This window comes from Pecten maximus, chromosome 11 (genome assembly GCF_902652985.1).
Source record: "Pecten maximus chromosome 11, xPecMax1.1, whole genome shotgun sequence".
Taxonomy (NCBI): Eukaryota; Metazoa; Mollusca; class Bivalvia; order Pectinida; family Pectinidae; genus Pecten; species Pecten maximus.
Window position 1 is genome coordinate 9,086,113 of NC_047025.1, and position 64,782 is coordinate 9,150,894.

Consider the following 64,782-nt stretch of genomic DNA (forward strand, 5'->3'; position numbering starts at 1 on the left):
CAACGTGGAAAAAATTGGTAAAATATTCCTTTATTAATCTTTTATTGGCTCTAGTTGACAGTCTAATATCTGCCTTGACCAAAACAATACTTTCCTATAAATATCACGTATAAAGACTGTTCTTATGACAATTTTTATCGAACTCCTATATTCTTTTGTTATTTTTCTGAACAAAGCTCGGTATACGTTCGAATGTGTTTTAATGGTGATTTGTTTCTCAATATATACCTTTGTCTGATTTTTTATTGTTTATACGACACTACTAACTCGTGTCACCAGGTGTATAATTGTGTTAGTTGGTGCTTTGTTTGTTTTGTTTGTTTGTTTTTTTTTTTTATCTCAGGGCCTTTTTAAAAACACATTTATATTATAACGAATCGTCCTATCGCTTGTCAAAGAGGTGTCGAGGTCACATCCTGCGGTATAGAAATACGATAACTGACTTTGGAGTACCTCAAAGTCTGTTGATAAGTTTGGTTGATATTCTTCAGCTGGCAAGACAGTATTCAAGGTAGACATTGGTGGCTGATTGACATGAACATGTGATGTTAATTTCACGTGGACGGTATGTCTTATAGAGTAATATTGGCTCTACACTCTAAACACGTGACATTGTTTTGTATTCATTTATCAAGTATTGTAGTACCCAGACACCGACAAATCGTTTTTTTTTTTTTTTACAATTTTGAATCATGGTGATATATTACTGGAACAAGAGTGCACTACATAATATTAACCAAAAACAAAGTGCTTTTGGGATAATATGAATGTCGATTGTTGTTAGGGTTCTTTGCTTGATAAAGTAGTCTCGACATTGAGATTATCACCAATATGAACATAAAAAGATTGATGTTTTTTTTTTATATTTTTTCATTGTATACCATGTAAATCCTATCTGCATCACCCACAGGTGTTGAGCAATGCACAATGATGTGGTCAATGCAACCTTAATTTCAAGGCGAAATGTCATTAAAGTCCGTTAAGTGCACAACTCTTGGTTTATTTTGTCTTGTTACAACTTAAAAAAATCTATATGGGATTTGCAAAGTGCACGTATCACCCACATGCGTCCATCAGTGTATTTGAGAGTAGTGCATTAAGGTACATTACATAAGTAAAGAGTGATGAAAGAAAATGATACAGAATTTGGCTTACGTTTAATATCAGATATTTTGGTCTGGTGTTGTAATTTGTTGCTACAGACGAAGTGGAATCTAAAGTGAATCACCAACATTGAAGATTATGCATGCAGTTTTATTTAAGATTGTTCTAGATAATGACCATTTTGAACATAATCTTCCTGCTTTAATTAAGATAGTCTATTGTTTACTGATTTCACAAGATATCGAGGTAAATATATTTCCTCCAATAAATCTATCAGGTTGCTTTATTTACGCTATATGAATTATATTCTGCCATAATAAAAGTAAATCGGTGATGGGTTTTTTTCTCCTTTTTATTTTAATTTTTGTTCTCTTTTTTTTGTTATCCATCACCATACATCTGTTTGTTGTTTTTTCTTAATTTCCTGTCATACATTACCTAACACTACCTTGATGAGCGACACATAATTACATGATTATTAATTTGTCAGGAGTTTACTGTTATTAAATGAATTTTACTTGTGAAGAATGTATCCAGATACATATCATTATGACATTTAACCTTGAACATAAAACAAACATATGTGCATGATTCATCTTCGAAATTGCAGCTATAATAAATCTCGGAAAATTTGCGATTTTTCAAGGACAAACATGATTTTCATGAAGAACAAACCCGTCCTATCAAAACCCTGTATATAGCGACCCTGTGTATACTATCTCTGGTATTATTTAACGTCCTCACAACATGAAACCAAACTAGACAGGCCAACACTCTCTTTAGAACTACACAGCAGCTGAATTTCAATTCTATCATATCAGAGTCATCAGAAAAATAAAGCTTAATTGTATCTATAATGTAAATCATGGGCCAGTTTGGAATGTTTTTAAAGACATTGCTCAGTGGACGTCACCAACTTAATGCCACTTTCACACATATTCACATTGCCATATATAAACCCCAGTATCTCTTACAGTGGCAAGTGCCAGGCAGGGGCGGCAAGTGCCCTTCCTATGGCTTCTACTGCCCGTTACGGCCTGTAGACATAATTTTGGCCTTCCTTGAACGGTCGAACACTCAGCGCAAAGATCGGTGTCTCAGGGGGAGACACTAGAATGAAAATTGATCTTACACAGAAGGTAACAAAACAAACTCCAAATGAACTCGCCTTGTCCGAAACAATTACCGGAATAGCGAGTTCACATCGCACGGCAAGTCTGCTGGGCTGAAGGTCACCATAGGTTCTTCAGAAGGGAAGGGGCTATCAAGGTATTGGTAGAATTTATACCTAATAACCCATTGCATCATCCGGGGTGGTCACTCCTAGACATTACACTTGGTGCATGTGCAAGATGCACTCCCTGTGCATTTTAGAATAGTTAGACAAATGCACAGTCATCTTTCGAAGGAGTTCGAAAACGGGAACGTAGGGAGTAGTAGCTCATTCAAGATAAATAGCAAACACCTTTGAAGTTGTGATCAACAGCTATATATATATAATTCAAGTAGAACAAACAATGTTAAATCTGGCGCAAAATACAGCTTTTAAGCTAAATATAGCGCAAATAATTATTTATAACTCGACAAATCTGTGGCCATTGGACATGGACGATAATATATTATCAGATTAAAGACAATGTTTGTCTACCACACAAACCTGGTGTTCTTTATATACAATGACAGGTGTGTTAAATGATTGATAATTAATACACAGGAGGCCTAGATATCAGAGGGTATTCATCAGTAGCCTTGTTAGATTAATGGATTGTAAATCCTGATTTTTAATCACGGTATGTGGGAGATATCAGGGCATTGTAAGTAATATATTTCATCTTCGGGAAATTATACACGGTCGATACAAGTCCATTCTGTGTTCAAATGCTCTATGTGTGCATGAACTTAGTTAGATATTTACTTTTCGGTTGTTAATAAGCACGACAAGCCCTCGGCTATTAGGTCAAGACCTCCATATACAACCAATCTGATTAAATTAATCAATGGAGCGGAAGTAATGCAATTGTTTCAACCTCGAATGGGGGCTTTAATACTAATTTGCATATACGTCATTACCCTTGGTGGTAACAAACACGCACGGAACTATAAAAACGTGATCACCAACCGTATACTCATCATTTCTGAAAGAACACTTGTTGAGACTACTCACAACGATAGTATCCATATTGCAATGATGGGATTGATATCTAAACAAACGTCATGTAATGTTCCAGCGACAATGGTTGCTCCAGCTATAACTGTTTCTACGACCATCACCCCATTGAGGGCGTCTTCTGCTACAGTTCGTCGTCCCAGCTCTTCATTAAACAATGAAACAAAAATGGACTATCTGAAGGTTCCAGAATCTCCAAGGAGACACGTGCATAGACAGAGACCTCTCTCAGCAAGTGACGTGGATCGACTTCTGAAACAACCGCTTTATCCGGACATTAGAACGAGTGTATCGGAGTCCTCTCTTCCTAATCTGGCTTCGACGAATAAATGCAAATGCACGTGCAAGTCCTTTGACGACCAGGATGTTGCGACACGATCCGAGTTACAGGGGCAACAAATGGTTGCATTCTACAGACTTTGGTCTAGAAATACCGATTCAAAGAAACTTCTTCAACGAAGACAGTTTGATCTTCCATCTTCAATGAAGAGAAGCAGTGTTCATAGGGAGTGTGGATGTCTGACCAGGAACTTTATCCACCATTCTAACAGGTTACACAGACATAGCCACCAGCCACACTGCCGCTGTAGTAGTGTCTAAAGATAAAACATACTCTTTCGTCAATGCTCTAGTCAACAAAAGGTGCCTCGTTTAAAACTATGTAACATGCCATAGATTCTCCTGGACGTGAAATGTCAAAACGAAACATACGTTGCCGAACTAAATTTCGTGACATCTGTATGTGGATTACATTGACTGGTTCTGATTTTCATGAAATATGATCAATCATAACAATTACTGTTTATTTCTAATTCAGTAAACAGCGATGACAAATATTGTCTTTTACTTTTTTGATTTAAATTTGGCTGGACCATACTTATTGTAATACATTATATATATTTAAGTAGACATATTTTGCTGGTCAAGATGAAAATTTTATTCCATATTTTTACACATCACCTGCGATTCAATATATAATAATTTTGTACATGACGTGAAATGGTATTCCATCCTCACTAAATATGTTTTAATATGCGTTGCTGTGCGATGCCATATTTTTACTTTTAATAAAACATGTAATAAATCTTTTGTATTGTTGTCGTTTCATTATCTGCATGCTTTTATTATTGCTTGGCATGAGATTCCAATGTAAAAATATCCTTGGTTAGTTGTTGTAACGTTATTTGTAATGATAATGTTCAGACCAAATGTCTAACCAAGGTTGTTTTCATCGAAATATGAAGTTATGGTTATATATATAAAGCGTTCGTTACGTAAGAGAAGATATACATGTTCTATATTTGTAGATGTTTATGAATGTTTTTCATAACCAATGCTATCTTCAATATTTTGATCTTCCTTGGTCTTCAGCAACGTTACAACAACTTTGCCATCGGTACAAAGAGTAAATCCTCCATGTCTGGGCTCTAATGCTCAGACAGGCGGAATTGCTTCAAAGGGTCATTTGATCAATAGGAATTAGTATTGATCTGTCTACAATCTACGCGAAAGACAAGTTAATGCCTCCGGCGTGCTACAATTCAATATTTACACAATTTTAACGCCGAGATGACATTGACTAAATTTATTTATTTTGTAATAATATCAATGATAAAACAAGATATGTCAACTAAATGAAATCATCACAGTTTATCTCCGCCCGAAGTAGAGTGCTCGCAAAAATATAGGGATATTACTTGGAGAAAAGTAACGTAGTCGGGACAGTGATGTTATACCTTTTCAAGTCCGATCGGGTAATCATTCTCAAACATGTATACTGATATTGTTGGTATCCTTTGGTTGTCATTTTTGGATCATGGCACTATTTGGAATCGACATTGATTGATAAAACAATACATCGAAGGACAACCTAGTCTTTTTCTCTTGTTATTTCATTTGCCTTTTTAAATAATTTTGTTTTTGTTTTTGTTTTAGATAGAAATATAGTTTTGTCATATTCTTATATCTTTTTCACATTCTGCTTTCCTATCCCGCATTCGAGTGGTTTAAGGTGTCCCAAACAAAAAACAAAACAAAAAACGAACCGCATTCACATTCCGCTTTCCTATTCCTATTTTACATTCCGCTTTCACATTCTGCTTCATTATGTTTAATGTACATTTTATTATGCATAATTAATTTTGCATCTCATCATAAAATCAGAAACACGTTAGTATATGTTTTAAAATGGGCGCAATGGAACTTTCACTGCATATGAACAACTGGCCTCATACCAGAGACTGTGTCCTACAGAATATCCTTCTAGAGAACTGTAAACCTGGTTTACAAAATTAACCTGGGCAGGTTTTTTTTTAAATGTTTATTAATATTTTGATATCTGTCGACGAATGCATTAAAGCAAATCCTTGTTATTTCGTCTCTATGTTTAAAATATCAAACTAACGAATTAATTTAATTCAAAATAAACGTAACACTGATGAAATGCAATACGACTAAATTTTGATAATACATGTATATATATAATTCGGAAATTTCTCTGCAAAAATCGTAATTATGCATTTTTTTTAGACAAATCTAATTTCAACATTCATACGTTTATTTGTTCCTGGTGTGTATGTGGTACAAAGATCAACAATATATATCAAATGACATAGGGCGAGGCATCAATCTATTGAACAAGCTGTTTTTATCTATTAATTGATCTTTGAACCGTATTTATTTGTGTATACATATCGGTATTTAACCTATATTTAGTTCCAGTCTGTGTAATGAGATATACTATGTCCTCAAACGTGTACCTATTATAATTATTTATGGCGACGGTCAATTGTTGTGTATAGATGATATTTCGGACTGCAAGTTACATGTATATGTAAACAAAACTGTGTATTATTGTATCTCAAAAATGTATCCTGTTACTAAAATACTATCAGTACACAGTCTGTTAACATCAACATTCATATTTCTTTTCCCATAATATACAAGCGTGTCGGAGAAATTAAGAAAATATTTTATAATTTGAAATATATAAATCCATAAAGATACGCTAGGTTAATGGTCATATAGTTATACCAACAATATAGACAAGTGAATTGTCGAGTCTTTGAGGCAATTAATAAGAAAAAATCTTAGGCGGAGTACAGATGGTAGACATAGCGTTTAAAACGATGTGATGACAGCACGTGCCATGTAGCAAATGATTTTTTTTATCTGCGCATTTGATTCATTATACATTATGTTGTTGAATGAGAGCATACTTTCTTAGACATTCATATCTGTCAATGTGCAATTAAAAAATGCGCATTCATTGAATTTAGTATCGCTTTGAATGTTTTAATCAATCGCAGTATTTCTCATCGTTTGTAAGGCTAAGAAAAACATCGTTATGGGTAAAGGGAGGCAAATGCTATACATGTATGTGTTAAGGTTATGCAGTAATCAATGCTATTTTTTAAGATACTGATTATATTCAGGGTATCAATTGGAAGTGTCTGATTCAGTTATATCATATCAAACCTATTTTGCGATATATTTTTTTTAAATCTACAGTTGTTTGGTGAAAAGTACTTTTTCTTATGCGATATGAAGTCAGACGTATTCGATGTTTGTCGAACCGCCATAGCAATGTGACCGAACCCGGACATTACCTTGCCTGGCATAATAGGTGTCGTTGTTAAACAATAAGACGCCTTTTCTCCCCGGAACGCCTGGTCTTATTCTGTACCTTTTCAAGGGTATCCATGCAAATGTATCCGTTTCTTTCATATCTTGCCTCGTTTTATCGACTCTGAGTTTGAATCGCAGTTTTGTGATTCTATCGCTGTTCTCTTTTATTTTTCTTACACATCTCGCAAGTGGAAGTCGGTCTAAGTCAGAATAACACTGTCCATTTTCTCTGTAGCTGTCAAATTTGGCATTTTGACTATATGTGTGGTAATTTGTCCAATGCATTAAATGTATATACCTGTTTGCCTAACTGTCAGTAAATGATAAACTATTCTAATTCAAACGTATACTTAGCCTCGTACATACCCTACAATTAATCAGGATATTTAATAAAATAATTTGTGTTACACTATCTCAGGTTAGATTTAGGTTAATTATGTACCTTTGACCTAATGCCATATATAAAGTGAAACTTATTTGTTCATATATTGCAGACAGGGTGACATTGCACAAAAACTAGGTCACTGTGACATACATTCGAGTAGTAGTTGCGGTAAAAAATGCTTCTTCGGTCTCGTTAGTCTATATCAAGCAATATAATAAAACAATATTCAAACTTAATATGATTGTATGTCATTTTTGAAAAGCCCATGTATGCATTCTCCTTTACACCTTTTTACTTGGATTTGTGATTGTTTAGCATGATCAAGATGGGTTTGGACTAATTTTGGTTCGTCTAAATATTTCTCAACTAAACGTCAACACAAGATTATAACAGCCATTTTCTTCTTTTATTTAAATTTTGCGATGTAATTTTACATCAAATTGTGATACACAACTCGTGTATGTAATGCGTTACACAGGACGAAGCGGGTGTTTGCAATAACTCTATGAACAGCTTGTCTTGGAACCTTTCTCTCCCTTCTGTTTGCAATAACAGTTGTTGAATTTGACACCTTTAACAACCGACGTATATCCCGTTGTTCCAACCGGTACACACTTGCCCTTTGAATCCATGCACACTGGAAAAGAGCAATTACAAACAATTATATTCTCAGGTGAAATGTAAAATGTACCTACTTATAGGGGGTGAGAATGTTACTTCATTGTATTGGTGCCAAAAGAGCAAAATAACATCAATTTGATCTAAAATAAATCCCGAATCAGAAAAATGATTAAATATCTAGGCATCGAGTGGTATACACATACATGACGTAAAATAAATATATAAAAACGAAACTTCATTTATTTTACAGATGGGAAAAAAAGTTATAACAACTTAAATTAATCACACTTGTTGGCCCGGATGGAAGTGTGCGAGGGGTGTTACTGTGGGAGAAAACCGGATTATCCGGGGAAACCAGACAGGTGACCAGATACTTTTCACGTCCGATCGGGGAATCGAACCCCGGTCGTCTAGGTTAAGCCATCTAACCACTATATGGGTTCTACATGTATACCATAATATATTTAAACAACACGTACATCATGTACATGTATATATATATCGTATACAGGTCATTATGTTGAAACACCTAGTCTTATTGATATGAAGAGACAATGTCATTACCTGACATTCTCTTACAGATATTTTTATAAAATGTGAGGCCCGGAATAGCTACGTTCTCCCCATAGACAAACACTAATGTGTTTATCCTTCATTTACCACTACACTCTACAGTGAGCCAGGGAGAATGGGATCGCGCGCATCATGGAGTAATACTTTCTAATTGATGACGTCACACATACATATACATGTACATTAATATCAAATATCTATACCGAAATACGCCAGCTGTGCGTAAAATCTCGCAAAGATAACGTACATACATATTAAAACAACCTATTATTGTGATACTGTTAAATCATGGTCAGTGATTACGTCATACATATCATCAAATATCCCGTAGTAACTACCAACTGATGACGTCATATATATATATATATATATATATATATATTCAAGCGTAATGTTCTATTTGCCAAATTATGACGTCATACATATACTCGAAAACCTGTAACTAGGCCAACATATGATGTCACATTAACTCAAACATCCTGTGATATCCGTCATATTGACGTCATATGTATATGAAAATCTCCTGTGATATCAGTCATAATGACGTCATATGTATATGAAAAGATGTGATATCCGTCATAATGACGTCATATGTATATGAAAATCTCCTATGATATTCGTTATAATGCCATCACATGTATATGTAGATACCCTGTGATATCCGTTTTAATGACGTCACATGTATCTATTTACATATCTCCCTTCTTCAGCTAAGTAAATTCTGACTGCGTTAAATTAGCGTAAACGCAGTGGAAAAAAGGCTCAGCGGAGTAATAAGCGCGGGATTTGGTAACATAATCACGACGCCGTCTCTTTGTGACGTTACGTTAAATAGACGGCGCCATTTTCAAAGGACTGATCTACGCAATTTTAGCGTTTTCTTCTGTTACCCGAGGATCTCTGTACACAAAACTAATGTCAAGTGAGTGTTTTGTCAAAAACTGAATATTGCGGTAATTAGTGAATATTTAACTTCTCCACGAGGTAAGCTAACAGCAAATGTTTGAAGCGTACAATTCGTATCGAACATTCGACCACGTCACTACTAAATCTGTGTCGATATCCGCTGTGCTTGACAACCATAGTTAACCCGAGACGGAAATTGTTGATTGTGAATTAATTGAAAACGTAAAATGTATTAAACAAAAATATTGAGTTGTTTCTTTGAATTTTGATACCAATACTGGTATCTTAACGTAGATTCACTGAAACTATATTATCTTAGCAACCGCGGCGGCCTTAGTTACCAACGTCGCATCCCATCACGACTTTTATTTTCTTCGTAAGGTATTTCAACGATTCGTTTAATGTAAATATATATGCATTAAACGGTGTTTTTATTGCTTTTACGGTGGTATGAACGCAATGGCATACAGACATATTCAATATATAGCGCTAAGATATCCATTATAATGACGTCACATGATAAAACCTATCAGTTTACTTACATTTTTGTACTAATTGTTCCTGATGTGTGGCACGGTATTTCCTTTGGATGATTTTACATACACGTTCGTTACATTCTTTATCCACCCATGTTTCGTCTTCCTTCTTGCACTTCTTTTCCCAAGGACAACCTGTAAATAATCAAATATGCAAATCTGCGTGGAAATCTATTGATATCAAATATACTTTAAAAAATATGATTATCAGAATATTTCATATTACATAACAAAGCAAGCTCTTCTTGAACTGGTTACATTATACTAGTTTATGAAATATGATTATCGTTTGTATGTAAGCGATGCGCGTTTCTTTTTTTTTTTTTCTTTTTTTTTTCAAGTTTTGTTTTTGTTTTTTGGGGATTTTTTTTTGGGGGGGGGGGGGGGGGGGATTGTTGTTGTTGTTTTTTGTTTGATTGTTTTTTTGTGTGTGCTTTTTTCAGCTTTTATATCTTAATCAATTTATAATCTCTTTTTAATGACGAAACAAATCATCATTAATGCCATAAAATTATGCGCTTCATTGATATTGTTATATCAATTGTTTCAGTGCCGTATCGTCTAAAATTAATCGAACTAGATATCTCTTAATGAGTGCTACACTTTTGCACATCATTTGGAATAAATTAGCGAAATTCCTATGAAATAGCACAAAACAAACCAGGTATAAAGTCAAAACTTAGGGATTAATGTCATGTTCAGTGTATATCATTTTAAAACTTACCATGTTCAGATGCTTTGACTCTCATTCTAATTAAGTAGTTCCTCTTCTTATGTGGGAAACTTCCACATGTCAATGTTGCACACAATGTATTGTTGAACCATTGTTTTCCTTCGGGGTAGCATTTCCCATTATATCTACAAGCTAAAGTTAGATTCATAAGAATATAATAATTCAATTAATCTGAGAATGTTCCTCAACGATTCAAATTTAAAAAAAAATCTCTAAAAATATATGTTTCTACATCTGCGTAGCACTCAGTATTTTGGGAGCGGAACGATTGGTTCGCCCGTTGTCAGTATAATGTGACCGGGTGGGGTGTCCTGCTGGGTGTCTTCTCAAGTATGGTTCAGAGAGGTTGCAATATAAAGTCGGTATCAGTTCTGCACTGTCACAAGGAGACAAACACCAACATACCGCAGCCTCCTAAAATACACACATAGCACACACCTCACCACACGCATGCATCTTACACTCAGGGAAGACCGCCATTAAATGGTCATAGCTGTTGATGAGGACTTGGAACCGTACTTAACCAAACTCAATAAAACTTCCCGCAGATTAACCTTAAGTTCAAAACCAAGATATATTTTACGGAGATGATATAAAATGATTTTTTATTTTCTAAATTCGCAAATGTATACATAATTAAGCAATATATAATATATGTTATTACACATATAGATTAAGTGAAATTATACATATAAATTTAGTGATACAAAATATATGTAACTACACATGTACATTTAGAGTACATGTATATTACGACTGAAGAATACAAAACTTTAGCCTGCAATTGATGCATCCTTTTAGAACTCGACAGTAATGCTTTGGGATCACATGTGTAGAAAATAACGCCACCTGTCGCGTCATATCCGGGACCAAAAGAATATTATACGGCTATGCCGAAAAACAGAACAGAGGTTAGGCGAGACAAAGCTGGCTTTAATTGTTGACCAGATATAGTGATCAGAAATACCGATGGTTTCATTGTTTTAACTACATTGCATTGTTGACTAATACATTGTTTACAGTGACTTTACAACATTATAAGAGTTACCTCCCTTATATCACTTTAAGTATATTCTGGGAATCTGTTAAAAGTTCAATAATTTTGGTTTATCAATATAAATTATTAGAAAAAAACAACATATAAGGGTAAGTACACATACCTTAAAAACATAATCATTTACTAAAAGGTCATGACACACACACGTTTTATCTTAACAAGTTCTACTTTTCATAAGAAGTTAGATATGGCATAAAGGATGACGTGAAATATCGGGGCTACAAGTCTACCAGCAGCGCTACCCAACTTGATCAAACTTACCTAGTGCGTCGGGAATAAATCCTATCTTATCACCCTTCTGTCCACACCTGAATTTAGAACATTGCCTCATGATCGTTTTACCCTCGGAAACACAACCTTTGTTGTACGGACAACCTGCGACATAAAATATTATACATTTGGTGAATGTAATATAAACATAAAACAATCAAACACATTTGATTTCATGTTTATTATGTAAAAGATTTCTTACATTGGTTATACTTTACCCGTGGATTTTATAATTGTCCAAGTCTAGTGTATCATTATTATTTTTTAAAAAGTAAAAATAATAATATATATATTTATTACATTTTTACCAGTGAAATATCAAAAATTATTCATTTTATTTTAAAAGTGATATTTTTCACTAGTGAAAAATATCACTTTTGATGATTTGACCAATCAAATTAATGATTAGAAAATACCAAAATAATTGACCAATCAGAAAGCCCGACATATATGTCAGCACCTGGACAGGGGAAACTACTTTTTTTGTTTACATTAGGCCTAGTTAGCATACGGGGTAGGTTTTTCGTTGATAAAAAATGTAATAAACAGAATATCTAACAGTGTCTTCAGTAATACCAAATATATTTCACTCGTGTGGCTAATACTCGTGAAAAATATCAAAATATTAGCCCCACTCGTGAAATATATTTGGTATTACTGAAGACACTGTTAGATATCCTTTATATATTTTAAGTACATGGTATCCGGATTCCGGTACTTGTTTTTTTTATTACTCACTTCTAAAACGTACGGAACTAATTTCACTTGTAGTAAAATGTATCGTAATATATAGGCAGAAACTGTGGTATAACCTCTCAATTTTGTAATTATTCTAATCCATTCTTTACAATGTATCATGATATCCGAAGAGCATTGTTTATCGAACATTATGTAATTTTTTGCTTGTTTCATACCGTATTTCTTTGGTTCCAGAGAGAGTTTATTGCCATCCAATGTACATCTATAGGTGTTGCATCGAATTTCAACGGTTCCGCCAACTGGAATACATTTTCGTGTTCCTCTTACCCAACATGCTGAAAATAAACCCATATCAAATTCAGTTCCCCACAGCCTTCATATCCACTACATATCGCGAGTGTATTGTATTGCTGTTAAATTCTACAAGGTTAATATTTCGCGGCATAAGTGAAAAGATATATGTTGCATCCATTTTTGATGACCTAAAACTATTAGATGATATTTAATCATATCTTGTATGATATAGAGCTAACAAAAGCAAAACTTTACATACTAGACGTATAAGACAACTTCTTGTGGATGGCTACATTATAAACTCATTCATATAATCGCTCGTTAATTCGCATTAACACTATCTTGAATTTTTTTTCTGATTATTTCTTTTAGCGATCGTTAGTGTAGAAAACAAACCAATTAGTCTATACAACCAACTAGTTAGCATTGATAACAATTCAATTCGTCAAGACAAACATGCATGCTAGTCCAACAATCAGCTAGTATCTGTTTGTCTAGACAACAAATCAGTTGGTAAGGACAAACATTCATGTTCGTTTAGACAACAAATCAGCTAGTCAAGACAACAAACCAGTTAGTATCAACTTGTCTGGGCAACAAATCAGTTTGTCTAGACATAGTTTAAGCTTGTCCAGACGACAAATTTGTTAGTCTAGACAACAGATCAGTCAGTCCGAACAACTAATAAGTTGGTCTAGGCAAAAATAGCAAAGGGTGGCCATTGACACATTGTAACTCCCTTTACTTGAATACTCTGATAGGTCGAATATATCTGCTCACTCGAATTCGTTGATAAATTATGACACCATCATTTCTTCGACTTCGATTAAAAGAAGATTGACTGTGAATATGTTAAGATTTAAAATCATCTATATCTATATACAGTTTAAAGATTTATTTCTACACGTTAAAAGTTTCGCTGAAGCTTCCGTTACTCATGGGGAAAGGCATTGTAGTCTTTTGCAGTACCATTAAAAGCTAGAGCCTTATAATTAAGAAAAAAGCATAGGGGAAAATTTGCTGAAGTAAAACTTACCTGGTTTGGTGTTAATTTTGCTTTGTTTTACTCCTTTCTCTGAATAAGCGACACAGGAGTATTGAAAACATCCATCTTCCCACTCATCACCGGCTTTCTTACATTTCTTGTTGAATTTGCAGCCCACTGAAAACATATCGTACACCCTTAAGTGAGAGTAGATAACATTGTTACGTATAATATATACAGGTAACCAAACCTTAAACAAATATTAAATTACAAATATAAAACTCGATCTAAATATGAAATACTACAAACTTTGATGTGACAACAAATCATATGAAAAGATTCAAAGAAATGATGTCAATTTGATATTCGTTGTATTAGAACGAGAGAAGAATGAAGAAGAGGACAGAAATGAAACTAAACAAGGGGTTTTAAGTGTTCGGATTTGTTCTGTTATGAACATATGACTAGAGCTTACAACAATGTAATTTTTCAAATCGGTGGGAAAACTGAAGAAAATTTTTGAAGTCATGATCTGCCATATTCGCGTGTATTGATCTGCAGCAAGGTGACTTTTATAATTAGTCTAACCCTTCTTTCTGAAACGGTAAATATATACAAAATTCTTTCAAAAACATATGTATGTCAATCGGTTCTACAATAAACACTAACGATTGCAATTTTTGTATATATATTCCATAATGATATTATGATAACTCTGTCCAATATTTATTTTGTTTCGTTTTCATCATTCACTGGTCTGATGAAGTGGCATTTCTGAGTTGATTGGACGTTTGGGATATAGGTAATAAAACATAACAAATAAACAAAAGTGTCAACTTATCCTAGTATCCGGTTACCAGGAGTGGTTTTTTGTTTGTTTGTATGTGTTTCGTTTTGTTTCTATTGCACAGTATCATATGTACCGTACTAAAGTAGATTTAATGTCCTATTGTTGTTATAAAACAGGTGGCTGGAGAAATTTATACTTCGGATCATGATGGTCAAAGCCGATTACCCGTAGGAATCGATAGTAATGATCATTATTAATGTGAATCCTGACGTCACAAGGTTATCATTTATACCTACGCAGACCCTTAAAGGGATTATCTGTTAGACGGTTTAACCCCTTGTTACAGCTAAGGTCCTATAATGAGGACCGGTTTGAAGTGTTGTCTCACTGTAATATCTAAACCTTGACGCAAAAGCGATACATTCTTACTACTCTTTTCAAAAATCGAATATTAACAGCTTTGGTTTATTTCTATTTAACGTCCTATTAATAGCTAGGTTCATATCGAAAGGGAGGACCAGAGTCGTTCTGGTCGTGTTGAATGCCGATATTTAAACCATAATACAGGTGGCAACCAATCGTGATCAGAAATGGAAGCGCCGTAGGCTGTGATTAATATCTTATGTGCCTTATAGGGAACAACCAACCACCTATGTATAGTGATTAATACCGTATGTGCCTTATAGGGAACAACCAACCACCTGCGTATAGAAAGTTGAGCTAAGGATAAAATGTCTGGCAGCCACTGATTGGCCAGTATGTTATGAAGTGAGAAAATAGATATGTAGCCTGATAGGTAACTATTAATAAGAAATGTTAATATAAATTTCGTAAGTCCGATTGATTTTTTTCCCAAAAGTTCAGGTAATAATATTAAACAGGTAAACATTTAAGATTTTTGAGAATTTTTACTGCGAAATTCACCTATTTTCAAAATGGCTACCCTGGAGAAAATTTGAGCTGAAGGACCCAACTTTTTTTTTGATTAGGTATTATATCAGACCCTTAACTTTTGTTATAAACCATAATTGTCATATTGAATTCAAGAACTTGAATGAAATACTCCAAAACGTTAACACTAAATCTATGGGAAAACAATTGGTTGGTTGGTCCCTTATATAGTTTCCGCCTGCAGGACCTTCAACTGCCGTAAAATAGGCTCGAAATGATATTTTGCTCAGTTACAAGTTAACATAAGGTAGTTTAGCTACCTAATATAAGGCCCAAACTACACTTTCTTTAGTTTATGGTTTAAAAAGGCAAAACATTTCGATATCATAATATGACCAAAATAAATTACATCTTGGTTAAAGAGAAATGAATGGAAACAAACTATTGATGCAATGACGGCCAAAGAGAATTTACAAAGCTAATGAAATAAGAAATGAAAGATTATTCAACTGATTTTTTTGTAATGTCCGAATACCCTTCGCTTACTAAATTGGTTTTGTCGGTTAGTTATATGCACAGGCTAACTAAATTATTACTGTTCCTTAGTGTACTTATTTAAGTATCACTACTCAATTTTACATCAAATTTCCACCATAAATTGTAATTGTTTTGTATTTGCTCAAAGGCATTATTGCCTAATGCAAAATAAAGACATTATGATCAGGTGACTGAATACATGTATTGGAATTTGATAAGTATAAGCTTTTCATTGCCATTTAACAGGTGAAAGATCCAGACAGGCTAATAAAATAAGTTTGAAACCTACAGAAGTTAAACTCCAGTGAGTACAGTACGGTATAGTTCAAGGTAATAATATAAGGAATTTAGAATCTAGCAGTTGTCGAAATCATAGTCAAGTATTCATACTTTCCATTGGTCCCGCTTCAGCAGATAAAGACCCGTCCTTCTTGGTTGTAACAACACAGCTGTAAGTATGACACTCGTTCTTCCATTGTTCGCCATTTTTCCTGCATGTACCGTTGTGGTTACACCCTACAAAGAATAAATAAGATAAAATAATAATAATAACAATTGCATGATGTAACCTGCACAAGATTAGCTTGACAGACAGCTAATATACAAATACGATATGATTATGTAACTTTGATTAGCATTATATCACAACGGAATGTACAACCAAGTATCTTAATAAGAGCGACGAACAATCGGTAAATAGCTGTTTACAAAACAAGATAGCTTTTTTATTTTGAGATCGCACAAATGACCAGATCTCTGTGACTTTAAAACTGACATATTGGTATAGTCTCCGTTTATACAATGATAAAACTATAGTCCAAAATATCATCCCCGTTTGATTTTAAAAGTCAAAGAGATTGGTGAATGGGTGGAAATAGTCTTTAAGATTTGTGAATGGACGGAAATTGAAATGTTCTCAGAAATTGGTAATTCGGTGGAAATGGTCTTAGAATAAATTAAGTGGACAGAAAATGTCATAGAGACGGATGAAGATAAATGGACATAAATGTCGTCGATTGGTTAGTGGAAACGGGTTAGATGGTAGACAATTGACGGACGTGGACAGTGATAAGAGCGAGGGTGATAATACGACCCATGAATCTGATTACATACCTGCGTTGACTTCGACAGCATACACAGTTGTCTTTTCATCAGGCTGGGTCATGTTACAGAAGTAGTTATGGCAACCATCCTTCCATTTAGCCTTGTCCTTGTAACAGCCGTCCCTCCAGATACATGCTTTAAGGGAAAGGTTTGAACACGAACATGAGTAAAAAAAAATCACAAAAAAAAGTAAAACGAAATAACAAAATTTATATTAAATCGAATCGTAATGAGAACAATTATTCTTAAGACAGACATTCAATGTAATAACATCATCCGTACTAAAGCCTCTGAAATATTTTTTTCAGATATTATGAATCACAATTGTCACGTACTCTGTCAGTACAGGAATTTCATCTTACCGTTGGCCTGCTTTTCGATTTTGCCGTTAACACATCGGTAGAATCTACATTTGAGATCTGTATCAAACCATTCGTCGCCGTCATTGTACTTGGTGCCAGATTTTTTGTCCTTGCAGCCTGCAATTAAAATATATCGAAACAAATCTAAAGAAGGCACACAAAAGGAAATCGCCCTTGAATATCAATACAGTTATGCAAATACAGTAACATGAGAGGCTAAATAATGAATATTACTTTTCCTGGTGAAGCCAATTTGGTAATTTTATGACGCGTCAGTGAGGCTGGGGTAACTAGTTTGGAATATTTATTGCAGGATTAGTTGGTATCATAAACATGAATATATCGTGAGAAAGAAAAAAAGGGATTCACCACGACAGATGCATTTTTCTGTAAAAGTAATACCAGTCACGAGCAAGATATGACAAAAACGTTGGTCATTATGTAATTGTTAGGGGCTGTAGAAGCCCTAATAATAACTACAGTCAGGAGGGACGAATGTCTGTCGAAGTACTAATAGATGGAATGAACATATATAAGGTAGAAATAGTGACAATGTCACAATACAAAAAGCCCGAATAGTTAATATTTTAGCAGACATTGTCAGTATTGTACGAAGTAAACCTGAATAGTCATGTATATAATATCAAAAGAACGCTGTTTTTGTTTTTCCATAATGAATAAAATGTCTGAATGAATCATTGAAGGAAACCATTCAATGTAATTATCTTTCTATTTAAAAATGACACAAACTAGTTATCATATTGTCTAAATGAAAACAATACATACATGAAACAATTGATTTGTTTCCAAACAATAATCACCAACGTAAAAACCTTTTTGCTTTGAATGGGTAAGGTATGATTGGGTATATTGAAGATAGAGTGTTTTACCTTTTTGTGCTGCTGCCATGCCAATAAGGCAACCAACAATGAACGCCAGCCAGATGCTCTTCATTGCTGAGTCTGAAACCGAAAATTAATTAATGATCAGATCTACAAAATAAATTAAAAAAATCAATCAATAAATAAACACATGAAAATAACCAAATAAATAAAGGTCATCAAAATAGATGGATAAAGATAAGAAGTAGCATTACAATTTATAATTATATGAATTGAAGGGCGTTGTAATTGCGTTAGCAATCGCATAAACGCAGTGTGTTATTTTGATAAAGTAAATTGGTAGGGATAGTGACTGCGATGTATGATAACCGTGGTAGTGAAACATATAGCATCAATGACTCGCCATCATAAGTGTTTTTTATAAGGAATAATAAGAAGACTGTTTCCTGAAGCTAACTCATACTTAGATCGTTCATCCTTTCAAACAATTTTGTGCAACTGCAATATAACTTAAGTATACATAGATCAGATTCTCCAAAGTGGATGTATATCGGGTACCGAAGGTCGTGATATGGCACACTATCGAACCGGCTCACTGTTCATTATCGTATGTGTATGTCACGGCTTTTAAATATACGTCACGTAACGGTAACTAAATAAAACATGGGAAATTGTGGATAATATACCACTAAAACAATGAATATACGCGACAATGTTTGAAAAACGTACCTACGAATGTATTTGATTCTGACCAGGGATACTAATTATCCGATAAATGCCTTTGAGGAATCCATGCATTATCTACTAATACGGCGTTTCTAGTTCTTTCCCCTTCAAATCAGTATCATACTAATCGGTATTTAGTGAGGGACTGTCCCGGTAGGAGGTGAATTCGCATATGTAGCTTTCGTAAACTCATCTATTATCTCTCACAAATTATTCACATGTTTGTGCCACACTGCAATTTAGTACAACTTTAAAAACGTGACGGTACAAAAACATAACACAAGGAATCATCAAGCACTACACATCGCTAGTATCTATAGGGACCAACCAACCAATTGTTTTCCCATATACTTTAGTGTTAAAGTTTTGGAGTATTTCATTCAAATTCTTGAATTCAATATGACAATTATGGTTTATAACAAAAGTTTAGGGTCTCATATAACACATAATCAAAAAAAAAAGTTGGGTCCTTCAGCTCAAATTTTCTCCAGGGTAGCCATTTTGAAAATGGGTGAATTTCGCAGTAAAAATTCTCAAAGACCTGAAATGTTTACCTCTTAATTATTATTACCTCAACTTTTGGAAAAAATTTCAATCGGACTTACGAAATTTACATCAACATTTCTTATGGATAGTTACCTATCAGGCTACATATCTATTTTCTCACGTCATAACATACTGGCCAATCAGTGGCTGCCAGACATTTTATCCTTGGCTCAACTTTCTATACACAGGGGATGTTTCAAAAATCTATTTTTTCAATTGGTTGGTTGTTCCCTATATACATCGTATCATTATCAGTAATCATGGTGCATAATGAAACAGGAACTAAAGATAGTATGTGGAACACGAGGGACCGCACTCGCTATGTTGGATCGTGAGCACTAAGAAAAAATAAGGCAGAGTTTGAAACATGTTAAAAGTCAGTAAATTAACTAGAATTTCCATTTTGTTATATATACGCATTCTATCATTATTATTAATTTCACAATCAAGCTATCCGCAATAGTTTATATTTCGTTATAAACGTTTTAACAGATAGACTGGGAGGAAGTATGTTTTCTGCCTTAATAAACATCATTGCAATATGAAAACTATGCAAATGATAGATCTCGATATGAAATTTCAATTGGTTGAAGAACCATTTAAGCATTTGGATCTTTTATATGCAGCGATCACTCAGAAATCAATTGTAATTTTCCGTATAGTGATGCTTGCTATATTGGAGTTGTCGGATGGCGCAGTAATAATGCTCTCGCCAATCACCAATGCGACCCGTAGGCTTAATCCGGTATAATAAAAAGTGAATTAACTTTCGTAGTTGTCATAACGTAGTAAATTCAATGTTTTAAGTCAATTAACGTCCCAGAATTGTCTCCGATTTTTTTAACGTTATGCCGGAAGCCCCCTCGCGATTACTGATAGGAATTCTTTCATCATATCGGATGTTATATTAACCTAGAAACGTTATATTAAGAAACTGGATAATGCAAATGCGATCATTGTTTCCTGACGATTGTTTTGTATTTTAAATCAGTTCACCTGATGTCATCTTCATATCACACGAAACAAAATAAAAAACAGAAATTATTAATTTTCAAGCTTCCAGTAAAACTTTTCAGCTAAGTTTGTACGTTTAGGGTTTAACAAAATAATTTTTTCCATTGCTTTGATAAAATCCATATAAGATTATATAAAATACTATTTATTAAAACGTTTTGTATTACATTAAACGGTATAACATCAGGTTAAAATAAAATTGAATAAAAAATAAATATAAAAATATCTTTTTACCTTGATAGTCTGTCTACCTGCAGTGATTTGAAATGTTCATCCACGAAGGGTTGACCACAAAATAATTCAAATGTTTGAATGGCGACTTTTTAAAGACTGTAAGAAAATTGGAAAATTGTATATTGATATTTACTTTGCGATTTTATTACTCGAAATAAAACCATTTTAACTTTAATTATGATATTTTACTATCTAAATAATAAAAACTGGATTGGAAATTATTGTGCCCGTATATGATTTATGAGTTCTGTCCAGTTTTACGACCCTCTTGTCAGACCCAGTAATGCTAAGCCGGCCGTTGAGCCAGGTGTTACCATGAAACGTGGACAAGTAATGAAGGTGAGTCATTCATCCATAAAGAAAACGTATCAAACATAATATATACGTTTTATGATTGATGACGCTGGCATTAACAATTAAACATAGACTCAATATTTCTGTCCAGTATAAAAGACGGCGACGGCTACTGAGCATGTTAGACATTTCTATGTACATTTGAGACGGTTTAATATACAATGCACGTAAGAATGATAAAGAGAGAATACAAGGTATGCATGGAGTAACATATGCATAGATCTCATTTTGTGGGTCCTCTCACAGCTATGCTAACAATGACAATTTGAAACATTTGTTGTAATGTATAAGATATATTTGCTATGTATCCCGCGACTAAATTGTAAAGTGGGGGCTTAGTTCACACACGTCGCCCTTGCTCTGGTGAAATTAGCCATGTTTCCCAAATATCATAACGCATTTAATTAGGAGTTAAGTTCACATGTTTTCATATTTCAACAGTGATTTTCTGCCTTACAGATCCATAACACAGTATTATTTTTGTCTATTCACAAATTTATATCATTATGTAATTCATGCATGTGTGGCATTTTAAAACCTTTGCTATGCGTGTTTTTAGCTATTAAATAATGTTATCATTATTCGGATTATAATTTTCATATGTGTACTTCATCAATAATCAAAGCTATGATAATAGTTCCTAAATTATGCAATGTTAAAAAACAACTTTGATGCTAAATCAGTATGTAGTATATGTTGATGTTATTACGCATGTTATATATTTGAATTCCTGATAGCTTTTATACAGTATTTGTTTTCGGATTTAAAATGGAATCATTGATTTCTCAATCACGATTTTTCTAAGCACATGTTACACATACTTATTTTGACGACCACCTCATAGTTACGCAATATTAACCTTTAAACTCAATGACGTCAAATCAAGAGGGCAAAGAATTTAATTTTCTGATTGGTCAGGCAATTTTTCTTTGCAAAACACTGAACTGTGCATTAAAGTCTAAGTGGCACTGTAGTCTAAGTCATAAAGAGTGACATTTTAGTCATCAGCACATAAGTCCCACCAGATAAGACGTAAGACTGATACTCGCTGTGCCCATTGCATGATGACGTTGATCTTCAGCTAAACATTTGTTCCTGTAACGACGAATTCTTTATGTGTGATGTCCCTAGATCTTGCCATATTAAAGTCGTTAACATGAATTTGATACTCCGCAGTGAAAGTAATACACAAATATAACTGGCCATTCATTGTCATTATGATAAATCAAATCCTTTTAATGTGTTTGCAACATAGAATTTCAGTGAAATGTAACTTAAAAGTGGTCCTAAGCTCGCAGATTTCTTTTAGACCCTGCACTTCAATTTTATTTTATGAGGCTAAATAGCAACTACAATTCAGCGAATCATTCGTGCGAAATTCTGTTCCAATGTTGTGTTTTATGACGTTTTTCCTTCAAGAATTGTTGAGATAGAATTAAGTCATTGGATCTGCGATATTTGTTTGAACAATACATGACTAAAAATAACTTGCATTGTTCTGTTGTAACTGCCATAATCGTACTAAGGGCATATTGAGAATATTTCATTCTCTCATTCTTATCGTCATAGTAATTACATCATATAAAATCGCATTTCTCGCGTCATTGTAAAAAATAAAGGATATCTTTTATAGTTATATTATATAAATTATAACAGACGTTGTTTTTTGCGTACAGTGTTTGTTGATCCTAAGCTTTTAATAAAAATATTAGAGGGATAAAAATAAATTCGCCAATTACTTCATCGCTGGCTATCTTTAAGCTGACATAACTGCAGTTTATGTTTAGCAGTGAGTTTCGAACAATAAATATTTGGAACGTTGACAGTATCATCCAAATGTGTATAATAAAGTTTTATACAGTAGGTAGCAATGCGTACTGAGCATATTGTGAAACTTTAGATAGAGATAGGCAGATTTTACGACTAAAAGAACATGTCGCTATGATCAATTTAATTGAGGATTTTCCAATTGTTTGTACACAATGCATTGTTTGAAATTAAAGGACGTGCCAATGTATTAGGAACCAAACATGACTACTACTTTAATGAATGGAGTCATTGAGAGGGAAAAGTATTTCTTATTACATTCTCAATGACCACCAACACTGAAAATGTCATAAGGGCCTGTAAATGTTGATTGAAAATGAGGATGAACAAAACAGCAAGAAAACGAACTGTAAAATATGATGGAAAACGGTAATGAAATGTTCTTTGTGTAACAACGCTTGTATTGTTAGGTGTTGAAGAAACCTGAAAATACGAATTAAGTTGAATTACTATACTATCTGTTAATATGAGTTATCAAAAGAATTTTGTACCACGTAAATATCGGAACGGCTTGAAACCATGAGAGAAAATACCCACGAAAAGTTCATGCGAGACACCATAATATAATAAAAACAAGCTGAAAAAGTCTCTTTCCGAAAGAAACCTAATCCCATCAGTCTTCTAATTATGGTTACTTTTGTTGCATTTATGCCCCAAAACGTTCAAAACGCCACATCATATATTAACGTCGTTCGTATTTCTATAAAACAAACCGTTGAGAAAACGTTCTTAATGTGTGTACGTGAAAATATTTTTATTTTTCAGATTCAAAGTGTAAGGCATAGTTAAAAATCTCTGTTGTCAAGTCTAATATAACAATATGGAGAAGTAAAGAATACCTGAAAGTGAAAACTTTACAGAAGCGAATTGCTAATGAGTTGTTGCTCCAAAAATCTGTAGAGTCTGACAGAATCAGCAGATACCTTTTCGCGTCAGACTGTTAAAGAGATAATATACTATTATTTACGACATGAATAACACGATTTTTCCGTTTTTTTTCTTTTGTTAGAATGAAGTAAGAACTTGTTCAGTTAAACTTTGAAGTTTAATGTACGATAATTTTATGACTTGTACGGCGGGCTATTATGGAATATCCGCAATAAATCCGTGTTCCGTGCAAAAGTCCAGGACCAAACTAATGTCAAAGAATGTATACAGATGTTAAAACACAGGTAAATGCTGAGATAGTTAAGCGACAGGTGTCACTTTACTATATATGTCAAATAAGCCGGTGGTCAGTATCAAACTGACCAGGCGGACAAGTATGATAATCCTTTCACGTAACATAATGGACAATCGATGAGTTGTTTGTTATAGGAGAGAAAGTATTAATTGAATTATTGATCAAACTACAGAAACATTGATTAAAGCTTGACATCATAGATTTATCTTAATGGTACATGAGGAGGAAGCGATATAAATCATAATTGTAACGTCTATGAAACCTATTTTACGAATTGTCTCTTGAATACCAAATTACAAATATAACACTATTACAAATAAAATTAAATTGAAAGTAGCCAGAGTCAGTTTTACCACTTTACACTTTGATCACAAAATTCCCTAGTGATGTAAATATCAATTACAAAGATGACCTTTCCGGTAGGTTGCGATGCTAGGATACCCTGTCCACGAAATGAATGGTTTAACAGTCTGGTTTTTATGGTTAACAGGTAACAGGTGTCTTACGATCACGATCGGTGATAATCTTTGCGTACGTGTCAAAACAACGAGTGCAAGCCAGTGTGCCCTCACGCCCATCCTTCGTGTGTATTTCAATGCCTGCACATGGATTAGATCTTACAGTGTTTACCTTTACCAACTAATGTACGTCAGCATGCACCTATGTGCCAAATTTTAACAATAAATCACACTCATAAACGAAAGGATTTCAAAATAAGTTTCTAAAGAGGAATTGATTTTCGATAAGTTGCTGACAGTTTCAACTCACGACTTGCAGAAAATTATATCAGATGATCAATACATAGTTTAACATCTTGGATCGCACAGTATTTTGACAGGCAATACACATTTTTATTTCATTATTACTCAAGTAAGCAGCTTAACAAAATACTTAAGTAAATATACATATGAAACTATCACTATTAAGTCGAACGTAAGAGGCACGTTTTGTCACTTAGAACATTATATTTAGCCTATTTACACTAACAGTTTAGATATAATGGAAACACTTGTAAAATGTATATATATTTTAGTGAACAGGATATATATATATATATAAAGCGTTGTTATGAAGGTAGGTATTTTAAACAATGAATTTGGAATTACATAGGAATATAACTTCATAAATAGCTATTTGCTGGAGGAGGAGTTTCGCACATCGATACAATTGCACTTTAAACAAAAGTAAATGACAGATTTTATATAATAACGTAGTAAATCATTTAAAAACATTTACTGTTAAGAGGAATTATCGTTAAGAAACTTCATAAAGAGCAGAAAATATTATTATATGTCTTTCGGTAAAGGGTGTAAATAATTTCGATTCGTATGATCCATAGGGTGATATTTACTTGAAATATTTAAGCAATGAACAGCGGTTTTAATGTTGTCATTGTCGATATGGCAGCAAGATGTATGGTGGGCAAATGACATGGGAACCCGTTCCATGCTACATTTGCACAACATACATCTTGCTGCCATATCAACTATAACACCATTAAAACCACTGTTCAATACTTATATTTACATTGTCTTACAATTTGCGCCAACTTTGAAAAAAAACTGAAACAAAAAAAAAAAAAAAATATCCCGCCTTTTTTAATGTCACATGACCCACTGGGTGTTATAGCCTGAGGCACTAGGTGTTATAGGCGTATGGTGGCAACTGCCTCTTAGCATTGTGTCGTGGGAAAATGCGGAGCAAATGTAAATATATATATATGTATACATGTATATAATTAATGTTACGGTTACGCTAACAATTACCAATTTATTTTCAACATGCAAAATATCGCGTTACATTCAAGGGAAAAGAAACCAAATACGTTTTTTTTTCAGTACACATTAAATAGTTATGTCAATTAAAACAGATAATGTTTTGGAAGGAATAATCGTAGATCCTACAGTTTTAGTGTGTGTGTAACGAAAAATATGAATATCAAAATTATGAAGGATAAACACACATGTTTTAAATTCTGGATAAGGAATTTGCATTTTTTTTTGTGGAGAATACCATTTTTAGAAATGTATAACAGAATACTGTTTTTATTAAGTTATCGAGATTTTCATCATTTCTAAATGACGTCCTTTCAATTTGTTTCCAGTTTCTAAACCACAACATCTTGATAATATTTTTCTACCAAAACATCATTAAATTAACAAAACTACAATGACATAAACCGTTATAAAATGACATCAGATATAACAGGGACGAAACCCAAACAACCATACTAACACCGATTACGACCGATTATCGTTCCTGTTATAATGTATTTTGTTTGCTGTGATAGAACATTGAAGACAAATGAAGGTGATTTGGTTTAAAGGATAACATGCGATATATGTGCGTGTTTTCTGTAGATTCTCGAGTTTTCCTCTATGACTATCAGATAATGTTCTTCTTTCTGACAAACAGTCTTTCGGCATATCTTGTTCAAACATATTGTCAATAATATACGATAAAACATATGGTAATGATGCTGTAATAAGGAAATAAAGTTGCCGTTGAGTGTGTTTGTTTGCTTGTTTGTAAAGAGTTTGACATTTTCAAAACAATCACGGTCATCTAACCACTGATTTCCAAGGGAACTAACAGACAGAATGAAAACAAATGGAAGAAAATAGGCAGACAAAATAACAACAAATTACTTTTAAAAAAAATTGTAACAGTGGGAGACACCCATCGATATTGGTATCTCCAATGCCCCTTAATAGACGATAGAGATATGATCTTCGACTTACCAATCAGACTCGCTTTTATTCGTCCATTTATCAACATACACGGGATACATTGAATACATTGAATACATTGAATTGGCCAATGTCCGAAACATGTCAAACGAAAGGGGAAGCAAGATTTCGATAATGATCCATATCATAACAGCTTGGATGTGGTATATCAGCATCCGATCACTATTGATGAGCATTTAGCAACTTTTGAAAACATATTTGACGGACGGATGAATGTCAAAACTTTATGTCTCAAACTTCGTCGTAGTGTGAGCATGTGGACATGTGTTACCAGTGACATCAGTAGCACAATATATTGGGTTTAAAGATTGTGTTTACTTATACGAGTCTATATAACGAATCTGTGGGCCACATTCAAAGTCATAAAATTCTTAAATAGGTTTATCATAAATATTCTGTACATTCGAAGTATGTATCTGCACCTCTTGACCTTCCCAAATCCATCGGCAACATTGATTTCCCATACATCGTCACAGACTGAAGGGCGACGTCAACCGATAAAACAACACTATCACATCAAATGAGTACAGTTTTTATGTTTTACGTCTTTTGTAAAATTCTTTGAGATTGCAGATGGAAGACAATGTTGGTGCATAGTTTGGTCCCCGAGGTTCATCATGACCTGCTCCTTGTCACGTTTTAATTTATTAAATAATAGCGATACGGTTAAGAATATGCATGTGCATTTAAGGTTCTTTTGAAATACATCATTGAAATTATGGAATTCATCGCAAGGTTTCTTGCACCAGTTTTCCTGCAACCTGTTTCGAGTTCATAAGATCAACTTTAACGCCCTTACCATCACTGAAAAATCCTAGAAGGAGGAAACAGCTGTATACTGCAGTCTGATTAAAACTGTAGGTAACTCCTAGTATGTTTTGAAACGTGCTGATATATTTTGTTCTCTGCACAATCCTTGTTTATTCGGGTAAGGAATGGGAACACCAAAGCACTTTGCATTCAATGATGCTTTTACGTCTGACAGCTTCAGAATTAACAATTTATCCAAATGACATGTAAACATGATATTTATGTGTCAAATAAATGTTGTCTTTAAATATGGATTGTATGTATATTACATAACATCACACAGCTGTTTCGTACGTCTGAGACAATGATACTGGGGAAGGGTTTTGGGTTGAAGATTGGCTCCCTAAATGTGTCATACTTTTACTGAAATCGTTTTGCAAATATTAGGATAACGCATTGAAGGGGATCAGCGTGTCTGTCACCGAATCAGTGCTTTCACATGTTCAAACCGATTTAACATATTAAGACCTACTCTGGTAGGAATTTCATTAATTGTAGTATTTCAACATTTCAGTGTACTTTCAGTATACTTTATAGAGAGTATGCAAATGACACTTCTTTAGTTTTCTCTTCTTTTTAAAAGAATACGATACTAGATATCATTTCTCTTATGATATTTCTAAATGTCAAGGCCACTGAAAACCCTATCTAAGTTCATGAGATAGGCACAAATGCATCGCTTTCTTCTCTGTTAATTGTTTTGATCTATTTTTAGAAAATTGAACAAAAATCATTACACCACTGTCACTGTTGTCATTTCCTTTCTAAAAGTATTGTAAAATCTTCAGGTGAAATAAATTATCTAAGAAAATGTATAGACTACTAAAGAATGATAACATGGTTTTTTGAGCTTAAATGAACAAATATCAATAGGAGAGAAGAAATCAACAGTCCCTGTCAATCATTTTAAAAAAGGAAAATGTTTTCTTCTCTTATCTTCTTAATGTTTTACTGTATTTATTTTTTCCATTAATAGCTCCTTAAATTCTTTTATTGAATGGATACACTATTCACACTACTCACGTATGTCAGAACATATTAACAATTAAGTGTTTACACTACGCACATGCCTACAATACACATATAAATGATAAAGTTAAACGACATGACTGAAAGTTATAACTAGGAGGTCGAAGTGAAAACCCCTAAAGAGTAAACACTTCTTGTGTCTTATGTGGCGTCTACCACCATGCATCTAGTAAAATGTCGAATAAAATATTTGACGATATTAATGCCTGGAACAAGTCAACAGATAGTCATCCACGTATAACATACTATGTATATTCAGTCTACTTACTCTAGACATTTATTGCCAATTATCTGATATATAGGTACAGATCACGTGAGTACAACACATTTTTTTTCTATAGAACAACATTCGCCGTATCAAATGTGTCAGGCTTAACTTTATTTTTCCTTGCATGACTACAAATAATCATTTTAAGTAAGATAAATTCATATTTTAGAATCTGGAATATTGATTTAGCTTTTGATTAATACATTTTTACATTGTATGAGGTGGTGAGAGGTACAAAAATGCCACCTCCAATCCAGAACATTCTGAGCGTCTTAACTTATTTCCACGTGTTGACTCCTAATAGTATATTTGTACATGCCAAAACATTATCCCGCGACATGTGGATGTTTTGACTATTGCAAATAACAAGAAAACAAATATGATATATATATATTTTTCCCAACTTATCGTTGTCAGGGTCTTTACAACAACTTAATCTTGTTAAGATTAGAGATCTTATAATATTTCTAAAGAAACCATTCTATATACATTATATTGTTTTTTGGAACCAAAGAGTGTCGGCAGACATGTACACAGAAATGTAATTATGACCAAAGAAAACGATAAAACGAAGAAAAATCATTAAGGAAATATATTGAAAGGAGATCAAAAACGGAGGGAAAGGCCAGGGGTTCTTGAAGTATCTCGTTTGGCACCATCATCTAGGTCTTCACCCACCTGCATCACTCCAAACGCTGTTATGTCTTTTCAAACACCAGTCCGAAACTGTCATGGTTTTTTGTGATAATAGGAACAATGACAAAAATTGCAAGCGACCCCAGTTTTGGCTAGCAATGATAGAAAAGAGGACGAACACGTTGCAATATAAATTAATAAAAATAGATAAACTATATGCGTGTATAACTTTCTCGGAGCATATATTTTAATTTTTAATCCTTTAATATGGATCTAATTGAGCTAATTATCAACAAGTGATAATTGTACCATGGCAAATGCGAGTGAATAACTTCCTTTCGACGGTTTGTCTTATTGGTTTGAAAAACTCTCCAACCTATTCTATACCTTCTTTCTCTCGGTTTTTGTTCAAGAAGATAAACGGCGATCAAAGTATATGGTCCTAAATTCACAAACAAACAGGCCGCACAAAAAGAAACACACAAAGTCAAATGAAATTTGACAAGGATTGAATCATAAAAATGATTACAATCTGCGTTGACAATAGTTTTGTATCATTTGGAGATAAGCTCATCAACCAATCGCACTTTAAGAGGTACAAATAGGAACGACTTTTGTGGAGGTTTCCATATGGAAATGAACTTTTCGGCAAGCTAATCAGAACAGGCAACACAGACCTTCCGAAGTCAATTCTAGTTTTTGTCGATACATTTAAGAAACAGAAGAGAAACCAACGATCTAAACGATGCCAATCAGATATACCTTAATTGCTTTGAAAGCAAAGACACCACAAACCCTTAATCATCAATCGCTATAATACTGACTATATCTAACTTATTACGTAACCAACAAGGTAACCTTAACACTCTGCTGTATTATAACATTAACAATATTAATTAATTTTCCATTTCTTGATAGTAAACATCACTGCCTCCCAAAGCTACGATGTTCTACGCTGCAGTTTATTTGATCGTTAACTGCTGGTTTCCAACAATAGGATTCTCATGATAGATATCAACTGTTTACGAAAGAGCAACAATGGCTTTTGAAAGATTGAGGCCATAGCGAAGTTTCATTGTTGCTATCTTGATCACATTGGGTTACAATATTTATTGTATATGTGATATTTCATTGAAATATAACATAGTTTTGGTATTACGTCCTGTCCAGTCTAGTTTCGAGTATTGAAGCGCTTTCTTCTTTGACGCACATGACCTGTTTTTTCATGTTTTACCATCGTTTCATCGATTTGGAGTTAAGTTTAAAAACACTAACTTAATAAGTCAACTATTATCGAACACTTATGCTATAAAGATCTGTTATGAAAACTTTAAAATTAATATGCATATTTCCCCGTAGGAATCACGTTATAGAACAGTATATGAACGTAATATCTAACTGCCTTTTTAACAATGATATACATTTAATGAGACTCCCACATCTTCCAAAATTTTCTTTTTGGAGAGAATGTCGAGTGGCAATACTTATAGTCCACCTCCCTGCTGAATCTATGATTGTCTTCTGCTTTTTAAGACATTTAGAGAAAAAAACGTGTCTATTCCGATAAAATTTACAACCTGTTTTTACTTTCTTTTCTATGTTGTCTTACCCGTCCTTCTCTATCCATCATATTTGCTTTTTCGAGCATGTTAAATAATGTTTTATTGAACATATTTAGTTCGATAAGTGAGAGTTTGTTAAAAAAAAAATATATTTTGTTGAAACACGTATCATTGAAAGATCCATTTCGTTAACCGTTCTAAAATCGATAAACTACATCTGTTCATCAAAACATATTTCGATTTTAGCTCGTAAGCGAGAATCGTCAGTAAGTAAGACTAGTTTGGTTTAAAGTTGAACTATTGACCGCGAACGCATATGGTAGGTACATTAAACAAACACATCACTTTTGTCTGATATTCATCCGAACAAACAATCTATACAATATATTAGGCAATTGTCCCTTGACGTAAAGTATGACAAAGACATTTACATACAAATGCAAACAATATGTCGCTTTCTATTGGATCGCATGGATAGTATATAATGCATTTTGTAGCATAGGTAAAATCAGTTTCTGCAACAGTAGAACTCGGATTTGGGTGAGTGTACACTTTGCATTTAATATCGATTTTTGTTAAAGAAATTTATTCAGATTCTGTATCAAATCTATACAAAATTCTTTAAATTACTGAACCCACAAATGTTTTATACTTCATAACCAAATGTCACTTGATTTTTATATTTTCTTTGACATTTATTGTTTTTTCATGACTAATTTAACGCCAAAAGTCGAGCCATACATTTATGTGTAATGCCAGAAATTTATTGAGCGCAAATTTTGAAGTAGAATATTTACGATTAAGCTGTATCTGTTGTTGCAATAAATAACATTTAGTGTGGTCAAATTATTCAATTCTTAACATAGCGCTTATTTTGATAACATTTACTTAACACCTATATCATTCATTTAATATTTGATTTAGCCTGTCAGGATCAAATCGAGGAATCATGGGAAACTTACAACTGTTTAGCTTTCTCTTTGCTGCTCTGATATGGCACAGTGGAGCAGGTATATGTCTGTTTTAACATATTGACTGGTATATTAAATAAATCAAATTTTCGCAATATACAATACATCCATTATATACATACAATCCATTCCTTATTTCAATGTAATGAATATTATTATGACATGTATAAAAGCAAATTTACCCTCGCAAATTCCTATAAAACAAGTCATGCTACATTTAAAAAAAAGTTTATATAAACGTCTGTATTCATGAAATTGTAAATTGAAGGGCCGCACGGCCGTGATAGCGGTGATAGTAACAACCTTTCATTATGTAAATTTACGGGAATGATAACATGCCGTACTCTTGTGCAATTCTGAGTAAACATCCCCCCCCCCTTTTTTTTAAATTGGGTATTCCTGACTACAGTTTTAAGAATAAACAAATTGCAATTGATTTGGTATTTATTGATAGAGGTGTAAGAGAAATTATACAAACTGTAATAAATGTTGTTTTCATCTTAGTTTGAATATATTTTTTTTAATTTCAAAATAGGATGTTTCAAAATTATCAAAAAAGTTCTCTGAATTGATTTATATTATTTCCTCTTATATATGAATAGAGATCAATTATATCTTCATTTTTTACATTGCAGTAAAAAAAGTGGTTACTGAATTTGAACAATGTGGAGATCGCGAAATCGACCTTGCATTTATCATTGACTCATCTGGAAGTATTGGATCATCTGACTTTAAGTTGATGCGCAAATTTCTAGTTGACTTTCTTGATGACAATGCCGTTGATACGGGTTCTGCTAAGGTGTCTGTTGTCTCATTCTCCTCGTCTGCGCAGGTCGAATTTTATTTCAATACTTACGACAGCAAAGAAGATATCCAGCGTGCCATAAGAAAGATGCCTTATATGAGTAGAGCTACAAACATGACAGGAGGATTCCGTTTGGCAAGACAGGATGTTTTTAATGTCGATAATGGCGACAGGCAGGATGTAAATGATTTAGTAATTTTGATAACTGACGGGGAACCTAACATAGAGAAAGGTGCCAAATTGAGGGACGAATTGAAGAAGTGGAAAGGTAAAGGCACAAAGCAAATACCAATATTGGGATTTGGAATAGGTCCAGCATTTGAAGAACAAGAAAATAAAGAGCTTCTCCAATCAATTGTTTCAAGTGAGATAACTGACGTCGAAATGGTTGGCTACATTGATTCATACGAAGCACTGGACGAACTTAGAGCTGATGTATTCATGCAGATATGTAAAGGTAAACTATTTTGTATTTCTATGCTCCGTATTCAAAAAAGGCAGTTTCTCTTTTCAGGCAATTGTTCATTTGTGTATTGATCGTTTTTGCGTTGGATATCAGACAAGGATTGTCGATTGAGATTTCCATTGTCTTAATTGTAACAGTTTTTTTTAATGAATTACTTAGTTTTTTTCTGAAAAGAACAACAACTGAATTTGATGATGATATTTCAAAAATTATTGTTATCTTCGATATGATTTCCATGAAGGATGCGACACTTCGTGAAAATATTGTACACATTTATTTATTAATTTATATTTCTTCTCCGCTATCAAGAAAAATAGATTGTCAACTTCATGTTACGTTATATATTCAACTTTATATACATGTTTATATAAATATATTGCGAACAGACACCGTTCAACTTTATTTTCTATTTACGTATCTCCCTGTTTGAGAATTTGATGATGATATTTCAAAAATTATTGTTATCTTCGATATGATTTCAATGTAGGATGTGACACTTCGTGGAAATATTGTACACATTTATTTATTAATTTATATATATAATGGATACCTGTTTCATTATTTCCTTTCCGCTATCAAGAAAAATAGATTGTCAACTTCATGTTACGTTATTTATTGAACTGTATATACATGTTAATATAAATATATTGCGAACAGACACCGTTCAACTTTATTTTCTATTTACGTATCTCCCTGTTTTGTTATTTGGCTGCCTCCGAACGAAAAATATGTCGGATTTCCTTGTAGTGCGTTCTTATTAATCACTTCAGTTTAATAAACTCTAATGATAAATAAGTAAACCCAACATGTTTTATCAAATCGATGTTTTCTTATATTTCACTAACAGTAAGATTATGAATGTAATTTTATTTTCAGGAACATTTATAATGAATTTTGTGTTATTTTCTTACAGTAATCAAAAAGATTTCGACAGTTAGGAATGGTAAGTATGCTCTTCCTTGTTTTCTTTACAATTAAATTATCATATGATATCTTTCTGCAGTATAACTTGTTTAAATGTTTTATTTGCCTCTATACGCCCATTGTAGGAAGAAAGACAAACTATAAAATATTCACTGCTATTTTGAGATATGTTTTATAATTTCCATTTTGATATATATATTTTCCCAACTTATCGTTTATATCAACGTTTTTCTTACAGAGTTATGTATCAGTTAATAATGTTATAATATGTTTTCTTCTATCATTAGGTGACCCATGCTACGAAGACGGTCAAATTATAAAATCAAAGTGTAAGACGTTCAAGTGTCAAAACAAAGCTTGGTTAAGAACTTGGACAGGTAACGCCATTTTTTTAAAAGGAATTATTCCTTATTTCCGAAAGATAAGTAGAATTGTGAACATATGTGTTTATGGCTGTTAATGTGACATCAACATTTAATACACATATAACTTTGGAAAAAAATAAAGATTTATAATTTTTATATAAATAGCAAATTGAATTGAATTCTTCAAGGAATATGCTCCGCGATATTTACTCACAGAAACATCGCTTGATTTAATTGATATGCTTATAAAAAAGTAATAAAAACATGACATTTTCTTTTTAAGTTGAATATTATTGAGAAATGCGATATCGATTTTTTATGTTAAAAATCAGTAGCTTATCAAAAATACTGATTGATATCCCCTTCATTACCAGTGTAATAGTGCATTTAGTTATTTAGTTGATTAATTTATCTATTTACTTTATTTTCTCTTCAGGATGTGTGTTTAACGGTTGCATGGACTGGGATTCAGAGAAAATGGACGGTTGTAATAAGTACACGTGCTCGAGGAAAAGTGAATGCATGGGCGATGACCAAAACTCCTGTCTTGGCTTTGAAGTAAAGCTCACTAATCTCGGTAAGTAATCGTCACACTAATTGGATCAAATGACGTAAAGCCTTTATGGTTTCGAAGGAGAAATGTTACGTTTCATGTACGTGTCCTCAATGTTCTCTTAAATGATAGCAGTCATAATAAGGTGGAAACATTGATATTTTTATTTAGTTAATGTTTTATATTAATGAAGGCTTGTAAAAATGCATGAACTATCATTTATAAATATTTCTATACAAAATCATTCAATGAGGTAAAAAAGATAGTCTCGATTATACATTGTCACTTGAAGTTAAATTATTTGCGTTTAATGCCCTTCAATCAGCTAATTTTATACGGGAATGTGTTCCAGTCAATATACATATCCTCAAACTCGATATACCTGAACCATAACATCTTTTTTATGCTTATTGAACTAACAGCTAATGCAAATTTCTTTTAGTCAGTATAAATGTTTATAAACAGGGATTAGATTAATCCGTCGTGTTCGATATATATTTTTCAATGATAAATTGTGATATTCAGGGTGCAGTGTAAAAGGACAGTGTCGTGAAGAAGATTCTACTTGGAGCGATAACAGCACATGTGAATCCTACCAGTGTAAACGTAGACAAGACAAATATGGCAATCCTATTGGACAAGTTGAATTGACAGATGAAAGTAAATATTACGGATTCAATATACAGGTTTTAAAATAAGGATAGCAATCATCACCGTGATCTAAGAAGTGCTAGCAAATATTAGTGACTGGTTTGTTTAACAATGGTTATATATCCTAGATGACCCTCTGTTGATACTGGGGTAAGCTATAATGATAAGATATTGTTTTATATGATACTGCGTCTATGATATTATCGTTTTATTACATATTCACAGGCATTCAATCAATACAACAATTGACCAAATTAACTATTATATTTTAATTACCTTAATCAAGGAAAATGCAGTGAATATTCCTGGATGTTCTTTAGGAATCAGGAAATCATAAAATGTTCTATGGATACATGTATGAGTTTTAAAAAGCCGAAAATGTATCGAAAACACATTCATTTATTGATGTAGATATGATTACACTGTATAAATATATACAGCCTGTTATTATAATGCAATGGATTAAGGCCTTAGAACAAAAAGTATAAGCGAAGAATGTTAAACGTCAAATATCTTGTGGATCTTTGTATAAAGGGATATATTAGATAACGCGTTGATATCGTTATTTCTGAATGGCTATCGGGTTGTTTTTTTCACGGCGAATGAAATTCGATATATGAATTGACAATTTATATTTTTACCTACAGAATGCTTGGATCCTGAAGGAATTTGTAGGGATATTGGATACAAGTACAGTGAACATTGCATCGGGTTCAAATGTGAACGAGTTGAGGAAGTTGATCAGTCCGTAGTTAAGTTCGTCACTTATGAAGCCGGTAAGACTAATACCGTACCATTATTGATACTTCGTTCAAGATAGTTTCTTAACCATAGTTTGTTTTTATCGAGTCAATCTAGTTACCTATCTTCTCTATAGCGCTAAAAGTGCATTGATATTTAATAGTTAATGATTAGTTTCAATTTTGCTTAAGCTCTTAATCCTGGTATTGACTGCAAACAATTTCATTTCGATTTTGGTCATTATATAATCAATTAAAGTGTTCATTGTTGACTTTACAGGGATGTAAACACGACGGAAAATGCGTTCCCCTCGGTGATTCGATTAAAGAAGACTGCAACGAGTTAGTGTGTACATACGACGACTCGACACAATTGTATGACTTCGTCATGGACACGATACGTAAGCAAGCTACAAGCTACTTCAGCTTTGTTATGTGATCATATTACGATTCGACATTAAAAATATAAACATATATACTATGTTATTGTAATGTGGTTTATATACTGAGGAATACTTAATTCATATTACAAAAATAAAGTGTATTATACACCGCCCACATCGTGAATACAGAATGTCAAAAAATGCATAAAATAACACACGTATACATATGTATGAAAACATATATTGTCATCAAGGATAAAAAAAACCCTTCTCGAATGACTCTTTAAAAGTCTGAATGTTACATGCGAAACATAAAAGATAATACCAATGTTGGTACACTTTGTGTTAACTTTGTCGAAAGCATATAATATTGATATGTTCAATCTTCGACAGGAGAAAAATTATTTTTCGAATCGATCATAATTTCTCCTGTCGAAGATTGAGCATATTAATAATTACATAAGAAATATAATTACTTTCAATCATTAATTCCTATTTTAGCAATATTTCTAAAACATCGATGATGATTGTTCATATATCTTAATTTTCAGGATGTGACTACGAATACCAATGTTACGAAATAGATAGCCAATGGGAAAATGACGACAACTGCACCAAGTTCAAATGCATTTACAACGAAAAAAACAGGAAGGCTGTCGTGAGGGAAAGAGTAGCAGGTAACATGTACACTATTACGCTTCAGTGCACAATTAGATTACCTTTGCTATCTAGAATGCTGGGTTTATCGCCTAGTAAACAACCAGGGTCATTTTAAGCGGGGTCTCCTTGTAGTAGTTTATGACTACTTTAATACACAACATACGGGAGGTCCACCGCATGCCATCAAGAGCAGTTAAGGTAAGGTGTCTCCTCAAGGACACAACCACTACTATATAGACTGACCCGTTTGTCAGCTTTCCGAGAAACACTGACCGACATGGGAACGGAGCGTCGAACCACACACCTCTTACCTTCATCCGAGGTTATGTGGCTGACGCTTTCACCGACTGAGCTATCGCGGCCCTGCCGGATAACTCACAAATATATGATGAATATTTGTATTCCGACTGACTTCTTGACCATCACTGAAACATTATGCATGTTTAAACGGTTGACATAAACTCATTTCTAGACCACAGTATATGTCAGTCCATTAAACTATATGGCTAAGTTTGTCTGTTTTGGATCTAACTATACTCATGGGCCGATTCTGGTATCATCAATAGTTAATAATGTTAATATCTCTCAAAAATCAAATGTTTATTATTGAATAAGTTATTTGTTTATGTTCATTGTGTTTTTCTTAGTAGTATACCTCCCATTTGTATTCATTAAGTTTAAATTTGTAGTGTTGGGGATAAAGAAATTTTACAATATAAATAAAAAATCGTATCGAATGTAAATGCACAAAGGATACCTTAGAAATAAAAAAGGATAGAATATAGATAACTTTTTGCAATATTAATAAATCAGTTATAGAATACAAATGTGGCATAAATAATACAGATGAAAAGATTTAGAATACAAAATTTTGAATAATAAGTATGAAATACCGGATAAACATGCTGAAATAAAAAATATTTATGGAAAATTGTATAATTTGAATATGGTGCAAAATATGGGAATTCATAACATAAATATTGAAATAGAAAATAAATAATAAATCCAAAATTCAAACTAACTGAATACAAACAGAAATATTAAATATAAACGAAATACACAGAACATAGACATCAAATTATTGAATAATACAACGTTTGACACGACATAGATGCGTGCGTTTACATTTTAGGTTTGTTTTGAGTTGTTTTCTTTGGCAACAATTTATTGAATGCAATGATGCTTGAATGGACCATTGAAAAAAGCAATGATAGTCGTAATTAATAATTCTTTAATTATCAGGATGTAAAATGGACGGGGGATGTGTGAAAAAAGGAGAATCTGTTGGAAAAGCACAATGTATTGAATACAAGTGCAATCCAGATGGAGGCTTAGATTTGGTAACCGCAGGTATGAAAACAAGATTGGCAATGATTACCACTACAGAAACATGTTTTTATGTTAAACCCTTTTTAAAAGGGCAGCTGATCACCACCAGTACTTAAATACTTTATCGGAAAAAAAGATAATGATTCCGTTTATATAATGATTTATTTCATTAATTTTTTAGAAGAATATTATACCAATAAACACAATAATTAATTAACACACTCTGAAATTTATTGCAATCTTTCCTTAAAATCTAGAAACTATTCTCGCGCAGGATATCGAAAATCTATATGTATAGACAATGTTTCATTATCGATGATTTCAGGGTGCCCTGTTAAGGACGAGTGCAAACCTGTAGGCTCTTCCTGGCGTAAGCCAGGGGTTTGTGCCCAGTTTTATTGCCGTGAAGGGGAATATGAGGAAGGATATGTATCTACAATTACGGATAAAGACATCGGTAAGTAACATTGATATGGAACTAATCATATTTAATTCGTATCGCTTCATCATATTCATATGTGTGTACATTTCTAAATATGCAAGATAAAAGTTGAAATTCATTAAGTCATAGTAGTCCATATACACAAATCGGCAAACTTATTGTTATCCCCTCGTGACGAAGTCGAGCGGATATAGAATCCCGTTCGTATGTGAGTGTACTTTCTATGTTCAGTTTTTGTGAGTGCTCTAGCGACTTCATTTTGACTCGATTTCAAATCTTATACATTATCCATGCGCGAGTTTATTTAGAACGAGTTCGTGTTTCATACTGCCTAGTTCCAGGACTAGGTCACCGTTTATTTAAAATATTTGTAACCATTCTAGTGACATTTGTAAACGGTTTTTGATTATGTTTCATATAACGGTCAATTATTACAATATAACTCGAACGAGTTGGCATCAGGACTTATCAATTGCAGGATAATTCAGCAGGTACACGCGAAGGGATGTGTATCACTTACGATGACTTATTTAACTTACTTGTTTATTGATCATTTATATCTTGCAGAGTGTCTTGACTTCCAAGGAAATTGTATGAAACCAGGAGAAACGACAAAGGACAATTGTCACACGTATACATGTGGATATAACGGCAAATTGAAGAGAACAGATGCAGGTAGGCATTGGTAGACATAACCCCTGTCACGGGTGTAAGATGATAATGCCAGTTAGTTAACCAACCCATATAAGATTACGGCAAACCACGGAAATTGATAACAAGGGTTTCCTAATTTGCAGTTTATTGAACCAGGTATTCCAGAGGGTTAAAACTTATTTCTGTTATGGACATCCAATGCGCAAAAATGAAATTCGTTTTCCCAAATTAAGGTCCGTAGTAGTTAAAGTAGGCGGAAGAAAACCATTACAACAAATTCAACACTGACATTATCAAAAGGGATTCAATCATTCAAAGTATTTCTTCTTGCATCGGGACAAAGTCGAGAATTTCATGAAAAGAGATCCAGTATACTATAAATCGATCATTGATGTCTGTCATATTTAGTAAGTAACGGATGCACATCCTGAATATATTTTAACATGATCTACTGATTGGTTGGGTGGCACTATGGTAACACAATTGCCTTTCGTCAAGGTAGCCGGGGTTCAATTCCTCGATCCGACGTGAACAAAGTATAGGGTCACCTGCCTGACCACGTGGGTTTCCCCTGGTACTCCGATTCCCTCCAACAGTAAGAAAGCATCCGGGCCAACGATCGTAATAAAAATATCACTTGATATAACTTGTTTCGTAATTGCAGTACAAATGTGTCTCCTTGTTTTTTATGTTCGACGCAGCAGGATGATAATTCGACAATTATATCCAGAAAAGAATAGATCATACACATTTTATGTTGATATTTGCAGCGTGCAAGTACAAGGGAGAGTGTTACAACATCGGCGATATATGGGAAGATAGGGACAAATGTAAAGAATTCAGGTGCAAAGCTGACGAAACTAAAGGTGCTGTGTACTTCGGGCTAAGAAATGGTACGTCAAATTGTTTCCCCAAAGCGATGATTAAAGAAAATATTTTTTTTCCCGTAACCAGGATGCAAAAAGCCTTAGTCTGAGTTAAGTTTCCTTCTGGTCTTTTAGATAAAACATTTTGAACATTTGCATTTTATCTTTCTGAGGATATAATGATAGCTGATGGCCAATTTGAAATCCACTTTCATTCATTAAAATAAAACATTGAATGAATGAGATAATCAGCTAGTTAGTAGTGATGCAACTACAACTTCAGAATTAATTTACAAAATTATTTACAGGATGCGTTGACGAGGATGGAGTTTGTTACAAGCCAGGAGAGACACGCAAAGTGCCGTATTCCTGTGTCACAGAAGTGTGCGGTATTGATCACATTTTGAGAGCTAATCGTAAGTAACCATCGATTACATAAATCAGTGATTGTAGGATACAGTTGAGCGTGCTAAGTTTTAATATCATATCGAAATTATAGGTAAATTGGTTCAATTTCATGTAGAAAATATAGGAACAGAGCTTAATTCTAAATAGATGTGCATGAATACCATTGAATGAAAAGAGGTTTCATCGACAATACCAGGCACATCAATCTAGGTCAAATCACATATTCAAAATGAAAGCGAGGGTCGGGACAACTGGACCACTAGGCATATCAACAAGCATCAAACACGCTTGACTTATTTCGCAATAGTAGCAAAAACAAAATTACAAATGAGATCAAACTTTCTTATGGTCTTTAACAACCTGCCTCAAAACCTTATATTAATCTTTTTTATCGCATATATTTTTGAAGAAAGATACAGATTTCTAGTGCGTGTATTTTCAAGCGCAAAGTGCAAGATGATATTCATCACATATATATATATATATTTATATGTGGAATGCGTTTTACCACTATGAAGGCATTCACATCGTAAAACTAGCATAATGTCATTGAAATATGACGACACAGCAGTGTCACTGCGCATGTGCCATAGAGCACTTGATCGAATGAGCGTACTATATGCCAAGAATATGATAAGTGAGCCACATTTCTCACACTAGAAGCATTATCAAGGATTATCTAGTTGTTAGCCGCAAGGTTCCCCAATCAATAATTTGTAACCGATGTAGATGCCACAATAAAATGTGATCACTGTCTTTACCAGAATATGCTGCTACTTTGCCATAATTATACTTACAGTATGCGAATACAAAGAAAAGTGCTTCGAAATTGGCCAGGATTGGATAGACTATGATGACTGTCTCACATTTTACTGTAAAGAAGATCCGGTCACCGCCACAGCTGTAATGGAAGAAGAACCGTATGGTACGATTACAGATTACTTTTAACGTCAATGTCATCATTGGCCCAAATCGGATTTGAGGCTATTGCTATACCATCGATGACAAAGTGAAACAAGGGGAAGTAACTCTGATAGATAAGATTGCTTCAAATCACATTGTATGAATTAGTCGAATGTTACATATAAGCGTGAATATTAATGACGGATAGATAAATCTTAAAATTTGTAATAAATGTATCCGACAAATAGCTATAGTCAGGCAATTTTATTACGAATATATAGGTAGGTAAACGAAATATAGCTTATTGTCAATGTTATTCATTTTTATTACCAAAACATGAACTGTTACATATCATGTGTAGCAGGCTTGCTATCACTGCAAAAAAAACTATGCTTTTATCTTCAAAGGTTGCCTTTGTGACAAGAAATGTCACGCTCCAGGAACAATTATCAAGAAGGGATGTGAGACTTTCGAATGTATGGCTGACGGTAGAGGTTTCAATCCCATCGACGAAGGTTTGTTCTGTTGAATCATAGACGTAATGATATTGAAGAATTAATGATATTTCAGAAACTGATACTTATTTGATAATTATTGTAATCCTGTGTTAATTGTGTGAATATAATTCTTGGATAAACATGATCGACACACTTTGCTAGATATACAATGCACTTTTGATTTACTGTATGTTAAATACTACCTTATGGAAGTAAAACACCAATATTGATGTTTGTAAGTGTTTTCGAATAAATAAATTTGACCTCGAATGGGATAATATTGTGTTTTAAATAGATGATGTAGTCTCAGGAGTAGACAAATAATATTTTAAGGAAAATATCTTATCATTTTCACATATCCATATTTATGCTATATCGTTTTATCTTACCTTGAGTTTGGAAAAACAGAAATGTAATAGAGTCTATATGTCGTTTTACGAAAAGGCAAATACTTCAAACCGTTTTCGCTTTTGGACTCTCGGTATTCAAGGATAAAAGTTGAATACTGTTCTAACTTTATATTGTAGAATGTCCATGGGAAGGCGAATGCAAAGCAGTTGGCACAAAATGGTTCAGCAAAGACGATTGTGTCAAGTATGGCTGTGTTCAAAAGGAAGATGGGGTATCCGTCGAGGAAATAATCCACGGTAACATAAAACATTAATCTTCATTCTCATAACTTCCTTCGTAAATGCTGTCTTTCACATTACCCTTTACTTCATTTTTGCTGTTAAAGGCGAAATATCCTTGTATTGTATTATTATTTCATCAGCTACATGCCTATTAAATTTGTAATGCTATTATAATTATATTTTGAGAAACTACTGATGACGCTATGTTTAGAAACAATGAGTCAATAATAATTGTGACGTCACAATGCCCCAGTGTAAATTATGTTTTTTAATAGAAATATAATGAAATTACATTCTTTTGCAAACAGGTCTCATATCTAATATATAAAATGTAAAGACCTTTGATCTAGTTAATACGGTGTTGTACTGACAACATATTGACCTCACCATAAGTCCATGATTAATGAATATTTCATCAACGTGAATTGGCAACAGAGAATACCGACATAATCATTCACAGCGGTTCTAACTAAAACTGGTAAAACGAAGGCAGATATGAACAAAGAGTACACATTTGCTTGTAGATACTTTAGGATCACATGTTCCAGATGGACACGACATCCTCCAAACAAATCTAGGTCAAATCCGGGCTAAGTCGCATACTCAAATTACGGAAGATGTCGGTGACAAAGAACAACTAGATAGTTCATCATACAACACACATGACTGATTTCATCAAATTAAATCCTATCGTTACCATACTAATACTATGCTTCTTCTCTCCAACAGGGTGTGAAGACTCTTACAGAGACAGATGCTTCAGAAACGGCGCTATAGTTGGAGACAAATGCATCAAGTTTAAATGTGATAAGGGCAAAATGGTTCCTTTAACCGTCGGTGAGTGGTTGTTTATGTATTTGTCTTTGAATCCATAAAAAACTACATAACAGCACAAAAAAAAAACCAATATTCGCCATGTCAGATATATGCGAACGTCAAACCAAGACTTATACTTTATGATGAAAACAGTATTGCTGAAAAAAGTATTAGATGTGTAAGCACTACAATCTTAACAAAGTCAATATCAAGAAGTCTGGAAGGATCTTATTGGAGTCTAGTAAAAAAACATCGCATGTTTCCGATTCTATTTCTGCTAAGAGATACATACGATACTATTGGAATAAACATACTATTTACTTCTTTAGGATGTCCCCATGATGGCAGATGCATGAACGTAAGTGAAGTGATCAAGGATGAAGAGTCTTGTATACGGTACGAATGCGCCGTGGAGGAAGAAGGAGAAGGCTATATTAAAACTATCAAAAAGGAAAGAGCTGGTTAGTTACTGTAGACATATCTATTTTGGTGTCCTCAAATCTTAACGCATAATTAGATTAAGACAGATTAATAGGGCAATATTGAGTTGGCGCAGCCACAGTGCTCTTGTTATAAACCAATATACGGAATCTGCACTTAACGCAATATTACTTTAACTGTAGATTTTTAATGAAAAAAAGACATTTAAAATAAGTTAATTGCTCAAACATCTAGGTTTAGAACATAAAAAACGGGACTATTCTTCAATCTTGACATAACTGATATAATTTACATTTTTATTGGGTAATACTTTTTGTGGGAAGTCTAAAACGGAATCATCTATTCCTAGGAGGAACATTAGCTATTGATAAGTAGAATAATATGTGGATTTATGTTATGTAGAGCTTTGAAAAGCGAATCAATATAGAACTATAACAAATGACAAATATATCAACGTAGATATTAAATCATCACCGGCTGTTTGTTTTATGACAAAATATTTATCTATGCATTATTATTAATATAACATAATTTATTATATCTTAAGTTATATCAAAACGTATTTTCATAATTCTGAAATAATATATATAAAAAAAGTTTTTACTCGTAGACTAATATCAAAAATCTTACTTTGCTATTTGTGCATGCAATTATTTATTTTATTAAAAGGGTGTATGGACCACGAAACTTGCTACTGGCGTGGTCAGACAAAAACAGAAGCATGTGTCACATACAAGTGTTTAAAAGGTGGTTTCAAGGTCGTAGATGCACGTAAGTATCTCGGGTGATATTAGAAATAAGTTGATGTGACAGAAGTTAATACGAACTGACTACTTTATTACTTTTAACTCCACTCCTGCGGATACTCTGAAAAATATCTATCAGTTGGTTATTTGTAATCAAATCAGATCATTTTAAGCAAAATTGAAATTAAATACAAGAAAATCCATTGTGGAATTTTAAGTTAAAATTATTTCCATAATCAGCAGTTAGTCTTTTTTTCTTTCTTTTTTTAAAATTTAAGAATGTGAATTCAGAGGTAATTGCAAGTTCCTGAATAGTAAATGGGAGCACGAGAAAAAATGTTTGACCTTTTCCTGTGAAAAAAAGGGTGACGCTGAAATTCCAAAAGTCAAAAGGGATCTTTGGGGTAAGTACATTTGATTTGTTCCTTACTTGTCTTATTTAATATGTTTTGTACATCATGTATTATCTAAGGTTATTTCCATTGGTACCTGAACTCAAGCTTTTTTCTCATTCCTTTCGTGCCAATATACACTTCCATATTGCCACTGTCGCGCGAATTATTTTGTGTTATGTCTCCAACCAAAATGACTTTCGTGAAATTGTTGAAATTGAGTTCCCAAAGGTCAAGGTTACCGCTCAGTTAGATGCCATTTTAAAAATAGCCCTTAAATGGCCCTAACAAGCTCACCTACCGTATTTTGAACCGATCGAGAGAAGAATACCTTATGAAGGCACCTCTTAGTTATGCCAGCCTCAAAACAGATTTCTCCATGCCGTAGATCAGTATTCATTGTTACCGAACAATGCTTTGCTTGGATTAATCGTTGCAATAGCAGTCTCTAGAAAATTATATAAAATACAAAGCTCTTGTTAGAGAAAGGTAAGAATATTTACAATTGCTGAACCAGTTCCATTCAATAAGAAATTATGAATCGTACATCCTTCAGTGGGAACCAAACATATACAGAACAAAATGCTATTACCTTTACGAATATCGTTTAGCAAATATATTTATCCTGCATATTATTGCTTTCCAGGATGCAGGGACGAGAAGGGAAAATGCCACAAATTTGGAAAGACGAAAAGGATAAACAAATGTGTAACTTACGAATGTGAAAGAAGGAAGGGATATGGTGCTCAATTTTTCCCAAAAGAAGTCGGTAGGCATCACATATCTTATCGACAATATATATATTTTATTCGAACTACAAACTCTATAAACTGTCATGTGACTTTATGCGAGCTTATCTATACCCATTCACAATGAACATACTAATAACTCATTTCATTATCTTTTCCCCGTCTTTATTGAATTCTGTCTTCCTCTTGCTTTACGTAAAACACACATTTCTAACTATGTACGGTGAACGTATTCATTTCGCGCACTCCGATTTTTACGAATTGCACAATTTCAACTGATTTGTGCAATGAAGAATTGACGTTACTACATTTCGTTTATTAAGTATTATGTATATACAGAATTTACGCAACTGCATTTTTTCTATAAAGATATTATACAGAAAGCGTCATTCGCGAACTTATAATTTAACGGAATAATTTCAAAGCGAAAACCGCCAAAATACGATAACCGCTAAAATATGTATATGTACAGAAATCAAATGTACCAAAACAAGTTATAAAATCCTGCAAGATCTACACCTTAATTACAATCCTGTTTTGATATGTTAATCGAAAAGGTTAACGCCAACGTAATATTTCGAGGATGTGTTAGTTTGAAATAGATTAAAATAATTTTTGGTATTTATAAACAGGTTGTGAGTTCCGCAAAAAGTGCAAGGCGGTCGATGAGGAGTGGGTGCACAAGAGGAAATGTGTTAAACAAACATGTTTATACACCGAGGGATCAGATCTTCCTGAAATCATGAGTTCACCTTACGGTAAAAATTCTTTTTTGAATTCTTCGGTTTTAATATTATAACGTCATCCAGACAAATTTCGTTATCTGACGTAACGGTTTTCGATTTATGTCATTTAATCGAAAAAAAAAACCAAACAAAAAACATAAATGATGATGAAAGTAAATGTTTATGTCTTTCCCAAACTAGGTTGTAGAACTGGAGGCAAGTGTTATGCATTCGGCGAGCGTATCACAGACGATGAAAATGAATGTGTGAAATACGAATGCACTAAATACGAAATATTTTCACCTGTGGAAACAGGTAAGAAACTAGAGATTGTTTGTATTTACATATATATGTAATTTTAGATGGATTGTAATATAGGTTATTATATCATATTGGTTTACATTAAACATGGTCAAATAAATAATAACCTTTCTTGAATCCGATTTATTTTTATATAATATACTTTGCTGCCCAGTTATGATTTACTTGTATTACAAGATATATTCGACTACGACACTATGTATTATTGTTTGTATGTGATAGGATGTATGTACAAGGGACAATGTAAGAAAGACCGTTCCAGATGGGTCGACAGGGAGAAATGCATCCGCTACAAATGTAAATCAGAGGCGGTCAATCCCTCTCAGGTCATCATGCACAAGAAAAAGGAAAAAGGTACTTTCAATAAAACTGCTGTTTCCGATATTTATTTTTCATATAAATCCACTGCCAATTGACAACATCGAAGTAGTTGCTATATTTGATTAATTCTTAGAATGCTCCTGATTAAGATATCAGCGGCGATTCTGCTGTTTACAAGACTAATCACACGAATTTGACTTAACACATAGGTATGTTGTGTCCAAAAAGATGACATCATAAACGTTTGAACGTTTGGAAATTGAATAAATTTTAAACTAAATTATGGGATATACAATGTTTTCACACTATAGCGGCAACACAAAGTAGATTCTAATTATCTTCGGATGGAGAGCTATCCACCCATACTACAATTCATCTTCATATTTAAGAGTTTACTGGAGGTATTGCTAAAAAGATTTCTCTTTATTTTTGCAAAGAAGTACAATGTAGTGTTTTTTGAATATATTTCCCAGTTAATGTTGGTTGAATGTAGACATTCTTGTAAATTTCAATTGGAATATCGTTTCTTACAAGACAGCCGTTATAAGTCTACGGGTTAGTAACGCAGTTCGTTTTCACGGAGTCGACAAGGTATGGATGTCACCAGCAAGACCACGTGGATTTGTTACCAACATGAGTACTTATAGTAAATACTTTGAATTTTTATCCATCCTGTTAATGAAAACGTCCGTTGGTTTTCAAGGTTGCAAGGATTTCGAAGGAAACTGTATGTGGCCAGGAGATACCATCGTCAAGGACTGTACGACATACCTATGTGATCCGACAAAGGGCACACTCGTCATTGTTAAAGAAGGTATGACTACATAGATTAACGTATGACCCCCAATGTGTAATATCATCATATGGGAATGTACCATTGATTACTATATTTCTTTCTTTTTGTAATCGGATTATTTTATTCATGATTCAAAAATATGCATGTATTGCCGTTTCCCGAACCTCACCTTGGAATCAAAAAGGGCATATACGTTGTTTTTTTTATTGATTTACTGATTGAAATGTTTCCGTTGTATGTTGCAGATTGTCAAGATGGCGATAAATGCAGACCCCTTAATTCAGAATGGTTTGACCCCGAAACTTGCACCGACTTTCGATGCATTTACTCACCTGCTCTGAAAGATATAATCATTGACGCTAAGACAACAGGTAAGTTGTATACGAGCATAATGATTGGCCATGTAAGATAAAATATTCAGATAATATATAGAATCAGGAGACTTTATTTGTCTCAAATATGTCATCTCAGAGATAATATTACGGGCTTATCAAATAAACCTAGATTCGGTCCCATTAAAAACGTACCGACATTTTACGAGTATGCAAAAGGTAGGTAAATAGTAGCAGCAAATTACATGTTCCACAATTAGTCACTTAATATTGACTTACAGGAAGCAAATTAATGAAAATGTGTAAATTTAGAACTTATGTTATACTTAGATATACCGCGACAATATTTTCCCAGTGAATATTTATAGATGTGAACATATGTGTTTACTGCCGAATATGTTAGGCGTGATTGTGCGAAACTTAAAAACCGCGAACGTAAAAGTAGACCGCAAAATAGTAGCCCCATGAATTTTAATAACTTTGCAGTAAACAGATCAATCGTAGCAGTGCACGTATAGTGTCCAATCTAGCTTTAAATATTTGTTAATATACAAACCAAAAGTTCAGATAGTCTTCACATAATTCGTGTTTTTACGGTATTGCGAAAACGCCGTCTTTATTGGAAAGTTTGGTTTGGTTTGGTTTATTTTGTTTAACGTCCTATTAACAGCTTAGGTCATTTAAGAACGGCCTCCCGTGCGTGCGACATGCATGTGTTTGGTGAGTGCGTATGTGTGCTTTGGGAGGCTGCGGTATGTTCCTGTTATGTCGCCTTAAATCTACTTAAACATACTGCCGAAGACACCAAGCAGGACACCCCACCCGGTCACATTATATTGGAAAGAGTATGTATTATGCTGTCAAACCTTAATAAATTAAATCCATATTCTCTTGTTTTATCCTTTACAAGGTTGTAAAAATGACGATGGACGATGCTTCCAGAAGGGAGATAAGAAAGAAGAAGGATGCACCAAATTTCTTTGTAACAAAAACTCAAACTTTAGGCCTGTGGATATAGGTGTGTATTATAGATGCGTTTATCAAGACAATTGTTTCAATATTTAAGTATTGCCGATAACTTGTCTCCAATTGCTGACCTATCAGCACATTCAAAATATTTTTGTCTCTTTGACAAGATGTTCATAAGCTATTGCAAGCTATGGATTAATCTGATACACAGTGAATGTGCCATATGTAGCTTGCATTGTTTGAAAACCCATTTCATTATTGATTTGATATTTTGACAGCTTTCCAGAGTTTAAGGCATCATTAGACTGGAAGCTAAGGAAAATACTCTTTGGAATTGTATCTCTTTATTGTTTTGTATAGGCTGCATGTGGAGGAAAAAGTGCTACAAGGTTGGCGAGTCATGGCAGAAAAATTGTGTCGTGTACACGTGTGAGCTTGTCTCTAAAGGAAACAACTTCGTGGAAACACACGTGAATGCGTCTCATGGTGAGTTTTACGTTTTAGCTAATTTCGATAGTGGTACAATTAAAAATATTAAGGTTTATAATATACTTATCTACTAGGTGGTCTTTTGTTATCCAGTATTGAAAATTATCAAATTTATTGAATCATTCGGGCTATTGCATCCCTGTCCAGATTTTTACTTTTCTTTCGATCTAATTTTATTTTCCACACTCCGCCGTCTTCTTGGCATGAGTATTGAAATGTGCTAATATCTCGTGTTTTTTTAACAATTCTGGCAGTATATATCATTGTGGCGTTTACAATGCGATTATTGTTAAGTTTATGCAAAGAGGATGTGTTTGTATTTAGCAAGTCAAACACCAATCAGGAATGTGTTAAATTTTTAGGTTTGACCAGGAGTAAATTTTACAAACAGTATTAATAATCTATCAGCTCGTCAGATTTTGGTTTGCATTGATGGTCAAATATAGCTATGACATATAGGTATAAAGTTTTCTTTAAAAAACATGAAACTAACCACAGGCATGTATTTGTAGATAATAACTTGCAAACATGTTATCGGTTAATAATAATTTAAAACCATCAAGAAACAATTTATCGTAAAAAATGATGGCTTTATATATCGCGTATTGGACATTTACCGTTGTTCTTACCATTTAGGATGTCTATGCGAGAGTGGCGGTTGCTACCGACCCGGAGATATTCGCACCAACGGATGTCTTCAGTATGCCTGTCAGGAAGGTGGAGAGTTTGAGGTATCGAAGTTCGGTAAGTAGCATGATTACCATGTACACTACGGCTTCCCGTTTTCTCATAGAATATTTTAACATATTTTCAAGTTTCAATGTCTTAGATATATTGATATTTTGCATTAATACCTATAAATCGCACAACTGAAATGAAAAACAAGATTTGTGAATTGATAAAAAGGCGTTCCAAGAAAATTTGTCGTAGAAAACAATATATAGAAACTTCATTTAGCACAATCATAATTCAGAGGAATGTAGCGAAAAGCGCAAAAATAAGCATGTTGACAGTATATGTAAATTTGTTTTGTAGCTTGTACGACTCCCGAAGGGTGTTTGAAACCTGGTGACTTTTATATGGATAAGAAAGAATGTGTGGAATACACCTGCAGTAGGAAGACTCGATCCCTCGAACCAGTGAACAGAAGTAATATTTCCTAACAATATATACTTATATAAATACAGTATATATTATTTATTTTAACGGCCGTTAAGGTCACCAAAAGGTTCAAAGAAACATAAGTAAAATCGTTTGTCGTTGACTAAACAGGGGCTCGTACTATGAAAGGTCCAATAACGATAAAACTCAATAAATTGTTTATATTCCAATAGCAAAGCTCCTGTGCAGCAATTTCTTATTTCTGTGTATCATGACTGAAGATATGGCAAGTACCACAACGAGATAGATATGACCAGCGCAAGTTTTACATGATGACCAATGCCAGTTTTACATGATGACCAATTCCAGTTTTACATGATGACCAATGCCAGTTTTACATGATGACCAATGCCAGTTGACCAATGCCAGTTTTACATGATGACCAATGCCAGTTTTGCATGATGACCAATGCCAGTTTTACATGATGACCAATGCCAGTTTTACATGAAATGTATTAAATATCGCCTATTACATTATCTGATCTCCAAAATCTTCATGAATCATACTAATGGTAAGCATTAAATCGTAACAGGTTGCAAATGGAAAGGTGAGTGCAAGGAGAGGGATTCCAGATGGTTTGACAAAGACTCGTGCCAGGCATATAAATGTGTCTACAGCCCAGCGGACAATGATGTAAAGATTGTGGAAAGAACGGCAGGTATGCCTTATACTATATACACTTGGTATATGCAAATTAGTTGTTTATGCATATTCATAACTACATAATTTCTAGACAACATGAATTCAATGCATATCATTGCAAACATTATATACTAATATGTATATCAATGTTTTCTGTTGGATATTTTTTTGGAATATCGTGTAACATGTCATTTCAGAGTGTTTAAGAGGAAAAACCTAAGTATACGTATCTGCATTCATAATGTTATTCACATCAGGCGTTCAAACAATGTGTCATCATAAGTATACCATATTTATTTAACGACAGCCCACACGTGTAAGTTTTTATATCATTGGATGCAATTTCGTTAGAATAGTGCAAAGAATATTTAAACAAATTAGACTACTGTTATAACAAAATAGTATATGTATGTAAATTTGATATTCCTTAAGTCAGAGCTAACATCTATAGAAGAGTAGCACGTAATCATTAGTGTTCTGATACTTTGCAAAATATTACTGATGTCACACAAAGATTTAGCTGCGTTGCAGATTTATTTATTTATCCATTGGTAACATTATCTATTAAGGATGCAGAGACGATGAAGGTCAGTGCACGAGATCAGGGAAGGAAATGCCTTCAACCAACGAATGTGTCAAATTTGAATGCGAAAATGGAGATTTCGTACCTACGGAAATTGGTGAGTTAACACACATGATTAAATGTTGCAAAACATCATCACGGAATACTTTAATTTGTTTTGCTCAAATAACCTTGTATTACAATAAAGCAAAACGCTAGTGCATGTCATCTACTTATTTTACAAACCTTAATAGTTGGGTCTTCCATATGAGGACGATTTCCATCAATTATTGTAACTTTAAAGCTCCGCTATTCTTTAATCCGAAAGGTTATTTGCGTGATTAATGAATTCAAATAATATTATTTTTTACAAACTGCGTACTTGGTATCTGGTTCTAAAACTAATTTAAAGATGTTGATATTGTACTACATTGAATTTTAATTTGCATTGAATAAGAATAGAAAAATATCGAAAACGGCAAATCCGTCACATCACTGTTTTATTATTAGTACATGGTTTCAATGTATATTATCATAGATATTAATATTGTCGAGCATTTATTGTAAAGGATGTGAATGGAACGGAAAGTGTGTTCCTCGTGGCTCCTCTTGGCTAGAAGATTGTGTTCAATACTCGTGTCAGGTAGAAGAACAAGGACCGACATATATCGAAACCACAGTAGTAGCACACCATGGTAAGTGAATTTGGTGTGGTTAAATGTTGATGACATGTAATTAGATTTCATAGTTTAAAGTTAACGCATGTCAAAGGTGGTCAGAGTTGACTTAAATGTAGCTTGGTATATATTACAAATATTCATTTAAAAAAGGCTATAACTGTACAGAACCAAGGACTCTCATTTGTATCTAGTTTGCTTAAACTTTGTGTTCAGAGAAAAATATTAATAGGTACAGTTCGTTCGATATTATGGTATACCTTATTGTATATTTTAATGATCATGCACGACGTGAACTTAAATATTTGAATATCCATATATGTGTATGATTAAGATATTTATGAATGAAGACAACTTTGTTGTAAAACAACATTGCATGAAAATGATAAGATAAGTTTGTAAAACTTATTAACTGTACAACGGAACAATCGAATCAAGTTTGTTTGTAATATTGCCTATCGTATTTCTCTTTCCATCAAGGTTGCTTTGATTGCTCGGGAACGTGCTACATGCCCGGAGAGATCATCACCCAGGGATGTATGATTAGGGAATGCACGTGGGGAGGTATATTCCAAAATGTCAAAGTTGGTAAGTGTCTTTGTTCATAATTTGTTGTCTTTCTGTCCAGTTGTGGTTTCGTTTGTGCTATCTAAAGGTTTTTGAATTGTCCCTGTATGATAACAATTTTGTAGATTATTAGTTTATTTTAACTCGATTGGTCAGGTGCCAAAGTAAGGTCGTTGTCAGTCTTTGAAACAATATTTACTTTTTCAGTTATTTCTGATCAATTGGTATTTTAAAATCATACACATGTTAAATCATGTTAATATTTTTTATTTATATCATTGCAATCGCTTATATGATAACTTCATTGTTAAAAAAGTTTTTCTCTTTTAGGATTATTTTACTTAAATTACAGTATTTTCACACTTATCCTTAAATTACTTTTTCCTGGAAAGTGTTTTTATGACTGTCACTTTGCTGAATATGTTATTAAATTTCAAGACGGTTATATATCAATTAACACATATATCTTAACTTATAGTAACCTTTTCTATCTAGCAAATTGCATGCTGACACTTTAAATGTATGTTCTACAAAATGAATAATTATACATATGAATGCAATTATCATTGACAGGTTGCATGTCAAAATCAGGGGAATGTTTTGATATTGGTGAAAAGGTTAACTACGGTATTCGAGAACAGATTTGTGGAGACGACGGTTACTTAACTCCAGTTGATCCGCGTAAGTATATTGATGAATATGCATTGATTCATACAACATTTAAATGAATATTTTAAGCGATCCATTAAATCAACACAACATTAAAACATATGTTGTGTTATTGATCATCATCTTATATGTTTAAACAATCTGCGTAAACATCACAGTAACAACATAGAAAACAAATGAAATATTGAAGAATTGGTAATCCTTTTGAAATGAAGATATATATTTCGGAATGATTTGTTATTAAAATAAATGTGACTATTCAGTTTCTTTTTATTTATATTTTACAGTATTTATTTACACTTATCCATCACATATGCCAATTCAATTAACATATAAGTATATGTCAGAGTAGTACCTACATAATGCATGTATGAGCATCTATAGAAACAAAGGTAGAGGGCTTATATAGGCTTTTGCCTGTTGCCCAATACCCACTGAATTCAATTCAATTTTTTGTTTGTTTGTGAAAACTGAATCTTTAGAAAAAAAGTATTTTAAAAAAGATGACAATGTGTGCTGATATAATACTAATTAAGCCTCAACTAAATCTACTAATACATTTTGGTAATAAGCAACTGTTACGTTCATTACGGTTATACTTACACTATGATGCTATTTATAGCCACACGTGTTGTCTATTTTAGCCACTGGATGTTATGACGGTGACAACAAGTTTTACCCGATTGGAGAATATATGGAACAAGATTGTGAGACGTTCCAGTGTCAACAGCGTGGATACACAGCCAACTTTTACCTTGTTGAAAAAGGTTTGTAAACAAGATGAAAACTTTCCATTGTCTTTTTATTTTGTGATCTCATGATTCCCTAACATTTGTGTTTGTTAAATATGTATTAGATTTTTACATCAGTACTAAAAATAAGGTACGTGCAATTGAATATAGTGAAATAAAAGTAATAAGTAAAATATGTAGTTACCTTAAATTTGAGCATTATTGCATGTATTTGATCGGGGAAGGGTAGAAAAATATTCCAAACATGCATTTACCTTATCACAACACATAGTGTAGTACGAAAGAATAGGATACGGAAACAGGTTGTAGTAACGTATATAAATCCGTTTCCCGACGTCATCTAATTTAAGTTTCACACAATGGCCTAATTACTTAAATCCACCTACACAGTTGTTACCATAATTTGTAAACGTAATTTGAGTGGTTTGATTGAAATATGAATAAACAGATTGGTGCAGGGGTGGGGGTTAATGCTTTTGATTGCACAATATGTCAAACAAACATTTACTTCCTTTAACTGAAAGATTATGTACTTAACAGGTTGTATGTACAAGAACAGGTGTCGTCCTGTCGGATACTCATGGTCCGACTCCGAGAACTGTCGATTCTTTTATTGTACATCCGAGCAGAGTGGCGTTGGAGTAATCGAGTCAGTTGTCAAAGAGATGGACGGTACTGTTATTTTATTTTCGGATAACACTTTAGTGACGTCATACATTTATATCATGATGACGTCACATGATTGTTTTGTTGGTGGGAAACTTACTGTTTGCATAGAAATTAGCCAGTCTTATGGGGGAATAAAGAAATAAAATACTGTCGCTTATTTTCTTATAAATGAATATAATATCGTTATAAAATGCAATATGACAATTGTCGAAAGATTCCCGATAAAACAAATTATTGAACTTGTTAGTTAAATAAATTCTTCATTGTATTGATACTCATGACAGATCTTCTATCATCTATCAAGTAGTTCATAGAAAATTAAAAATATGTCTGCAGATAACATGGGTAATAGATAATATAATCAGTTTGATAATAATTAAATTTACATATCTAAGGAAACATGAACTTATATTCTCAGCACAAGCGATAGTTATCATATAATTGAATATAGAATATTTATCATTTTATTGACTTTATCATACATATATCTGCAATTTCAACATGTTATTTCGTAAAAAAATAAAACCTCTATTCAGGCATTCACGAAGCTTCAACATTATTATGAATAAATATAATTTCAATGTTGTTGACAGGATGTTGGGACAGTCGAAATGAAAAATGCAGAGAACCCGAGGAGACTTGGTATGAAGGTTGCTTTGAAAAGCAATGCATCGTAACGAAGACAAAGAAATATACCGTATTGAAACAGATAGTTATTCTATCTGGTGGTAAGTTCTTATAGTTTGTACATCTTCCCTATAACATTTTAACATTTTCTTAAGTCTTTTTGGTTTTCTTCCCTATTTTTGTTTGTCTCTTGCATCACTGACAAATCTTCAATCTCATGTCATTATTCGGCAAACAATGACTAAATTAGAATGTATTATATAATAATATATTATTAAATAAATAAGTATATTTTGCTTTCTTCCAATTTTTTTATTTACTTTTCGGCCCTAGCATCACTGACAAATCGTCAATTTTATGCCATTATTCGACAAATGGCTAAATTAGTATATTATATAATAATATTTTATTAAATAGATAAGTATTTTGTAAGATATCATAAAACAAATAGTTATATTATATAATAACTTAGTATAAATTAGTATATTTCATGATAATATATAAATTATTACATTAACTTGTGTGTCTTTTGAATATTCTTTTTCCTCTGTGGTTTCACATCTTATTTGTAGTTTGGTGTTATTTAAAGTTTCCTCTGGCGATACCTTAGTTAAATCGTACACGTATATTCTATTGTATTGATATATTATTATGAAAATGTTTCTTAGTACTAACGTTGTTTTGTGTTACCTTCTGATCGGTATAATGATAATTTAACAAACTTAAACGAATACCATTGGAAATAATGTACCTAAGTATCTTCCAGAAACGAAATTTGAAATCAACATTCGACTCTATTTTGTTTATTTACATGCAGAAATATTGTTCGGTTTTGCAGGGTGTGAACAGACAATTGGCAATAAAAAGTTTTGCCACGCCCCCGGCGAAATTTGGAGTGAGGATCGAGAAGATATGTGCCAACAAATGCAGTGTCAAGTCAAGAAAAACGTTTACATCTCGAATCCATTAAAACCATGTAAGTAGTACTGAAATATTTAGAAGCAGTTATCCATTTCATATAAATGTAAATAATATAATCTGCCAGTTATAGCGAATTCCCTGATTTTATATTTTTGAAATGTAATTTGCCCTGGATTGTTGTTTTTTTTAGTTTTTGTTTTTTGTTTTTTTTTACTGCCTTAGTTGGAAATCAGTTGAGCTGTCGCTGTCATAATGGTGTTGAAAAAAAGGACAATCAGGGTTCTACCATTTCACAATAACATATTAACTATCGTTTCATTTTAAGACATGACTAGTGCATTTTCATATAAAAAATAGTGCTTATGACTTAGTCACCTGGGCGCTTAAATGTTACTTGAATTAGGATCGCGAACGTGCTTGAATTAATCTTTTTTTTAAAAACCAGCTCAACTACTGATGTTTGGGGAGTAAAAAGTTATCAAAAACCATGATGTTTGTTTTAAAGGGTATTTATTATATTTGATTGATTGGTAAATACGATTTGTGGCATAAATTGAAAATGGCGCAAAAAATGACTGCCCCTATTTGATTATGTCTGCATATTTAAATACCGACAAAATTTTATTTTTTCTGGATGGTTAGATATTTTTTAAAAGATTTTATGAAAATCGTCTCGCCATGTCTCGCAAAAACAACCTACTATGACTTTTTTTTATATGATATGAACACTCAAGATGTCAAAGTTATGTAAAAGGTTACATTAAACGAGAAACGATACAATATTTGCGACACCAGATTCGCCAGGTTACTGTATGCCATAACAAGAAATGTCGTGTGTAAGCTGCAAGCGCCAAAATGGCAGCTCCGGCTGTATGCTCTAAAGGGAGTTGAAAAGGCTACGGCGGGTAATAATTTGTAAATAGCTTTTCGACTTTATTACTGTGATATGCTGGTATATAATATTTTCATTATCATTAATTACACAACCTTTAACAAGAACGTCAATGACACACGAAAGGTCAAAATACAGAAATACAGCACTGTAATCACTCAACGACCGGTATTTGTTTCTGCTGTGACTGTCTCCCTTTACATAACAAACCCTTCTTGAAATTAGAACTTGAAAAAAGGTTTATCGTACATACACATTAATTCTGATTATGAAAATCATTACAGAAATACAAATAAACAACATGCTAAATATACTTTTTACTTTCAGTGTGCCGCGATATAGAGGGAAATTGCCACGATTCTGGAGATGTTAATTTCGATGCCAAGGTAAATGGTGAAGTCCTTCGCAACTGCAAGTGTAAAATAAGAAACAAGAAAATCAACTACAACTGCAAAGGATAGACTCCAATATTTTCTTTTCTGTAATCAACAAACAACCGATATACTTTAGTACTGTATTCTACATTTATCTTTCAATAAAAAAGTTGTCTATTTCTTCACAAACGACTACAGTTTTTATTTGTTGTTATTGATATCAACTGATTCGTTTTAATAAAATAAAAGTTTATTTACAACAATTGCTAAATAAGTTAAATGACGTAACATGAGTCATTCTTGTTGGTCTGGATGAAAGCGCGTGAGGAAAAAAAACACGTGGTCCAGCAGGTGACCCCTTTACATGTCCATGTCCGATCAGGGAATCGAACCGCGGCCTCCTAGATGAAAGGCAAGATTGTTACGAAGACATTCAATCTAAGCTTTTGGTGTCAAGGGAAGGGAATAATATTGGTATGCTAACGAAATCGTAAGACTAACGCAAAATCAATAAAAATTAGCATAATCTTAGCTGAGGCATTTGAAAACGAGAGTGAGAACAGAAGTTCCGGTGGGATAAACGTATTCTGACATCAAGGTCATATCCGGTTGAGTCCCGTTCTCAAAACGAGTATTACCATGGGACAACGGGATCACTAGGTATAGCAACACGTTTTTAACACGTGTGACCTCATATCGCTCAAAGAAAGAGAAGATTTTCAAATGAGTTCATAATCTCCAAGGTTTAAACAACAGTAGTGATATACAGCTAAATATGAACAACAAATGTAGACACCCTATTGAGACCGTTAAAAAAAAGGACAAGGAGATTAAAACCAGGATCCGTGTATAGGAAACCACACTCCTACTCAAACATCCATTTTGATCTCAGAGTCAAACATTTTAGTTGGTAAATCTGATATCAAAATTAACATATGTCCTTGATTGGAAAGGAATTTCGGAAAGACTTAAAGTGATATATTTTTTTTCAATGTTGAGGTTTCCTATTTCAAACCGATATTTTTATTATTTAAGAGAGTGTAAAAGAAGTTAGTTCAGCACATATTTCATAATTGAGAATGAGAGTGGTTTTGTGAATACGCGCCCTGGTGGTCCGTTTAACAGGAAGGTGAATGTATAACAGGAAATGAAAAAGCTATCAAACAAAAAGGAGAGTCACCAACCGGAAGCGGAACAAGATTGTATCGTAAGCTGCCATGTTTTCGTACTGATTGACCTATTATAGCTGTTGACGATGTCACTTGTGATTACTGTTACATTTCTAAAAGTAGCTCTTAAAGTTTGTGTCATAATTCGTTTTATGTTATGAGGAATCAAAATGGCTAATTACAATGCCGTACATATTATGATATATCAGACATCTCGATAGATTATATAAGGTGTTTTCGATTACTAGGACTGGATACAGGCCGAATAACGCCATGTCGAACGAGTTGTCTCCCTTCCTCCAATTTCAAAAGTATCTTGCCTCCTGATTTCTTTCATACTGACATGACATCGACTTTATCGTTAATGCCATGTCTGTGATGCATCAGAATTCAAGACACACAATGCATATTAAAATAACTATCGGGGTATGTTTGACCTGTAGTTATTTAAATGATACACATATATTCCGACCATAAGTTTTTTGTCATCTTGAAACAAAATTCCATATTGCGTATATTATCTATAGTAAGTTGGTTTTTTTAATTGCTACTTTTAACATTAATGTTTTTACTTTCTTTCCACATGTAAGATTAAAAAACAAAAACCCAGAACAATGTATACTGTAGTTAGAATATGTAATCCAAAGTTATTATAATACCAAGATTTAACGCAGAGCGTTACAGAAAACGCATGGTGTGAATAACTAGATATGTGTGAATAACTAGAAATGTGTGAATAACTAGATATGTGTTATTATCAATTAAGGAGTTTTTCAACATGATAACGTTTTCGAAGTCATAATCATGTTTCTAAAACTATTTACACATGATCTACACACGTGAACTATATAATTATTTGTTTATTTAATTAAACCTTGCACCGCCCATTAACAACACACGCGATTAGCTTAATGTATTGCATCAGGTTATTTTATGTGAAATGTAAAATTAAACCTGAACATGAAGTTTGTAACTAAGTTAATAAATATCTATTTTGTTCCTACCAGAGGAGTGGGCGATTGGTTTTGTTTGGTTTTGTTTAACGACCTTTTAACAGCCAGGGTCATTTAAGGACGTGCCAGGTTTTGGAGGTGGAGGAAAGCCGTAGTACCCGGAGAAAAACCACCGGCCTACGGTCAGTACCTGGCAACTGCCCCACGTAGGTTTCGAACTCGCAACCCAGAGGTGGAGGGCTAGTGATAAAGTGTCGGGACACCTTAACCACTCGGCCACCGCGGCCCCAGGAGTGGGCGAAGAGCAAAGAATAAACAAAGCGGGCATATTCAAACAAGACGTTGCAATGGCCATGTCATTTTAACTTACCTTCAAATGTTACTTTTTTAGTACGGAAATATATTTCAAATCAATGTCTTTGCTACTAAATTATCCTGCCAAATCGAAATGGCATTCATATCAACTATCAATGCAATCGCTCAGAGATTTATTCCGCATTATCGTGACGACATAATCTGACTAATGATCATCCACTTCAAGTGATAGTTTAACAAGCATACAAGATATATTTTAATATTAATATTAATATTTTTTTTTTTATAAAAAATTTTGTTTATTCCATTGTATGCAGTTAAGCATTCATAGTTAATATGAATGCCACAAGAAAATGGCAGATGACGCTTTTTTCATATACAGTTGACATTAATTATTGTTATAAATTCCAGAGAATAACCCTACCATAATTATATGAGACGTGTGCGATGTGTCGTATACAAATACATACATATGTACGGAATTAATGTCCAGTGTTTTCGGTGAAATGATTGACAACTCTGATAACACAATTAAACTGACCTTTCGATTTCCTATTATTCTCTTAAGGCGATTATCTTGTCGGAAACAATATTATTCCTCAAAATGAAAATGTTGCTTGTCATATATCACAAAACAGCGTATAATTACATTGTTGAAATGTTTTAACGTGTCGCTTAAATGACTATACCCATCGTGTCAACTTATCAAAAACGTCAGGTTACTTGTCAACGCTACACTTACAGTGGCTAGACTTCACGCTAATTTTGACAAGTTAAATATATCCGTTTTCACCAGATTATTTACTCAAAACATATCTCGTTATCATTCTAGAGGTAGGGGGGAGTGCCTATACACTATTAAATGGTACACACGTCATTTTTCCTTTTCCAATATTTTTTTTTGCTATTCACAAGTTTGATTCCGATTTTGTCCTTTTGTATGGCTGTCCCGTCACCTCGTCCGTCTGCTACTATTAGCATACAAACATGTCAGACAATCTTATTCCTTATTTTGATTAAGTTTTTGAACCACGATTTCTTCCAAGATCATACACAGCATATTGTAATCAACGTCAGCTTCCTTAGATGTCTTCCTACAAATACTATGTTTACGAAGACGAGTTATATTCTGCACAGAAACTATATATCAATATTCCTAATACTACAATTCAATAAACATGGACAGCTCGCCTATAGCTACGAGAGGTAATACTTAACAATATCTAAGATTCGGCTAATAAGGGATACAGAGAAAAGACCCTCGGACTTGGCAAATACACACGGGGTATAGAAGAGAATCCATCGGAATCATATGTGTATAGCAGAGTTTGTTTGATAGGTTTAGCGCCCGTCAACAGCCAGGGCCATTTTGAGGCGAGATATCATTGTAGTAGTTGGTGACTACCTCATTGAAAATCATGCTGGAGGTCCGTCGCATGCTTTCCAGAGCAACTGGGGTAAATTGTCTTGCCAAAAGACACAACCACAACAATAAAGACCGTTTCTCAGCTTTCCGAAAAACAAACTGACACAGGTAGGGAGCGTCGAACCACACATCCGGGATCTTTACCTGAGGTGACGTGGTCGTGACTCTACCGAACTGTATTAGGGCCACGGTAAAGCAGAGAAACCTACGGGCCCGGCTAGCACAGGGTATACAAAGTAGCAGAGACAGCCTCCGGTTCGGTTAATACAGGGTATAGCAAAGAGACTTATCGGGCTCGGCTAATACGGGGTATGGCAGAGAGACCAACGGGCTCGGCTAATACAGGTTATGGCAGAGAGTCTTATCGGGCTCGGCTAATACGGGGTATGGCAGAGAGATCCCCGGGTTCAACGAAGTTCATTCCGGCTTTGTATTGCATCAACAAACCGACGTGTATTTTTCTTTATTGTTCTCAAACCATTTACATAAACCGCATTGTTAGTAGTATATATATGCGTTTTATACCGATCTAGTGGCTTTATTTCCCTGTCCAATGGATTGGTCCGTTGGTAATACAGCTGCGATATATGTGTGTGTAATACAGAGATTCGAATTCGGAATCATAAGAAAAAAGTCGTAATTACGTAAAAATGTCCTAAAAATATGTTTTTAATGTACCGTACAAGCTTATTTTGTCTTCGTGATCCTATTCCAAAGGTATGAAAAAAGAAAAACATTTTGCATGTAATTATGATATAATATTAATTATTTCGGTTTCAGGCAGGTAGTATGGTAAAACGAAATCCAGATAGGTAATATGAAACCATATCACATGCCTAAAACCTAAATAACGAATATGTCATACTAGTAAACCTATTTCAAATTAAATCTTGTGAAAATGATAAAACATATTCAATCACAAGAAAAACATGTAATAAATGTTTGCCTCGCCTGTCCCACATTGTCAGTATACATATTAGGCGTGTAAATATCGATATATTGCAAAATAAGTCGCAACCCTACTAATTCTCAAAAATCACCTAAATCTGTAAATTTTGTAGAGTCACTGAACCATACATGCTGGATGATATTCCGTAAATGTTGCCTCCGTCATACATTGTAACATAAAAGTTATACCATGCTCTCATTTCGCGACTTCGTCGAAGGTGAGACAAAAATCATTATCAAAATAACGCGTGTGTTTTTGCAAATACATGTGCATGACTTGATATTGCCTGTGCGTGACTTCATATTACGTGCTTGTGACTTAATATTACGTGCGCGTAACCTTATATTACGTGTGTGTGGCTTTATACAGTATTGCATGCGCTTAATTGAATGTTAATGCGCGTGACTTTATATTACATGCTCATGACTTTATATTACATGCTTGTGACTTTATATTACATGCGTGTGACTTAATATTACATGCGCGTGACTTCATATTACATGCGCGCGACTTAATATTGCATAAACGTGACTTCATAGTACATGCAGGAAACTTTATATTAAGTGCGCGTGACTTCATATTACATGCACGTGACTTCATATATGACGTGCACGTGACTTTAAATTACCCGTAAAGAGTGAGAATATAGAAAATCGTAGCTGGGCGATTTGCCAGACAATAAGCAATGA

At 33.5% G+C, this 64,782-nt stretch overlaps 3 protein-coding genes across 3 annotated transcripts; 2 read left to right on the plus strand and 1 right to left on the minus strand.

Annotated features, from left to right (window-relative positions):
• Positions 1-7,670: 7,670 nt before the first annotated feature.
• On the minus strand, positions 7,671-18,608 carry LOC117337852. Its single transcript, XM_033898980.1, has 10 exons — positions 18,532-18,608; positions 17,642-17,758; positions 17,289-17,414; positions 16,566-16,691; positions 14,009-14,134; positions 12,894-13,013; positions 11,971-12,084; positions 10,644-10,784; positions 9,926-10,054; positions 7,671-7,920 (listed from the first exon to the last, which is right to left on the minus strand). The coding sequence occupies exons 1-10, from the start codon at positions 18,593-18,595 to the stop codon at positions 7,787-7,789; spliced, it is 1,197 nt and encodes a 398-aa protein (XP_033754871.1). The 5' UTR covers positions 18,596-18,608; the 3' UTR covers positions 7,671-7,786.
• Positions 18,609-32,371: 13,763 nt separating this feature from the next.
• Positions 32,372-55,398, plus strand: LOC117337853. The gene is made up of 36 exons (XM_033898981.1): positions 32,372-32,432; positions 33,029-33,655; positions 34,578-34,607; positions 35,390-35,530; positions 36,032-36,166; positions 36,805-36,905; positions 37,178-37,298; positions 37,832-37,957; positions 39,183-39,290; positions 39,595-39,726; positions 40,279-40,386; positions 41,136-41,258; positions 41,540-41,647; positions 42,439-42,564; positions 42,950-43,057; positions 43,567-43,686; positions 44,401-44,508; positions 44,817-44,948; positions 45,598-45,699; positions 45,953-46,078; positions 46,713-46,835; positions 47,448-47,573; positions 47,742-47,855; positions 48,084-48,215; positions 48,886-48,996; positions 49,224-49,349; positions 50,221-50,328; positions 50,640-50,765; positions 51,405-51,512; positions 51,804-51,917; positions 52,462-52,587; positions 53,141-53,251; positions 53,703-53,828; positions 54,291-54,398; positions 54,951-55,058; positions 55,334-55,398. Exons 1-36 carry the CDS (start codon positions 32,372-32,374, stop codon positions 55,396-55,398), a joined length of 4,575 nt encoding a protein of 1,524 aa, XP_033754872.1.
• Positions 55,399-55,696: 298 nt separating this feature from the next.
• Positions 55,697-59,470, plus strand: LOC117337375. Its single transcript, XM_033898343.1, has 5 exons — positions 55,697-55,813; positions 56,339-56,470; positions 57,061-57,195; positions 57,933-58,070; positions 59,235-59,470. The coding sequence occupies exons 1-5, from the start codon at positions 55,741-55,743 to the stop codon at positions 59,366-59,368; spliced, it is 612 nt and encodes a 203-aa protein (XP_033754234.1). The 5' UTR covers positions 55,697-55,740; the 3' UTR covers positions 59,369-59,470.
• Positions 59,471-64,782: the final 5,312 nt, after the last annotated feature.

Coding starts and splice junctions, on each gene's coding strand:
- LOC117337852 (XM_033898980.1), bottom strand. CDS start 18,595: ATGAAGAGCATCTGGCTGGCGTTCATTGTTGGTTGCCTTATTGGCATG. Junction 13,014..14,008: donor CAAAATTAACACCAAACCAG/GTAAGTTTTACT, acceptor GTTTATTTTCAG/CATGTTGGGTAAGAGGAACA. Junction 12,085..12,893: donor TCTGGAACCAAAGAAATACG/GTATGAAACAAG, acceptor TTTATGTCGCAG/GTTGTCCGTACAACAAAGGT.
- LOC117337853 (XM_033898981.1), top strand. CDS start 32,372: ATGGGAAACTTACAACTGTTTAGCTTTCTCTTTGCTGCTCTGATATGG. Junction 37,299..37,831: donor CTTCGTCATGGACACGATAC/GTAAGCAAGCTA, acceptor CTTAATTTTCAG/GATGTGACTACGAATACCAA. Junction 48,997..49,223: donor ACTCGTCATTGTTAAAGAAG/GTATGACTACAT, acceptor TGTATGTTGCAG/ATTGTCAAGATGGCGATAAA.
- LOC117337375 (XM_033898343.1), top strand. CDS start 55,741: ATGGAACAAGATTGTGAGACGTTCCAGTGTCAACAGCGTGGATACACA. Junction 55,814..56,338: donor CTTTTACCTTGTTGAAAAAG/GTTTGTAAACAA, acceptor TGTACTTAACAG/GTTGTATGTACAAGAACAGG. Junction 56,471..57,060: donor AGTTGTCAAAGAGATGGACG/GTACTGTTATTT, acceptor TGTTGTTGACAG/GATGTTGGGACAGTCGAAAT.